The sequence below is a fragment of the Anomaloglossus baeobatrachus genome, chromosome 1, assembly GCF_048569485.1.
Source record: "Anomaloglossus baeobatrachus isolate aAnoBae1 chromosome 1, aAnoBae1.hap1, whole genome shotgun sequence".
Taxonomy (NCBI): domain Eukaryota; kingdom Metazoa; phylum Chordata; class Amphibia; order Anura; family Aromobatidae; genus Anomaloglossus; species Anomaloglossus baeobatrachus.
In genome coordinates this window covers 694,488,590-694,560,678 of record NC_134353.1, presented here as the reverse complement: position 1 = coordinate 694,560,678, position 72,089 = coordinate 694,488,590, and the positions used below count along the sequence as shown (strand labels likewise).

Below are 72,089 nucleotides of genomic sequence, written 5' to 3'. Positions count from 1 at the left end.
TGCAAATCCGGCAATTAAGCACAGAAACAGTAAACTTATCTGGAGTAGATTCAGGCACCAAATAAATGGGAAAATCAGAAGGGAAAACTCCCAGCCATTTTCAGAAGCAGGCAGGAACATTTATCACCGGCGACCGCCAGGCACACAATGCTCTCCTAAATAAACTAGACTGATCTGCAATAGGATTTCCTGGATTCCCAATTAATTACATCACCTGTCTGAATCACAGATTCCAACTCAGCTTCATTACCATTCCTAGCCACCAGAGGGAGCTCCACACCAGTACCCAATCGGATGACATTCACAACAGGGCTGGCTACATTATTCATGCAGGCCTGGGGGGCTGGCTGCATAATACATGGAGGCCTAGGGTGCTGCATTATACATGGAAGTCCATGGGGATGCATAATAGAACATGAAGGACACCTTATACATGGACTATAGAGGTGCATTATACATGGAGGAGTACGGGGCTGCATAGTACAATATGAAGGTTTATGGGGCTGCATTATAATAAATATAGGACTATAGGGGCTACATTATAATATATGGAGGACTATGGGAGTGCATTATAAAACATGGAGGACTATGGGGGTGCATTATAATATATGGATAACTATGGGGTGAATTATAATACATGGAGAACTATGGGAAATACATTAAAATAATTGGAGGGCTACTTTATACATGGATGACTATAGGAAATGCATTATAATACATGGAGGACTATGGGGGTGCATTATAATATATGGAGGACTATGTGGTGCAGTATAATATATGGAGTACTATAGGCTGCATTATAATATATGGAGAACTATGGGGTGAGTTATAATAGATGGAGAACTATGGGAAATGCATTATAATACATGGAGGATTATGGGGGGTGCATTCTAATATATGAAGAGATATATGGGACCTGTTATACTATATGGAAGGCTATGTGGGGGCCATTATTATATTTGGAGATCTATATACAAGGGGGAAAAAGATACAAGCATGGGATGGCAATGTTTTGTGCTGAGCGAAAAAGGCTTTCCCATTTTCTGCTATACATCTTCCATCTTCTCTGCGCACCCAGCTTTCTCATGCTCTGATATGGGAAAGCTGGGTGTTGAGGGAAAGATGTATAGCAGAGCATGGGGAAGCTGGGTGTCGAGAATGAGCTGGATATCAGAACATGGGAAAGCTGGGTGCTGATAGAGGGATTTCAGATCATGGGAAACCTGGGTGCTGAGGGTAAGCGCCAAGTGTCAGTGTCATTATCCCGTACCCTGAACGTCAGTGTCATTATCCCGTACCCCAAGTGTCGGTGTACATGGCTTGGGGGGGCCCAGGTCCAAAGTTTGCCCCGGCGCCCATCAAACTCTAGTTATGCCACTGGGCACTAGTATGACAGATTTGAAACGTTTCATTCTGCAAGATTCACTGCGTTTGACACCCTGGGTATTTTCCAGAGACAAAATTGTCACTACACCCATAGTTGAATTCCCATAGGGGTGTAATCTCCCAAATTGAGTTATTCGGGGGAACTTCTGTTGTTCTGGCACTTAGAGGCTTTGCAAATGAAAATTGCAAACTATTCTGTTAAAATATGAGCTCCAAAAGTCAAACTGCACTCCTTCCCTCATGTGTCCTGCAGTGTGGCCAAACAGTACGTTACAGTCACATGTGCATTATTGTCACGTTCAAGAGAAATGATGTAACACACCATTTTTTTTTTAACTTATTTCTCATTGTGAAAATTAGAAATCTGGGGCATATTAGTAAAAATGTACTTATTTTTTCTTTACCACCCAATAGTATAACATTTTGTGACACACCTGTGGTGTCAATATGTTCTCACCACTCCTAGATGAATTTATTAAGGGGTGCAGTTTGCAAAATAGGGTCACTTGTGACATGCACCCACAAAAGATTTCAGCAAAATCTGCACTCTAATATGGCGCTACTGCGCTTCTGAGCTTTTGGCTGTGCCTTAAGGCTATGTGCGCACTAGAAAATGGACTTTGCTGAGGAAAAATCCGCACCCTCTTGCAGAATACCACACCTGCGGCAAAAAACGCGATAACACTGAACTCACGGTTTTGCCGTGGGTTGGTCCCTGCGGTTTTTTACCATTATGGCAAAAACCGTAGGTACCTGCAGAAAAGAAGTGACATGCTCATTCTTTTTGCTGCAGAAATTCTAGGTTGTAAAAAAACGCAGTGTGCGCACACCATTGTTTTTACCCTAGGTTTTGCTGGGGAATGACTGCAGAAAGGTTATGAACATTTTCTGCAGCAATTCATGCAGCAAAACCACGGCAAAAACCGCAGCGTGCGCACAGGGCCTAAAAGTAGTTGTCAACCACATATGGGGTATCACTAAAGTCAGGCAAAATTGTGTAACAAAGTATACTGTCTATTTCTCCCATTACCCATTTTGAAAATAAACTTGAGGACAAAACAAAATTTAGTGTAAAAAAATAGTAATTTTTAATTTTCACAGTTGTACAATTTGAGCTTAAAGCAACATTCTTGTTGGAAAAATATATATTTTTTTCATGGCTCAACATTATAAAATTCTGTGAAGCTCATCTAGATAAATTATTTGAGGTGTGTAGTTTCCAAAATGGGGGTCACTTGCGGGGGGGTTTCCACTGTTTAGGCACATCAGAAGCTCTGAAAACGCAATATGGCTTCTGCTATCTATTCCAGCCAGTATTGTGCTCCAAAAGTCAAATGGTGCTTTGGAGCTGTGCGCCAAACAGTAGTTTTCCACCACATGTGGCGTATCCATGTACTCAGGAGAAATTGCACAACAAATTGTGCTGTTCATTCTCTCCTGTTACTTTTGTGAAAATGAGTATCTTGGGGCTAAAGCAACATTTTTTCCCTTCCACATTGCTTTAATTCCTGTGTGGCACCTAAAGAAGGGGTGGGGAACCCAGTGGCTGTATGTGGCCCATGACCTTTACTGCAGCATCTGGGCAGATTCCCGGGGCCTGATGTGCTTTGGCAGGCAGCCGCATCTTGCCATCTGTCAGCCCATTAAATCTGCACGTTTGCTGCGAACACACTACTGAACGTTGCATGCACATACTATTAAAGAGTGCTTTACAAGCTGCGACATCTCTAACGATATATCGTCGGGGTCACGGTGTTTGTGCCGCACATCCGGCGTCGTTAGCGACATCGCAGCGTGTGACAGTTAGGAGCGACGATCAACGATCGCAAAAACGGCAAAAATCGTTGACACGTCGCTCTAAAACATGTCGTTGGTGTTTCATTCTGCAGGTTGTTCGTCGTTCCTGTGGCACCACACATCGCTGTGTGTGACACCGCAGGAGCGATGAACATCATCCTACCTGCGTCCACCGTAAAGGAGGAAGAAAGGAGGTGGGCGGCATGTTCCAGCCGCTCATCTCCTCTCCTCCTCTTCTATTAGGTGGCCGTTTTGTGACGCCGCTGTGATGCCGAACGCACCTCCTCCTTGAAGGAGGGATTGTTCGGCGGTCACAGCAACGGCGCTGAACAGGTATGTGCGTGACGCTGCCGTAGCGATATTGTTTGCTACGGCAGCGGTCACCAAATGTCGCACGAACGACGGGGTCGGGTGCTATCGCTTGCAACATCGCTAGCGATGTCGCAGCGTGTAAGGCACCCTTAAGTCCTGACACTGGCCAATTACAGCGTGCTGAGGAGTTACTTTTTGGGCGGGGTTATGGTGTGATGCGCTCCCATCCCACAGAAGAGGAGCAGCTTTACGGTCCTCAGTGCTATACATCCATCCCGATGCTGTGCCTCCTCCCTAGTGCTGTGTGCCCCCAGCGCTATGGGCAAATCCCCTCAGTGCACTGTCCGTGCCCCCCTAGTGCGGTCTGTGCACCCCCAGTGCCGTATATGCCCCAGCTCCTCCTGTGATGTACTGTATATGCCTCAGCAATTCCTGTAATATATATGTCCCCAGCCCCTCCTTTGATGTCTATGTCCCAGATTCTCCTGTAATGTATATACAGTATCCCCTATGGTTCCTGTGATTTATATCAAATAGGTACAAGGCACTCTCAAAGGTTATATTTCATAATTTTTTCCAAAATAGTTTTGAACATGTGACGTTTCAGCCACTAGGTGGCCTTCATCAGACAACTGGTATCCTTAACTGGCCAGAGTGGAATGTCAAGGCAGTGGTATCCACACAGCATTTCCGGTGACTACCTCTTGAAGCTCATCAAGAGAATGCCGAGAGTGTGCAAAGCAGTAATCAAAGCAAAAGGTGGCTACTTTGAAGAACCTAGAATATAAGACATATTTTCAGTTGTTTCACACTTTTTTTACGTATTTCATTCCACATGTGTTAATTTATAGTTTTGATGCCTTCAATATGAATTTACAATTTTCAAAGAGTCATGAAAATAGAGAACTCTTTGAATGAGAAGGTGTGTCCAAACTTTTAGTCTGTACTATATATACCACCAGCCTCTCCTGTGATTTATATGCCCCCACCATATCCTGTAAAGTACATATGTCCCCATCCTCTCCTATGATGTATTAGGCCCCCAGTGTCATCTGTGATGTATATATGTCTCCAGCCGCTCCTGTGATGTATATATGTCCCCAGCCCCTCCTATGATATATTTGCCATAGCGTCTCCTATTTGATGAACATACACTAGTCCCAGCGTCTCCCATGTGATGTGTAGGATTTACCAGACTTATCACAAAGTTTTGACTGCGCTCCAGACCAAGACAAACCTGGAAAAGCACTTGTGAGAAGCAACATGCTCAATATCACTTAACATCACAGCTGCACCAAAGAGAGGCAGCTCCAGCCACCACCGTAGGAGTGAGAGTTAATTATCTATTTGACCAAACATAGCAGGGTAATTTTTAAGTTGGTAATTTTGTGCGGCCCCTGAAGGTTGATAGTAGTTTCTAAATGGCCATTTGCAAAAAAAAAAAAAAAGGCTCCCACCTCTAACCTAAAGGTTTAATAAACTTCTTGAATGTGATTTTGAGCACTTTGAGGGGTGCAGTTTTTGAAATTTTATCATTTGGGGGTATTTTTGGTGACATACCCCCCTAAAGTTACTTCAAATGTGATGTGGGCTCTTAAAAAAATTGGTTTTGTAAATTGTTGGAAAAATTAAAGATTGTTGATATAATTGTAACCCTTAGAACTTCCTAACAAAAAAAATGAATGTTTCAAAAATGATTCTGATGTAAAGCAGACATGTGGTAAATGTTATTCATTAACTATTGTGTGTGGTATAACTGTCTGGATAAAAGGTTATACCAAGTTGTCTACAGACAATTGTTAGCACTTGACCCCAATAACCATTAAATCTGCAGCTAGGTTTATAGGCAAAAATCCCCTTTAATTTGCCTGGAATCAGAAATGAATTTTAATTGAGATTTTTTTGGAATTAAAAAATCCCCAATAAACCTGCTAGATTATCGGCACCTAGGATCCTTGAGGAAGGGGACCGGCAACGCCCCTGAAACGCGCGTCGGATTGGACATTTGCTCAGCTCACCCTGCGAGGTGCTGATAATCTAGCAGCCTCTCTCCCCCTTGTGAATATCCAGCCCTGTATGTGGCGAACGCCCGGCCTGTCACTAAAGGAGCAGGAGAAGCTGCGTGCCTGATTCAACTACCATCCTGTGAACTAGCACGGAATAGTGCTGTGTGGCTCTGCTCCGTTTAAACTAGGAGCGCAAATAGGAGTCCCTATCACGGAAACTACTCTATATCTCCAGGAGGAGAAAGTTCCGTACAGTTACCCAGCTTATGGAGGTTGATGTCTGAACTTTACCGAAGGAGCGCAAATAGGAGACTCCTGCATGGAAATGACTTTATATCTCTAGGAGGAGAAAGTATCGTGCAGTCACCCAGTATGTGGAAGCTTGATGCCCGAACTTGACTGCAGGTAAACTCCTATTGGAACACTTAATGAGCTGGGGCTCTACCTCATCCTCACTACAATCTTGAAGTGCAGTTTCTTCAACTTCATTTAAAGGCACTTGGAACACTGAAATTGCTGCTTATAATATATTAAGCCTCTATTAAAAACTTTTGTGCTTATGGATTGAAAAAAAAAAATTTCTCCAGGTATCTGAAAAATCATGTTGCAGTGATATTTTCAATTGGCATTAAATATCATATTTCTTGAAACATCACTTAATACACTATACTAGATTTAATAATTGCTATACTACCGGCCGGGGTACTGCAACCAGACACCTGGTATCTGTTTGCTGCACTATTAATTACTTATTCTTTATTTTATTTATTTCTACCATATGTGGTGTATTTTCTCTTTTTTTCTCTTTTTCTATTGTGTGAATTGTTTTGAATAAATCTGTGTCTAAAACAAGGATAACAATAAAAAGTATAAAATATTAACAAAAAAACCTCTTATCAGCGCTGATTTATTGGTGATTTTTTAATTCCAAAAAATCTCAATTAAAATTCATTTCTGTCTGGATAAAAGGCATAAAAAGTTTAAAGCTCAAAAACTGTGAAATTTTTAAATTTGTCAAATTTTGGATACCTTCATAAATGTCACGAAAAAAACTAAAATCTCAGAATCACTGGGATATGTTAAAGCATTTCAGAGTTATTTCCACATAAATTGACACTGTTTGAAATTGAAAAATGTGCTCAGGTCAGGAAGCACACGCAAAATGGACGTTGGGGTTCTCCCCTGGTCTTTGCACCAGCAGTTTATTCAATATGGGTAAACCTTTTAATTAATCCCTTTTTGCCCCACTGAAAATAAAACAATAGTAAAAAATACACATATTTGGTATTGCTGCGTTGAGAAATTTCCGATTTATCAAAATATAAAAATCAATTAATCTGATCGGTAAAGGGCGCAATGAAAACAAAATTGTAGGCGCCTTAATTATGTTTTTTTTGTCCGCCACAACATTGATTTAAAATGCAATAACAAGTGATCAAAACATCATGTCTACGCAAAAATGGTACAAAATTAAAAATGCAAGTGCAAGATGCAATAAATAAGCAGTCACTGAGCCCTAGATCCCGAAAAATAATGCTATAGGTCTCTGAAAATGGTGACAAAAGCACAAATTCTTTTTTGATTTTTTTTTTTAATAAACTTCTGAATTATTTTTCACCACTTAGATAAAAATAAAACTATGCATGTTTGGGTTCTACAAACTTGTACTAAACTGGGGAATCATATTGCCAGATCCGTTTTATCATATAGTGAACGTGGTAACTAAAATAATTATATATATTATATTATATACACACACACGCACACAGAGTATATATGGATAGATATATATAACAATTGTAAAATTGCCCTTTTTTGCTGTTTCATTGCACTTGAATTTTTTCCCCCCCATTTTTCGCTACAATAATCGGGCAGAATGAATGGTGTCAATCAAAAGTACAACTCGTCCCGCAAAAAAACAAGCCCTCCTATGGTTATATTGACAGAAAAATAAAAAATTATGCCTCTTGGGAAAAAGGGGAGGAAAAAACAAACCCAAAAACGCTGAGGGGTGAAAGGGTTGACGCATATTTAGATTGGGTTTCCTATTTATATTAAGTGAGAATTTCCCTACCTGATCCACGCTTGCACTTATTGATGCTATCTTATTGGTATTGATTATATGCAGTGTTACTGACCTCATTTAGCTTTGACACAGTCAACTGATTGATTTTTGTGTCAGTTATAAACTAACTATTTCACACATTCTGATTGCTACATGTGCTGATTGATTTCATGTCCAACGCCTTGTGGAGTTTAGTTGGCTTTTCCTCTTGATATACCTCTCCTTGATGTATTTTATTGTATTAATTAATCTCATATTATGTCTTCAGTAATCGTACCTTCCTCAGAATTTAAACATGCAGTGAATAAATCATTGTCTCATCATGATTCTCCAGGTCAGTATGATTACAGCAATACCAAACTTGTATTAATTTTTTTAAAATTTAATGTGGAATAAAAATACAGAACAACCATGTTTTTGCATGGTGAACTGACATTTTTATTTATACCATTTTGAGATTCATACACATTTTTAAGCAGTCTTGGGAAAGAAAAACCGCAATTAAGGGATTTCCATTATTTTTCTATTTATGGCATTTACCATAAGACTTAGGGGCACTTTGCACACTACGACATCGAAGCTGCGATGTCGGTGGGGTCAAATCGAAAGTGACCCACATCCGGCGTCGCAGTCGATATCGTAGTGTGTAAATCCTTTTTGATACGATTAAGGAGCGCAAAAACGTCCAAATCATATCATCGGTGTAGCGTCGGTCATTTCCATAATTTCGGAAGGACCGATTTTACGATCTTGTTCCTCGTTCCTGCGGCAGAACACATCGCTGTGTGTGAAGCCGCAGGAGCGAGGAACATCACCTTACCTGCGTCCTGCGGCTCACGCCGGCTATGTGGAAGGACGGAGGTGGGCGGGATGTTTACGTCCCGCTCAGCTCCGCCCATCAGCTTCTATTGGCCGCTTGCCGTGTGATGTCGCTATGACGCCGCACGACCTGATCCCTTAATAAGGAAGTGGTTCGCTGGCCAGAGCGACGTCGCAGGGCAGGTGAGTGCATGTGAAGCTGCCGTAGCGATAATGTTCGGTACGGCAGCTATCACCATGATATCGCAGCTGCGACGGGGGCGGGGACTATCGCGCTCGGCATAGCAAGCATCGGCTTGCGATGTCGTAGTGTGCAAAGTGCCCCTTAGTGTTACACTTTGATAGCCCAGAGATTTTACAGATACTGCGATGCCAACTTTTTTTTTCTTCTTTTCAAAAGTTTTTATTGGTTTTCAAAGAATAACAAGATAACACAATAACAAGGCTTGCTTAGAAACCCTCAATTATACAACATTGAATTATCTGCTTATACTTTGTAAGAAAAGAAAAATAGAGAGAGAGGAAATAGGCCAGAGTTATGATTCATCGAGAGGGAAGTACAAAGAGGGGAGAGAAAAAGGGGAGCATGAGAGAAGAGGGAAGGGTAAAGAAGCTCAGAGCACGGGAATCTACTTTAACCGGGGGCAAGCCCCCCCCCCCCGAGAGACGTGAGTATTCTGAGGAACGCCCCACACAGTCATCCATCTCAAAAACATCTGAAACAGCGCAGAAGAAAGGAACGCCTCCCAATGGAACCATATGGTAGCTGTAATGGCTTGCGATGACAACTATTTTACTCTTTTTAAAGATGTACTACTCATATTTTTTAAAACCTAAACCTGTGTAAAATTGTATGTTCTGTAGTTAAGTATTTATTTACGCACCATCTTCACCTGGTTCCCAGAGCAGTTTCGGTTCGCTTCCCAGTGGTGGTGATTCTAACCAGTCGGATCACATTGCACTGTAAGTATAGGCCTATGGAGCGCCAGAACGATTGGTGACTACAGCATTACACTTACAATACAGTACATACAATATTACACCGATTTAGGGAATTTCTTCTTTAATAGGGTTGAAGAGGAGGGTGATTTGAATTTTATTTTTACCTTATTCTTTTAGTTTCCTTGAGAACTTGCTCTGAACATTGACTCAGGTAGTGTGCTCAGCTCACAGTGGAGCCAAGGATAGGATATAGGGTTGGACACAGAGCGTAGTCTCCTGTGGCTGCCATACTTGCGGTGTGTAAGTATTGTGCTCTGACACTCAGCCCCCGGAGGCTGAACAAAAAAATAAAACTACAGTGTCTTAAAAATGTAAAGGAAAAAAAAAAATAAATAAAATCACGTTTTTAAATGATTAATAATAAATAAAAGTTATAGATCCTGATAAATTTTCATTTCCTATCTGGCTAGAAAACCATTCCTTTAGCTGCATGATCAGGGTCCCTTCTAAAGTCTTCCAGTGAGCGTACCCCTATGCATAGCCTCAAATGGTACTCCCACCAGAACCCCATCTAATACTGACCTCCACCAGTACCATATTGTACTGAGTGTGTTTATCTACTGCAGGGGTGGGGAACCTCCGGCCCGCGGATTACTTTTTATGCGGCCCCCCCGGGCACATTCCCGGGGACTGCAGTACTCGGGCGGCAGCCGCGGTCACAATGTGTGGTGCTCATACAATTAGATCCTCAGCACACTGGCGCAGGCTTTGTGAGCGGGGTAAGCAAGAGATTCACTGAATTCCCGACCCACAGAAGAGGAGCAGCAGATTTACCGGCCTCCCTGCTCTACCTGCCACTCGCTGCTGTGAGCCTCCTTGCAATACCTGCCACTCACTGTGACCCTCCTACCTCCACCTGCTGTGAGCCTCCTCCTGCTGGGAGCCTTCTACCTTCCACTACTGTAAGCCTCCTGCTGCTGTGTACCCTCTTAGTACTGTGTGCCACCAACCTAGTGCTGTCTGTGCCCCCATGGTGATGTCTGTGCTACCTCAGTCCTGTCCATGTGTCCCAGTCCTGTTCATGCCCCTCTAGTGCCGTCCGTGCCCCAGCCCCTCCTGTGATGTGTATATGTCCCCAGCCGCTCCTGTGATGTGTATATGCCCGCAGCCCCTCCTGTGATGAGTATATGCATGTCCCCAGCCTCTCCTGTGATTTACTGTATATATGTCCGCAGCCCCTCCTGTGATGTTTATATGTCTCCAGCCCTTCCTGTGATGTATGAATTTTTTGCGGCCCCTGAAGGTTGGTAAAAATTTCCAAATGGCCCCCGGCAGAAAAAAGGTTCCCCACCCCTGATCTACTGATCATCTTGATGTTTCAGAGTTGAATTTGAGTGGGTGGTCATCGGGTGATAACACTGTTGGATTGACATTTGAGATTAATATTTTTATTCATTTATAATGATTGCATTGTGAACAGCTTACGGTTTGTCTGATCTGAGCGACAACAAGAGATCATTTATTATGTCCTGTATTTCAGTGGCCTGTGCAGATTTTTCAGAATTATGCATGGCAAATGTATATGCTAAACTAATCATAAGGTTCATTTGTGGTTAAACTGAAGTCTTATGTCAGATTGTGTTTTCATTTGGATAAAAAAAAGTTGTTCTTAATATTTTCAAAATGTATTTGGCTAGTAAAAGATTTCTGTATGGAGAAATACTAAAGTTTACTGATGATTGATTGACCACTTTTATCTTCTGGGCAATCTGAGAATACAAGAAACCTGCTATGTAAAATATGTAAAAAAAAAAAAAAAAAATGTTTTTAACGTGCAGATATGAGATTAATTTACAAGTTAATAGCGTTATGAATCTGCCCGGCATTCACAAGGTTTATTTCCTCCTGGCAGCATTCTTAATCCAGTCATAGAGGTGGCACTAACACAGTTTCAGTCACTGCTCAGTATACAGTGAATCGGACACAAAGTTGGAAACAGGGTTATAATGACCTGATTTGGTCATAATTAGAGCCAACATGGGGTTGTACATTATCAATATAATGTAAATGGGTTTACATTGAAGACTAATTCCCACTCAGGCCAAATCTGCCTAGCATCTCTGGAGGACGTCCAGTTATTTATACAGACAATTTCACGCTCTTTTCTGAGAAAAAAAAAAAAGTGTATGGCCAACTGCAATTCAATAAATTTAGTATGATTAATGCCAGAAAACTGACATACAGTACACATAAAATATACCCCAGCTCATGAAGGTGACGCTTTAATGGTTTGGCTCATTGATGGCCTAAAGATGTGTTAAACTTAAGTAAATGCCTCTTAATTTGGAGCACCTTATTCCAGCTGGCTTCCGATTCAAGACTGGCATACATGAGATACAGCATTCTGGATAACGCCCCCATCCATGTTCTTCCAGTGCTTATGTGGGATTCAATGGAAAATTAGCAAACATGTACGCAGTGGGGTTATGTACTGAAGGTACAGTAAGTGAAAGCATGCATGAATTTAGAAACAGAATAAACAGCCATTGCAGAACAACCTTTATTGTATTTCATTACATTTAACAGTTTCACAATAAAATCAGTCACATTTCATCATTATATCACACTCAATCATCATGTAGTAATGCAATGTGCGATCCACAAGTGGGGCATATAGCTAATGAGGTAGTTTCATATTTCAGCAATTGTAAAGTAAAATCATAATTCCTATGACTGATGCCATATGCCCTCACTTGCTTCTTTGCATTACGTTTCTCAATCAATACATTCATACCTTTTATTAAATTTCCCCTTAACACCTTACTGCATTATATATATATATATCGATCTATCTATATACTGTATATATACACACTGTGTGCATGATTATTATGCAAGCGAGTATTTTGACCAGATTATCATTTTTAGGCCAAATTCACATTTCTGGATAAAACTTCTATACGCTTGTGAACTTAGTACTACGTATATCTTCCAACTCCAAACTGTATAAACATGAATGCTCATTGGTGAGGCAGATCAGGTGATGTATACGTATATATGGGAGGGTGTGGCCCAAGGATATAAACCCTTTATCATGAGTATTAACAGACTAAGAAAAGTAAAACATTATAAAAAGTCTTACACAGTGATAGAGCACACTTGAAGTTACTAAGATATTGGGGCATGATCACAGAATCACAGGGTCGCAAAAAAAAAAAAAAAAAAAAAAAAAAAAAAAAAGTGGTGAGAAAAAAATTCACATGAACTCCTTAACCCCCGGCGATTTTCCGTTTTTTTTTTTTTTTATTTTCTTCCCCTTTTCCGAGAGCCATAACTTTATGTTTCCGTCAATGTTGCCATATGAGGGCTTTTTTTGCGGGACGAGTTGCACTTTTGAAATCATTAGTGTTACCATATAGTGTACTGGTATACGGGGAAGAAAAAAAAAAATATTCCAAGTGCGGTGAAATTGCAAAAGAAGTGCAATTGCACAATTGTTTTTGGGGTCCTTTATTGGCCATGTTCACAATCTGGTAAAACTGATGTGTCAGTATGATGCCTCATGTCGGTACATGTTCATAGATAACAAACACGTATAACTTTTATCTACACCATTTTCCGAGACCCGTGACGTTCTCACTTGTCGGGATCTGGCGTTCAATGATGGGTTATTTTTTGTGTCTTGAGCTGATGTTTTTAATTACACGATTTCTGTGCAGATGCTACGTTTTGATTGCCTGTTATTGCATTTTAATGAAGTTTTGCGTAATTTTGGCGATTGAATTTTTTCTCACCACGCCGTGTGCCGATCAGGTTAATTGATTTTATATTTTGATAAATCGGGTATTTCTGAACACTGTGATACCAAATATGTGTATTTTTTTTTACTGATATTTTCAGTAGGGAAAAAAAGGGGGTGATTTGAACTTTTAGGTTTATTTTTTTACATTTTTTCTTTAATTTTACTAGCCCCCTAGGGGACTTTATCACTACACAGTCTGATCGCCTATGCATTTCTGCTGATCAGCGCAGCATTGCTCTGATCAGTAGAAATGCTGTGTTCCTGTGTGAGCTGCAGCTCTGTCAGATCTCACAGGAAGTTCGTCATGGCAGCGTCAGGCATCATCAGGCGACCCAGCGCTACCATGGTAACATATTGGCATCCCGTGATCGCAACAATGCCCTAAACATGAGGTAAGCGACATAGTGAATCAGAAGAACTATACGACCACCACATACTGGGATAGGATCGTGGAGATGGGAATAACCCTTTAACTCCCAAACCTACTGCACAGTTTTTCAAGACTCTTTCTTCTAACAGAGCAACTAGAAAAAGTCTACATCTTTTAAGAAAACCATTATTTTTATGCAGGATAATGCTCCACTACATGTATTGAACAACTTCACTGCTTCGTTAGGACGTAAAGACCTTCAAGATGAAAAAGAATAATGACATGGCCCCTACCTCACCTGACCTAAATCTTATTGAGAACATGTGGGCTCTTCTTAAATGGAAGATTTACAGTGAAGGTAAATAGAACACCTCTCTAAACATTTGAGATGTGAAAATTTATGATTTTCATTTAATTACATAATTATGCACACTCATAGTTGTCTAATAATTATGCACACAGATATTCTTCTACAAAAGACAATTCCTTACTTTCACTTTCTTAAATATTCAAGTTCCAGGATTATTAACCTTTTGGATTGACCAACAGCACTGTGGTTGTTCAATAATAAAATTAATCAAACATTCTAATTGCCTAATACTTTTGCACACAATGTGCATTGGACTAAATATTGATGCTGTGAGCCAGCATCCTCTTAAGAGGGAGCATCCATGATTTTAGAAAATGTGGCCTAGGGTAGGCAGCGGTAAAGAAGTAAACATTGATTCTCCCTTGAATCTGAAGCAGCCACTCTAGTGGTCTCGGAAGTTATGTTTGCATGTTTGGCATGTGACTGTTGATGCCAGTGATTTCCTGCAGTGGTTAGGAGAATGATGGGATATCATTAAAGGGGTGGTTCACTACTCACCATTAATGGTAACATTGCTGTAAAACTCATACGGAAGATTTTTGTCAAATACCTTGTGTAGTACATTCTGCCTTTGAGCGGCAATATTGCAGTCCGCTCATCTCCATCATGTGACCCCCAGGCTCTGTGACCTCTGAGATCTGATGTCAATTCAACTTCCAGTTGACCTGACATCACTGAGGCCGGCCCCAGTCTTCCTGAGTGACTGAGCTGTGGGCGGAGTTTCACCACTCATCAGTCTGCAGCGAAGGAGAGAGTGCGAGATGCTGGGCTGTGACTTGCAGTGAAACGCCGCCCACTCTCCAGTCACTCAAGAGACTGGGGTCCGCCTCGGTGATATCGGGTCAACTGGAAGTTGATGTGACATCACTGGATCTCAGAAGTCACGGAGCTCGGGGTCACGTGATGGGGATGAGCGGGCCGCAGTAGCCCCGCTCAGAGGCAGAATGGACAACACAAGGCATTTGACAAAAGCCTTCCCTTTGAGTTTTACACTGATCTGACCACTAATGGTGAGCAGTGAACCACCTCTTTACCTCTTGGACTGGATGACAAAGAGTAACAATATTACAGTGAGTTATTCAGAGTAATTTTCTTTACATCATTCCCAATCTTAGAGGAGGTTTTCCATAATTTTAGAAAATCTGTCTATGGCCTCAGGTAGTTAGTGCTAATATACCCCTTGAAGATAGCTTACTATGATTCCACAGATAGGACCCCTTCATTCAAGACAATGGGCGTTTTATGTCCCTCATTTGAAAAGAGAGTCAGTCGCTCACGTGCAAAGCTTCTCTATCCTATGAGACTACCAAAGATAAAATGAGTGCCTTTTGGTTTGCTCTCAAGCAGTCTCATAAACTTAAATATGGGACATGGGATCCAAATTCTATTCATTGTTATGGGTCCCAGCACTCAAGTACTTATCTTTCCTGTGGATATAGGTGGGTTTGAATTATGGGACAACGATAATAAATTTTGAACCTAATACCAACATGATGTAAATTGCGTTTCCAATTTCTATTCTCTTGACACCTTTCAGGCCTCAATTTCTTGCTGCTGTGGATCTACAGTCAATATCTTGGGTAAGACAACTCCGCAACGACCGTTAACTTTAAGCAAGGCCAGGTGATCAGCTCGAGTTTCTCCAATATTAAGTATAGCAATAGGAATGTTCTTTTCTTTGGCATTTATTGCAAACCGGTATCCAGAATAAACCTGAACAAATGCAAAAATTAGATGTAAGAGTCATTGAATTATATTTAAAATATTTTATCAGTTTTTTTGTTGTTCAGCTTTGAAGACCCTTACTTTTCAAGGCAAACACAATTTACAGAACGTTCATAGGAAGCAGACATGGAAACATTTAGTCTGCAAGTGGATATTCACATTTCAACACGAGCTGTAGCCATAATTTCAGTTATCAATTAACAGAATGTAAAAGGAATACCTGCGTTTCCAGTCCTAAACATACCAGAAGGTGGATGCACTCTGTGTCATTGCGCTGAAACCTCACATACAACAAAAACAGGTGTGTAAAGCCTAGGGCTCCTGACATCAGTGTACACAAGCCATTATAGAAAACTCATCTTTGCTGAGGAACAAGAAAGTTTGCAGGAAACTGCAGGACAAAGTCGATAGGGTTGTAGTTACTCCATTTAAGCAGGTCAGATATAAAGATATAGCCCTGATTAATCTAACATGATATTTATCACCTGCTAACTATTAAAGGAGCATAAAGAGCTCTGCGACAAAGCAGTACCCACTAATACAAAAATTATACTCGTGTTCTCATTTTTTTCATATGAAGAATGTTTTGGTCACAAAATATTTGGTATTAAGAGAGAAAGAATAATGTTCAGACTGGGCCAGTAAAGACTAATCCAGAAGTCCGTCTTTCATGTATTTGTTCGATCTGGGCTTTTTGCACATAAACATGTACTCATTACAGTCTAAAGCAGAGGTGGGCAATTCATTTTCCTGAGGGTCCATATTAGAGACAGTGACTGGTGAGGAGGTCCAACAAATAGGCTGAAAATAATGTTGTTCAATATTAAATAAAATGTTATATTAATTGTAATATGTTATCAAAATTGAGCAGAAATATGCCGACATCTCCCTATATACAATATGAGCCCCCACATAACTCCTCTATAAAGTGTGAGTTTTCCAATAGCCCCCTACATACAATATGAGCCCCACATAGCCTCTTATATACACATTTCTGAATCCCAACATAACAACCTATATACAGTATGAGTGCCCACATAGCCCCCTACGTTTGAGTCCCCCATCACCTTCTATATAAATTATTAGCCCCAAATAGCCTCCTATATACAGTATGAGCCACACATAGCCTCCTAAATACATGGAAACAGGCCATATACCATAATATATATCTATATCAATATATATATAAAACAAAAAACAAACATAACACCACATGCCTTGCTCCCGTTCCCCCGGCGCTCTGATCCATTCTCCAGTGCACCAACGCTCTTTACTGTACACGTGATAATGCAACATCATCGTGTCTGCTGTCCCACATGCTGATTGATGCAGAAAACTGAGCCAGCGGCACCAACCTCACCCAATACATACACCACTATCTGTAATGTCGTGGTGGGTGAGAGCATGGTGCAGCCCGTAATCCACCGTTGCAATCGATATGAGTAAAAAAAAAAAAATGCAAAACTACTAAGACCATCTCTAATGGAAAAAATGGATACATACACTGACCAAACATTGATGAAAATTGGTATTTTTTTGTCTCAACAAGGAAAGAAAAAAAAAAAAAAAAGATTATAGCAATCATTAAAGACATGTTAGTAGGTATTATTATTAGCTGGCTCATGTATGGCGCTGCAAGATCATCCCTGCATATCATCGTCAGGGGGGCTGTGTGTTAGTGATGTCTAATTTTTTTGCAGAATTTTTTATTTATTTTTAATAATAGTAGTTAGTACAGAGTAACTTTATGTAGACTGTGAGCCCTCGTGGGCAGGGACCTCTCTCCTCCTGTACCTGTCTGTGTCTTGTATTGTTTAGGATTATTGTACTTGTCCCTATTATGTACACCCCTTTCACATGTAAAGCGCCATGGAATTGATGGCGCTGTAATAATAAATAATAATAATAATAATAATAATAGGTAGATGATTAGATGAGCGTACATCACTTTTTTTTTCCCTCAACACAAAGTTGTTGTAACTTATATTTTTTTCTTCTGTTTCTTCTAAACTTTTCCTTTTCTACTTTTTTTCTCTACTTTTTATATCCAATTTCTTAATAAATAGTACCACTTATACACGCACTACACAATACATATGTAAAAGCACCACTTACACACACATACCCAGTGTTTAAAAAGGATATAATTGCAATTACCCAGTCATCAAGAAGACGCTTTTTAACAGAGGAGCATAAGCTTTACTTGCCTCCAACACGGACTCAGGCAGTAAGGAAAATGCTACATTTCTCTTTTTTCTTCCTCCTTACCTAGTGAGGACGAACCCCCAGCAAGGCGCCCTAGGACCCAGGAAAACCCTTCAGCAATTGATCCCATATGGACTTCACCCCTCTGAAAATTATAAGGCTGGGGCCACACGGGGACTACTGCGATCCACTTGCATGACACTCGGCTCGTGCTGGCAGTACAGCAGAGCCAAGTGTCATGCGTGTGTCCTTGCAACTGAGGTCCGTTCATGCGAGTGGGCCGGCACTCAGGAGGGGAGGGAGGGATTTCTCTCCCTCTCACCTGCATAGCCGGCTATTGCCATTCTCGCACTGCACTGGCAGTACACTGTTGTACCACGAGTGCAGTGCGATTTTTCTCTCGCCCCATTCACTTGAATGGGTGCGAGAGAAAGAGTCTCGCATTACAATCGCAGCATGCTGCGATTGTTTTCTCGGTCCGATTAGGGCTGAGAAAATAATCGCTCATGTGTGCTGACACACAGGCTAGAATTGGTCCGAGGGGAATGCGATGTTTTATCGCACTCCACTCGCACTGGTTTTCTCGCCGTGTGGCTTAGGCCTAAACCTCTTACTCAGGATTTCATGGACAGCTCAGGAATCGCCTTTTTAACCCCTTCACGACCATGGACGGAAAGATCCGTCATGGTGCCCTGGGCCTTAACGACCAAGGACGGATCTTTCCGTCATGGCGTAATCGCGGCACCGGAGCCTCCGGTGACTGCGAAAAGTTAGCATAAACCGCAGATTCGGGGAGGAGGGGACCTGTACCTGACCTCAGGAGGGGTGGTGCCTCCTCCCCGGACCTACGGAGGCTGTGATTGGCTGACGAACACCGCTCAACCAATCACAGCCACTGTAATGTTCCAGCCATTTAAAATGACTGAAACATTGAAATCCAGCCCTGACCAGTGCAGCTGTAGCACTGGCCATTGGCTGGAGCTGGGTGACCTCACTGGATCACCCTCCCCCAGTTCCAGCAGCTCTGATTGGAGAGATCGGCCTTGTGACCGATCTCTCCAATCGCCATGGACCTGTTGCCAGTGACCGCCCCCGTCACTTGTCGTCCCTGCAGCACGCCAGCACAGTGAGTGTACACAGTGCAATGGCAGGGCGACAAGCTCCGGTCCCATGCTGTAATGTAACCGGAGCATGGGACCCGGAAGTTGCCGCGCCGCTATTGCACTGTATGAAACCGGCAAAAAGCCTCCCGATCCGCCGCCACCGCTGCCCTCCGCGATCTGCCACCTGTCTCCCCGATCTGCTGCCCGCACCCCCACCCCTCGTATCTGCTGCACGCACCCTCACCCCCACACCTCCCGATCCGCCGCTGCCCTCCGCGATCTGCCACCTGTCTCCTGATCTGCTGCCCGCACCCTCACACCTCCCGATCTGCCGCCGCCGCTGCCCTCCGCGATCTGCCACCTGTCTCCCGATCTGCTGCCCGCACCCCCACCCCTCGTATCTGCTGCCCGCACCCTCACCCCCACACCTCCCGATCCGCCGCCGCCGCTGCCCTCCGCGATCTGCCACCTGTCTCCCTGATTTGCTGCCCGCACCCCCACCCCTCGTGATCTGCTGCCCGCACCCCCACCGATCCGCCGTTGCCCTCCGCGATCTGCCACCTGTCTCCCCGATCTGCTGCTCACACCCCCACCCCTCGTGATCTGCTGCCCGCAAACCCACCCCCACACCTCCTGATCCGCCGCTGCCCTCTGCGATCTGCCACCTGTCTCCCCGATCTGCTGCCCGCACCCTCACCCCTCGTGATCTGCTGCCCGCACCCCCACACCTCCCGATCCGCCGCCGCTGCCCTCTGCGATCTGCCACCTGTCTCCCCGATCTGCTGCCCGCACCCTCACCCCTCGTGATCTGCTGCCCGCACCCCCACACCTCCCGATCCGCCGCCGCTGCCCTCCGCGATCTGCCACCTGTCTCCCCGATCTGCTGCCCGCACCCCCACCACTCGTGATCTGCTGCCCGCACCCCCACCCCTCCCGATCCGCCGCTGCCCTCCGCGATCTGCCACCTGTCTCCCAGATCTGCTGCCCGCACCCCCACCCCTCGTGATCTGCTGCCCGCACCCCCACCCCTCCCGATCCGCCGCTGCCCTCCGCGATCTGCCACCTGTCTCCCCGATCTGCTGCCCGCACCCTCACCCCTCGTGATCTGCTGCCCGCACCCCCACCCCTCCCAATCCGCCGCTGCCCTCCTCCGTCTGCCACAGTGTCATCGCTCTCCCCGATCTGCTGCCCGGCCCCTCCCCCTCGTGATCGGCTGGCGCCCCCTCCCCTCCGTGATGTGCTGCCCACTCCCCCCCACCTCTCACCCCCGTGATCGGCTACCCGCCCCCTCCCCTGTCACCCCCGTGATGTGTGCTCCCTCCCCTGTCACCCCCGTGATGTGTGCTCCCTCCCCTGTCACCCCCGTGATGTGTGCTCCCTCCCCTGTCACCCCCGTGATGTGTGCTCCCTCCCCTGTCACCCCCGTGATGTGTGCTCCCTCCCCTGTCACCCCCGTGATGTGTGCTCCCTCCCCTGTCACCCCCGTGATGTGTGCTCCCTCCCCTGTCACCCCCGTGATGTGTGCTCCCTCCCCTGTCACCCCCGTGATGTGTGCTCCCTCCCCTGTCACCCCCGTGATGTGTGCTCCCTCCCCTGTCACCCCCGCGATGTGTGCTCCCTCCCCTGTCACCCCCGCGATGTGTGCTCCCTCCCCTGTCACCCCCGCGATGTGTGCTCCCTCCCCTGTCATCCCCGCGATGTGTGCTCCCTCCCCTGTCACCCCCGTGATGTGTGCTCCCTCCCCTATCACCCCCGTGATGTGTGCTCCCTCCCCTGTCACCCCCGTGATGTGTGCTCCCTCCCCTGTCACCCCCGTGATGTGTGCTCCCTCCCCTGTCACCCCCGCGATGTGTGCTCCCTCCCCTGTCACCCCCGCGATGTGTGCTCCCTCCCCTGTCACCCCCGTGATGTGTGCTCCCTCCCGTCACCCCCGTGATGTGTGCTCCATCCCGTCACCCCCGTGATGTGTGCTCCCTTCCGTCACCCCCGTGATGTGTGCTCCCTCCCGTCACCCCCGTGATGTGTGCTCCCTCCCCTGTCACCCCCGTGATGTGTGCTCCCTCCCCTGTCACCCCCGTGATGTGTGCTCCCTCCCCTGTCACCCCCGTGATGTGTGCTCCCTCCCCTGTCACCCCCGTGATGTGTGCTCCCTCCCCTGTCACCCCCGTGATGTGTGCTCCCTCCCCTGTCACCCCCGTGATGTGTGCTCCCTCCCGTCACCCCCGTGATGTGTGCTCCCTCCCGTCACCCCCGTGATGTGTGCTCCCTCCCGTCACCCCCGTGATGTGTGCTCCCTCCCCTGTCACCCCCGTGATGTGTGCTCCCTCCCCTGTCACCCCCGTGATGTGTGCTCCCTCGCCTGTCACCCCCGTGATGTGTGCTCCCTCCCCTGTCACCCCCGTGATGTGTGCTCCCTCCCCTGTCACCCCCGTGATGTGTGCTCCCTCCCCTGTCACCCCCGTGATGTGTGCTCCCTCCCCTGTCACCCCCGTGATGTGTGCTCCCTCCCCTGTCACCCCCGTGATGTGTGCTCCCTCCCCTGTCACCCCCGTGATCTGTGCTCCCTCCCCTGTCACCCCCGTGATCTGTGCTCCCTCACCCCCGTGATCTGTGCTCCCTCACCTCTCACCCCTGTGATCTGTGCTCCCTCACCTCTCACCCCCGTGATCTGTGCTCCCTCACCTCTCACCCCCGTGATCTGTGCTCCCTAACCTCTCACCCCCGTGATCTGTGCTCCCTCACCTCTCACCCCCGTGATCTGTGCTCCCTCACCTCTCACCCCCGTGATCTGTGCTCCCTCACCTCTCACCCCCGTGATCTGTGCTCCCTCACCTCTCACCCCCGTGATCTGTGCTCCCTCACCTCTCACCCCCGTGATCTGTGCTCCCTCACCTCTCACCCCCGTGATCTGTGCTCCCTCACCTCTCACCCCCGTGATCTGTGCTCCCTCACCTCTCACCCCCGTGATCTGTGCTCCCTCACCTCTCACCCCCGTGATCTGTGCTCCCTCACCTCTCACCCCCGTGATCTGTGCTCTGCTCACCTGTCTCCCCCGTGATCTGCGCTGCGCTCCCTCTCCCACCTCTCACCCTCCCCGATCTGCTGCCTCCATCTCCTGTGATCCTACTGCCTAGATCCATCCTGTAAGGTAACTATCCCCAATCTCACCTCCCACTCCCCACCCCCCCATCCCCACTTCACCCCATCCTCTGCCGCTCCTGCATCCACTGCGCCCTCTCCCATCCGCCCCCACCCTATCCCAGCCGCCTCCACCCTATCCCAGCCGCCTCTGTCTCACAATCACAGATGCTCCCTTTATATGCCGCTGCCCCCCCCATCTGCCGCCCCCCATCTGCCGCTGTTCTGATCCATCCTGTAAGTATTGTTCGTGGCTCTTTTCTAACTATCCCCAATCGCATCTCCCACTCCCCCCCTCCTTCCCCACCCGCTTGCCGCCAAGTGCTGATCAGCTACGTGATTGGCTGATCAGGTACGTAATTGTTGCTCTAGTTTTTGTTTTTTTGTGCACCCCAAATAAAAAAAAAAAAAAAATAAAAAAAAAATGTACAATTAGGTACCTGATCAGCAAGCGTCCTGCAGTCGTACTCGACTTTGGACAGGACTTTTTTCCATCCCACCTAGTCCCCCCCCTTTTTTTTGCAGAACATTCGTGCGTGCGCCCTGTTTTATTTTTCTATGCCATGGGGGGGTCTAGTTTTCAAAATGGGGTCACATGTGGGGGAGCTCCACTGTTTCGGCACCTCAGGGGCTCTCCAAACACAACATGGAATACGCTAATTATCCCAGCCAATTTTGCGTTTGAAAAGTCAAATGACGCTCCTTGCATTCCAAGCCCTGCTGTGCGCCCAAACATTTGATTTCCACCACATATGAGGTATCTGTGTACTCAGGAGAAATTGCACCATACATTTTATGGTGCAATTTTTCCTGATACCCTTGTGAAAACAAAAAGCTCCCTGGTTGAAGTAACATTTTGTGGTAAAAAAAAATTTTTTTATTTTCACGGCTCAACTCTTAACTTTTGTGAAGCCCCCAGAGGATCAAAGTGCTCAATAAACATCTAGATAAATTCCATGAGGGGTCTAGTTTCCAAAATGGGGTCATATGTGGGGGAGATCCACTGTTTCGGCACCTCAGGGGCTCTCCAAACGCAACATGGTGCGGCTAACGATTCCAGCTAATTTTCTGTTCAAAAAGTCAAATGACACTCCTTCCCTTCCGAGTCCTGCGGTGCGCCCAAACAGTGGTTTTTCGCCACATATGAGGGATCTGCGTGCTCAGAAGAAATTGCCCAACAAATTTTGGGGGTTCATTTATTCCTGCTACCCTTGTGAAATGCAATATTTGAGGCTAAATTAACATTTTTGTTGCAAAAAGTAAAATGTTCATTTTTTCCTTCCACATTGCTTTAGTTACTGTGAAGCACCAGAAGGGTTAATAACCTTCTTGAATGTGGTTTTGAGTAGCCTGAGGGGTGCCGTTTTTGGAATGGTGTCACTTTTGGGTGTTTTGTGTCATGTAGACCCTTCAAAATCGCTTAAAATGTGATGTGGTCCCTAAAAAAAGTGGCTTTGTAAATGTTGTTGTAAAAATGAGAAATTGCTCATAAACTTTGAACCCCTATAACTTCCTTAATTTTTTTTTTTTTCCCCAAAATTGTTCTGATGTAAAGTAGACATGTGGGAAATGTTATTTATTAATTATTTTGTGTCATATGTCTCGTTGATTTTAGAGCATAAAAATTCAAAGTTCGAAAATTACAAAATTTTCGCGAAATTTGTTTTTTTCACAAAGAAACACAAAAAATATCGGCCTAAATTTACCACTAACATGAAGCCCAATATGTCACGAAAAAACAATCTCAGAATCACCGGGATCCGTTGAAGCGTTCCAGAGTTATAACCTCAAAGTGACACTGGTCAAAATTGCAAAAAATGGCCTGGTCTTTAGGGTCAAAATAGGCTTGGGGCTGAAGGGGTTAATGTCTTCTTAAGTGAGATATAATAAATCATGCGCACTGAGCCGAAATCCAGCGTCGGAGAGGTAAGTGAGATCAACATCTAACAATATGCATTCATTAGCATTTTAGAACACCCACAGGGGCGTACTAAAATGCTAATGGGGGAGACTAGCCAGGGGAACCAACGCCCACAGGACTAGTCCCCTCACTCATTAGCATACAATAAAAGATCTTTAGAAATACTTTTATAAAGAGCTATTTATCTATGCTACTGTATACAGGGACAGTTAGGCAGGGATTAGCAATATACACCCAGAACTGCTTGTGGATCTGGGTTCATATTGCACCTGACAGGTTCCCTTTAACCCCTTCAGCCCCGGGGCACTTTCCGTTTTTGTTTTTTGCTCCCCTTCTTCCGAGAGCCGTAACTTTTTTATTTTTCTGTCAATCTTGCCATATGAGGGCTTGTTTTTTGCGGGACAAGTTGTACTTTTAAATGAAACCATACGTTTTACCATATGGTGTACTGGAAAATAGCAAAAAAATTCCAAATGCAGAAAAATTGCAAAAAAAGTGTGATGGCACAATAGTTTTTGGGATGTTTTATTCACGGTGTTCATTATATGGTAAAACTGATGTGTGGGTATAATGCCTGAGGTCGGTGCGGGTTTGTAGACACCAAACATGTATAGGTTTACTTGTATTTAACGGGTTAAAAAAAATTCACAAGTTTGTCCAATAAAAGTGGCGCACGTTTTGCGCCATTTTCCGAAACACGTAGCGTTCTTATTTTTTGGGATCTATGGCTCAGTGACGGCTTACTTTTTGCGTCTCGAGCTGACGTTTCTAATGGTACCATTTTTGCGCAGATGCTACGTTTTGATCACCTGTTATTGCATTTTGCGTAACACTTGCGGCCACCAAAAAACGTAATTTTGGCGTTTGGAATATTTTTGCCACTACGCCGTTTACCAATCAGATTAATTGATTTGATATTGATAGATCGGGCATTTCTGAACGCGGCGATACCAAATATGTGTATATTTATTTAAATTTTTAACCCTTTAATTTTCAATGGGGGGAAAGGGGGGTGATTTGAACTTTTAGGGTTTTTTTTTTATTTTAAAACTTTTTTTTTTAATTTTTTTTATTTTACTAGTCCCCCTAGGCGGCTATAGCGATCAGCAATCCGATCGCTATTATCTATCTGCTGATCACAGCTATACAGCTGTAATCAGCAGATACAGTCACTTTCTTTTTCCCTCTGCTCTCGGCCGAGGGAAAACGAAAGTGAAACATCATAGCTGCAGGCATCATCACATGACCCTGTGCTACGATGGCAACCACCGATCGTCACGTGATCACGCACGTGACTTCCGGTGAGGGCGGCGGTAAGTAAAAAACATGGCCGCGCGCATTTAGATCTTGCTGCCAGACTTTGGCAGCAAGATTTAAGGGGTTAATGGCCGCAGGTGGAAGCGATTCCACCCGCGGCTAGCAGACACACGTCAGCTGTTGAAAACAGCTGATATGAGTGCCGACCACCGCCTGCCTGCGGGAGTGGGCGGGGCTTAACGGAACACGCTCCATGACGGATATATCAGTCGATGGTCGTGAAGGGGTTAAGGATTGCTTCAAACCTTTTAACATGTACAAGAATTGATAAAATTTGACTTTATCCTGGTAATACAACACCATTTTATAGCATGATGCAAAACTTACACACATCACATTATAAATGCAAACATCAGTAAGGCTAGGTTCACATATCCTGTAATCATCTGTTAGAACAGATCCTGCAGAGATCCATTCGCAAAATGATGTCTGCTGGATCCGTTTTTTTTTAACATGGGAGTCTATGAAGAACAGATCCATTAACAGATTGATATTTATCTTCCATTCAAAACAGATTCTGTAAAAAAAAAGAATCCGTTACAAATTAAGCAATAGACAAAAAAGTTGTTGTGTCTGCACAACTTTTTTTCCCAAAAGGATCTCTGCAGGAATGTGAACTAAAACAGCAAGTATTATTATTATGCCCCTGTACAAATTCCTTGAGGGTTACAGTTTCAAAAATAGGGTCACTTGTGGGTCTACTGTTTGGGAACATCAGGGGTTCTGCAAATGCGACATTCCGTCAGCTATTTATTACAGCCAATTTTGTGCTCCAAAAGAAAAATGGTGCTGCTTCCCTTTTGAGCCCTGGCGTGTGCTTAAACAGAAGGAGATAGTGAGGGTTCTTTCCTTCTTGGTGAGAGCCAATAATCACTAACAACCTATGGTTGCTATTAGGCAAACAGATGCTCACCTCGAGTGACGATCCAACAATGAGCATTGCATCCGCTTCACCTAAGCACTCAAACACAGAGTTCACCAATTTTCGATTTACGTTGTCGCCAAAAAAAGTCACATGTGGTTTTAGCGCACCTCCACATTTACCACAAGATGGCACATGGAAGTATGATACTTGCTCATCTGTTAAGAAGACGTCGCCATCTGGTGCCACTCCAGATGCATGCTCATTCCAGGATGGATTCAAAGCTAGAAGCGTTTCTTGAAATTCAGATCTCTTGATCACAGTATTACAGCAAAGGCAAATCACCCTGAAAAGAGAATTCATACTGAGATTTGATAATATTTCCTTAAAGGGAACCTGTCACCACTTTTTTGGACTATAAGCTGCGGCCACCACCACCGGGCTCTTATATACAGCATTCTAACATGCTGTATATAAGAGCCCAGGCCGGGGGTATAACATAAAACACTTTATAATACTTACCGAACGGTCGCTGCGGTGGATGAGGCCTAATGGGCGTCTTCGTTGTCCGGTGCCGGAGCCGCCTCTTTCGACCATCTTTGTTCTCCTCCTTCTCTAGCCGTGGTGCATGCTGGGTCCGACGTCATTCACACTCGCCGGCATTCCGGTTCTGAGCAGTCGCACTTTGATCTGCCCCAAGCAGAGCAGATCAAAGTATTGTAGTGCGCCTGCGCAGGACCGGCGAGTGTGTATGACATAGACGCGTCATGCACACAGGCTTCAGAAAGAAGCCGAAGATGGCCAAAAGGGGAGGCGCCCGCACCAGACTACGGAGACGCCCATTAGGCCCTCATCCACCGCAGTATAAAGTGTTTTTTATGTTCTCACAGCAGCCTGGGCTCTTATATACAGCATGTTAGAATGCTGTATATAAGAGCCCGGTGGTGGTGGCCGCAGCTTATAGGCCAAAAAAGTGATGACAGGTTCCCTTTAAAAGTATAGTGTGAGAAAAGAAAAACCATAGAGGATTTGCATAAAAGTGTAAATAAAGGATATACAGTTAGGTCCAGAAATATTTGGACAGTGACACAAGTTTTGTTATTTTAGCTGTTTACAAAAACATGTTCAGAAATACAATTATATATATAATATGGGCTGAAAGTGCACACTCCCAGCTGCAATATGAGAGTTTTCACATCCAAATCGGAGAAAGGGTTTAGGAATCATAGCTCTGTAATGCATAGCCTCCTCTTTTTCAAGGGACCAAAAGTAATTGGACAAGGGACTCTAAGGGCTGCAATTAACTCTGAAGGCGTCTCCCTTGTTAACCTGTAATCAATGAAGTAGTTAAAAGGTCTGGGGTTGATTACAGGTGTGTGGTTTTGCATTTGGAAGCTGTTGCTGTGACCAGACAACATGCGGTCTAAGGAACTCTCAATTGAGGTGAAGCAGAACATCCTGAGGCTGAAAAAAAAGAAAAAAATCCATCAGCGAGATAGCAGACATGCTTGGAGTAGCAAAATCAACAGTCGGGTACATTCTGAGAAAAAAGGAATTGACTGGTGAGCTTGGGAACTCAAAAAGGCCTGGGCGTCCACGGATGACAACAGTGGTGGATGATCGCCGCATACTTTCTTTGGTGAAGAAGAACCCGTTCACAACATCAACTGAAGTCCAGAACACTCTCAGTGAAGTAGGTGTATCTGTCTCTAAGTCAACAGTAAAGAGAAGACTCCATGAAAGTAAATACAAAGGGTTCACATCTAGATGCAAACCATTCATCAATTCCAAAAATAGACAGGCCAGAGTTAAATTTGCTCAAAAACACCTCATGAAGCCAGCTCAGTTCTGGAAAAGTATTCTATGGACAGATGAGACAAAGATCAACCTGTACCAGAATGATGGGAAGAAAAAAGTTTGGAGAAGAAAGGGAACGGCACATGATCCAAGGCACACCACATCCTCTGTAAAACATGGTGGAGGCATGGGCATGCATGGCTTTCAATGGCACTGGGTCACTTGTGTTTATTGATGACATAACAGCAGACAAGAGTAGCCGGATGAATTCTGAAGTGTACCGGGATATACTTTCAGCCCAGATTCAGCCAAATGCCGCAAAGTTGATCGGACGGCGCTTCATAGTACAGATGGACAATGACCCCAAGCATACAGGCAAAGCTACCCAGGAGTTCATGAGTGCAAAAAAGTGGAACATTCTGCAATGACCAAGTCAATCACCAGATCTTAACCCAATTGAGCATGCATTTCACTTGCTCAAATCCAGACTTAAGACGGAAAGACCCACAAACAAGCAAGACCTGAAGGCTGCGGCTGTAAAGGCCTGGCAAAGCATTAAGAAGGAGGAAACCCAGCGTTTGGTGATGTCCATGGGTTCCAGACTTAAGGCAGTGATTGCCTCCAATGGATTCGCAACAAAATATTGAAAATAAAAATATTTTGTTTGGGTTTGGTTTATTTGTCCAATTACTTTTGACCTCCTAAAATGTGGAGTGTTTGTAAAGAAATGTGTACAATTCCTACAATTTCTATCAGATATTTTTGTTCAAACCTTCAAATTAAACGTTACAATCTGCACTTGAATTCTGTTGTAGAGGTTTCATTTCAAATCCAATGTGGTGGCATGCAGAGCCCAACTCGCGAAAATTGTGTCACTGTCCAAATATTTCTGGACCTAACTGTAATTTGAATATGGACAAATATGTGGAAAATGAAGGAACACAAACACCTACCTATGAATACAGCCATGCAGCTCAGTCATGCGACGCTGTCCGGCCTTAGAATGTAGGGCATCAACATTTTGTGTCACTAACCAGTGCATTTTGCCAGAATTCTCCCAGTTAACCAAGGCCCTGTGTGCCGGATTGGGCTGACGTGCAGAAAATTGTGGCCACGCAGTGAAGTTCCGAGCCCAGTACCGTTTGCGTGCTGCCTGACTCCCAACGAACTCCGAATGCTGTATGGGTCGCCGATCAGTCCTGGCATATAGTCCCACACCTTGTGAGCGATAATCTGGAATTCCTGATTCCGTAGAGATCCCAGCGCCTGTCATGACAAACAGTCGCTGGGAACGAAGTATGAAATCCTTGAGATTCTGCACAGCATCTGGATCTATAGGTGGGCAGGTTGGCACAAAGTCTGACACGCTAAGATGGGAGCTATATCTGATCAAACCTATGTTTTGTATTCGCTGTACTGGGGAGAATTTCGAAACATAGATCCACATCGCTTAGTATCGTCTGTAAGTCCAGACTCAGTATATCTGAAAGAAGAAAAGAGCATCCATTAAAGCATTTGGGTAGCCAGATTTCTAGTTTCTATGTGAGGAAAGATGCCTGGGAATGTTTTTAGATTTTAAGCTCCACAATATTCATTTTGATATAATTATATTGCTGTAGAGCCATGCAGTACTGCATTAGTGCATAAAGAGCATAAAAATATCCAATTAATAAGATAGTGTTATACAGTACTAACATAGTGCCCCCATACAAGGCCAAACACAACACCATAATTAAAGGAGGGTCAAAAACTACTCACATAGTGCCAAACAGTGACTAGATATTGTGCAAACATAGAATCCCATGTGCCCAGAGAGTGCCATACTCTAGAGGCAATGAGGTACAACATGGTGGCTATTGAGATGGATGGATTGAGTGAGGCAGAACAGGAATCGTTTTTAACCCATTCACACCAGAGCCTGTTTTCACCTTTCTGACAAGACCAAAAAAACGCCCTAGCAGGGATTTTCAGCATTTTCGGAGCAAGGCTTAAATATAAGCCCTTCCCCGAAAATAAGCCCTAGATGCAGTTCAATAATGAAGTGTCCATGCAGCTAAAAAAGTTACAGATACTGCAGGACACTTCATTATAGAAAGCGGGCACCGCGTAATCACACTCCTCAGACGCAAGGGCAAAGGACCTGCAGTGATCATACCCCCACATGCATCAGATCTCACACACACAATCAGATCGCACACACAAACATCGGATCTCACACACATCGCATCACACACATACTCACCACATCCAGCGACACTGATTTTCTTCTGGCTGGCAGAATCCTGGGAGGCAGTGCAGTGGAGCGCAAGAATGCTTGCTTACAGGACCTGCGGACACACGAGACTTCCTCCCATCATTCCCTGCGGCCAGAAATATTCTATAACGCTGGATGTAATTAGTGTGTGTGTGTGTGTCAGTGTTCTGCAATCTGCTGTCAGTGTCAGTCAGCCAGAAGCAGGAAAGGATGGCGTGCAGCACCCACCAGAGATCACAGGGAGGATCTGGGAGCCACGCAGACGACTGGGTCTGGTGAGTATGAGTCTTCTGGGAAGTGGGGTGTCTGCTTTTATTTTTTTTGTGGGAAGGGGGGGGGGGGGGGACGACTTACCAACCATGTTTCTCCAAAAATAAGACCTCCTCCAAAAATAAGCCCTGGTGTTTTTTTGGGGGCAAAAAAAGTACAAGACAGTCTTATTTTTGAAAAAACAGTATATTTCCGTTAACAGATGGCGGACCTGAGTGGGGACTAGTTTTTTTTGTTTAAGTTGAATTCTATTGGTGGTAATTTGAGTAAAGAACATTTTGGATCCGTTCCCATTTATCCTGTGCTCTATGCCGAGCACTTAGGCTATGTGCGCTCTGCACCGCACCGAAAATGTGCGCTTCAGAGCGCAGCTGAAAAGCTGCGTTCTGAAGCGCATGGTGCCGGCAGATTCGTGCGCTCTGCCTGCAGCTCCTGCCATAGACAGCATGCAGAACGCACGAAAGAAGTGACATGTCACTTCTTAGAACGCAGCGATTCGGCAAGCAGTCGAATCGCTGCATTCTAACATGCCACATGCGCACGGCCCCTGCACAATCTCCAAAGATTGTGCAGGGGACGCAGGACGCATGCAGTTACGCTGCGGTGCAGAACGCAGCGTAACTGCATGTAATACGCACACGTGCGCACATACCCTCACATCAGGGTTTCCTACATCTCTGAAAGAAGTGATTCAGGTGAAACCCCTAATGGATCCATTCACTATAATGAACAGTTTGGACTCTGTTCAGTTTTGTCCTTTTCAAAAGGTGCACAAAACTGTTGTTCATGGCACTTTTGTCAATACCTAAAAAGAAGCACAAAAAGGTGGACACCGCTTGACCACATTCCACATGGGAGTTCAAAGTGGCTCCCTCTGCCTCATTACAGTGAAATTTTCTGTAGGTTTTGTCTGAATCAAGTTTTTCAGAGATTTAGGCTATGTCCGCACTTTGCGTCGAGGTAGTTGCAGTTCTAAACGCATCCTCTGGCAGAAATTGCTTTTGCCAAAGTTGCTTTTGGCCACAAAATCACGGTAAATACGCGTGCATTTTTACTGCGTTTTAGCGCTTTTTACCTGCGTTTCCATTGCTTAACCCCATAGCGACGGCCTAACGTCTCAAGACGTCGGAAAAACAGGGTACTTATTCTGTTCCGACGTCTTGAGACGTCAGGCCGGAAAAAGCTTGTAGCGCCCCCCAGTGACGAAAAATCTCGGGGGTTTCAGCTACCGGAGGTAGCTGAGACCCCCAAGATTATGAATCGGGGTGTTTTTTTTGGACCCCGTTAATGCGATCGCCGGTATACACCGTATACCGGCGACAACATTAAAAAAAAAAAAATGGCCGGTAAAATTGATTTATTTCTCATCTGACGTGATCAAACATGTCAGATGAGAAATAAATATAATCCTCTAGTGCCCCCAAAGCCCCCGGTACCGGAGAGTCCCCCCACCACCCCTACCCCCCCTCCGGAAAATCCAAGATGGCGCCGACGCGCGCTGAAAACTGCCGCCGCCGCCGGCTCTGTATTCATTTCCCTCCGATCTGAAATGATCAAACATTTCAGATCGGAGGGAAATGTCCTCCCCCTGACCCCTCCTCCGGTACACCGGAGATCTCTGGTCCCCGGAGCCCCCTCCGGTTCTCCAGAGCCGCCTCCCCCCTCCCCCCTCCGGAGCGTGGAAAATGGCGGCCGCATTCATCCTACTCTTTCTGCCGCATGTGACACGTCACATGCGGCAGAAAGTTGTCCCCAGGTCCCCCCGTCACCCTCCGTCACCCCCCCCAGCCCCCGGTCATACGTTACCTGTCTGCTGGTGCTCCGGCCCCGCGATCACGCCGCCTCCTTCTCTTGAATGCTGGCGGCGCATGCGCAGACAGCGGCTGTCAGCTGGATCCCTGCAAGCAGGGATCCTGCTGACGTCGCTGATGCACAGGCTCCACTGTGGACCGGGGGAGGGTGAGTGCAGTGATCTGCAGCCACACTCCTCACATGGAGAGGCTGCTGTTCCAGAAAATGGGGGGTACGTTCTGTGAGCGTGCCCCTCATATTCTGGAATGAGGTTACTGCAGGTCACTCTGCCCTAGGTTGGACCGGGGCAGTGTGAGTGCAGTATTCTCAGATTACTGCACCCACACTGCTCATGGAGAGCTTGCTCTTCCAGAAAATGGGGGATACGTTCCCTGAACGTGCCCCCCATATTCTAGAAGATCCAGAGACGGCGTGGGACCTCAAAAATGGATTACAGCGACCGAAATTTATTTATTTACAATAAATTGGTAAAAGAGGAATGTTTCGGGGAGTTTTTTTTCAAATAAATTTTTTTTTGTCTTTATTTTTTTCTATTTCTTGACTGGGTTAGTGATGTCGGGTATCTGTTCAGATGCCGTGACATCACTAACCCCAGGGCTTGATGCCAGGTGACATTACAGCTGGTATCAACCCCATATATTACCCCGTCTGCCACCGCACCAGGGCGCGGGATGAGCTGGAGCGAAGCGCCAGGATTGGCGCATCTAATGGATGCGCCACTTCTGGGGCGGCTGCGGCCTGCTATTTTTAGGCTGGGAAGAGTCCAATAACCATGGCTCTTCCCACCCTGAGAATACCAGACCCCAGCTGTCTGCTTCACCTTGGCTGGTGATCTAATTTGGGGGGACCCCACGTTTTTTTTTTTTTTTAAAAAAAACGCCTGGGGAGCCCTCCAAATTGATCACCAGCCAAGGTGAAGCTGTCAGCTGTGGTTTGCAGGCTACAGCTGTCTGCTTTACCCTAGCTGGCTATCAAAAATAGGGGGGACCCCACGTCGTTTATTTTAATTAATTTTTTGGGGGGCTAAATACAAGGCTAGGCACCCTTTAGTGCCACATGAAAGGCACTAAAGGGCGCCAGCTTAGAATATGCAGGGGGTGGGACGTTATATTTGTTTGACATCTATCCATTCATCCATTGTAGCATTTTAGGCTGTGCGCCCACAATCGGGATTTGCAGCGTTATGGGCGCAGAGTGTTTTCCCTGCGTCCATAACGCTGCATTGTGCAGTAGAAGCACAGTGGAAGGATTTTTAGAAATCCCATGCCCAATGTGCTTGCCCAATGTGCTTCTTTTCTCCGCCACATAAACCGACCTGTGGCGCAGCTTCCCGAGCCTCAGCATGTCAATTTATGCTGCGGAGATGAGTGTTCTCTGCAGGTAGCATAGAGCTCCACAGCGGCCTGAACCCAAATCGTGGGCATGGGCAGCTGCGTTCTCCCGTGGACAACACTCACATCTCTGCAGGAGGCTGACACTGTGTACTAGACGCCGTGTCGCTGGATCATGGCCACATAGCCTAAAAGTGAGACATTTGTTGCTACAGCAACATTTTTGTGAAGTACCTGTGGATTCAAAATGCTACTATACTCCTGAATAAAATCCAGTTTCCAAAATGGAGTCACTTGTGGGGGGTTTCGAATGTATAGGTACCCAAGGGGCCCTGCAAATGTGACATGGTGCCCGCAATTTATCTCAACTTTTCCAGAATTCAAATGGTGCTCCTTCCATTCCAAGCCCTCCCATTTATCCAAACAGAGGTTTTTGGCCACATGTGGGGTATCCCTGTGCTCATAAGACATTGGATAACAACCTGTTGGGTCCACGGTTTGTTGTTGTCTCTTGAAAAAGTGAGAAATTTGATGCTGAAGCAACATTTTTGTGAAAAAAATGAAAATTTTCAATATGGCAACCTAAGCTTATCAAAATCTGTGAAGTATTCGTGGATTCAAACTGCTCACTATACACCTAGATAAAAGCCTTGAGGTGTCTTGTTTCCAGAATGGAGTCACTTGTGGGGGACAGCCACTGTTTAGGCACCTCAGGGGCTCTCCAAATGCAACCTGGCGTCCGCTATTGATTCCAGCCAATTTTGCAGTCAAATGGCACTCCTTCCCTTCCGAGCCCTGCTGTGCACCCAAACAGTTGATTTCCACCACATATAAGGTATCGCCAAACTCAGGAGAAATTGCACAATAAATGTTATGCTGAATATTTTCCTTTTACTCTTGTAAAAAAAAAAGCTACCTGGTTGAAATAACAATTTTGTGGTAAAATTTTTTTTTTTTTTTTTTCATGGCTCAAAGTTATAAAATTCTGTGAAGCACCTGGGGGTTCAGGGTACTCACCAAACATCTAGATAAATTCCTTGAGGGGCCTAGTTTCCAAAATGGGGTCACTTGTGCGGGGTTTCTGCTGTTTAGGTACCTTAGGGGTCCTCCAAATGTGACATGGTGCCCGCAATCTTTTTCAGCCAAATTTCCTTTCCAAAATTCAAATATTGCCCCTTTCGTTCCAAGCCCTCCCATTTGTCCAAACAAAGGTTTCAGACCACATGTGAGGTATCACCGCGCTCATAAAAAAGTGGTTAACAAACCTTGAGGTCAAATTTTTGGAATTACCTCTTGAAAAAGTGAGAAAATTGATGCTAAAGCAACATTTTTGAGAAAATTATTAAAATTTTCAATATGACAACGTAACGTTAACAAAATCTGTGAAGTACCTGTGGATCTAAAATGCTCACTATACCCCTAGATAGAATCCTTGAGGGGTCTAGTTTCCAAAATGGTGTCACTTGTGAGGGGTTTCTTCTGTTTAGGTACCTTAGCGGACCTGTAAATGCAACATGGTGCCCGCAATCTATTTCAGCCAAATTTGCTTTCCAAAATTCAAATATTGCTCCTTCTGTTCCGAGCCCTCCCATTTGTCCAAACAGAGGTTTCTGATCACATGTGGGGTATTGGCGCGTTCATAAGAAAGTGGGGAACAAGTTTTGGGGTCCATTTTGTTGTGTTATTTCTTCTAAAAGTGAATAAATTTGGGTTAGAGCAACATTTTTAGGTAAAATTTAATTTTTGCTTTTTTTTCATTCCACATTGCTTTTGTTCATGTGAAGCACCTGAAGGGTTAATAAACTTCTTGAACGTGGTTTTGAGTACTTTGGGGGGGTGCAGTTTTTAGAATGGTGTCACTTTTGGGTATTTTCTATCATCTAGGCCTCTCAAAGTCACTTCAAATGTGATGTGGTCCCTAAAAAAATGGTTTTGTAAATTTTGATGTAAAAATGAGAAATCGCTGATAAACTTTGAACCCCTCTAACTTCCTAACAAAAAAAAATTTTGTTTCCAAAATTGGTCTGATGTAAAGTAGATAAGTGGGAAATGTTATTTATTAACTATTTTGTGTCACAGAAATCTCTGGTTTAACGGTATAAAAATTCAAAAGTTGAAAATTGCAAAATTTTCAAAATTTTTGCCAATATTCAATTTTTTTCATAAATAAACGCAAAAAATATTGTCCTAAATTTGGTACTAACACGAAGTCCAATATGTGACGAAAAAACAATCTCAGAATCACCGGGATCCGTTGAAGCGTTCTAGAGTTATAACCTCATAAAGTGACACTGGTCAGAATTGCAAAATTTGGTCTGGTCATTAAGGTGAAAATTAGCTCCGTCACTAAGGGGTTAAAGTCAGATGTGTTTTGATTACAAAGACACTACTAAATAAAGCTTTGACATACAAACACTATGAAAAAAGGGGAAAAAAAAAATGATCGTGTTTCTGACATCAAAATAATGGAATGATATGTCCCTTTACACACACACACACACACACACACACATAGTCCAACAATTAAATTAATGATAAATATATATTTATTGGAATTATAGCGATAAATAGTATAAAACCGCTATAATTATATTAAAAATAACTATTTTCGTTATGATTTACATAACGAAAATAGTTATTTTTAATATAATTATAGCGGTTTTATACTATTTATCGCTATAATTCCAATAAATATATATTTTTTCATTAATTTAATTGTTGGACTATGTGTGTGTGTGTAAGGGTACTTTCACACATCCGGACTTTTGCTCTGCGGCACAATATGGCGTTCTGCAGAAAAACCGCAACCGGCTTTTGTAACGCCGATTGCGGTTTTTTTTGCATTGACTTACATTAGTGCCGCATTGTGCCGTAGGGGCTTGCGTTCGGTCCGGTTTTTGCCGCATGCGGCAGATTTAGCCGATGCGGCGGCCGGATCGAACGTACCCTGCAACGTTTTTTGCTCCGGCAAAAAACACCGCATCGCGCCGCATCCGGCCGCTGCGGCGCATTTTTCAATGCATCCCTATGGAGGCCGGATGCGGCGCGATGCGGAAAAAACCGCATCCGGTCGCCGCATGCGGTATTTTCCACTGCGCATGCTCAGTAGCATGCCGCAACCGGAAAAAACCGGACCGGCCGCATGTAAAAACTGATGCAAAGGATGCGGTGTTTTCACCGCATCCGTTGCATAGTTTTCACAGCCGGATTGAGCCGCAGGGCTCAAACCGGATGTGTGAAAGTAGCCTTAGGCTACTTTCACACATCCGGATTTTTGCTCTGCGGCACAATACGGCGTTCTGCAGAAAAACCGCAACCGGCTTTTGTAACGCCGATTGCGGGTTTTTTTGCATTGACTTACATTAGTGCCGCATTGTGCCGTAGGGGCTTGCGTTCGGTCCGGTTTTTGCCGCATGCGGCAGATTTAGCCGATGCGGCGGCCGGATCGAACGTACCCTGCAACGTTTTTTGCTCCGGCAAAAAACACCGCATCGCGCCGCATCCGGCCGCTGCGGCGCATTTTTCAATGCATCCCTATGGAGGCCGGATGCGGCGCGATGCGGAAAAAACCGCATCCGGTCGCCGCATGCGGTATTTTCCACTGCGCATGCTCAGTAGCATGCCGCAACCGGAAAAAACCGGACCGGCCGCATGTAAAAACTGATGCAAAGGATGCGGTGTTTTCACCGCATCCGTTGCATAGTTTTCACAGCCGGATTGAGCCGCAGGGCTCAAACCGGATGTGTGAAAGTAGCCTAAAGGGACATATCATTCCATTATTTTGATGGCAGAAACGCATGCGTTTATGTAGTTTAAAATGCATGTTTTCTGCAGCTAAAAAGCATGTAAAACGCTGGCATTTTGATGTTTCTTGCTTTTTACAACTTATCATTGACTTCAATGTTAGCAAAACGCAGCCCAAATGGCAAAAACAATTGACATGCTGCTTCTTTGAATGCAGAGTTTTTGCACAAAACAATGCAAATTAAAATGGAGCGTTTTGAACTGCAAAGTGCGCACAAGAAATCCACTTTTCCCATAGACTTTGCTGGAAAATCAAAACGCATGCATTTTGGCATGAAAACGCTGCAGTTCAAAACGCTACAGAAAAGCAGGTGAAAACGCAAAGTGCGGACACAGCCTAAGGCTGGGTTCACACATAGCGACAACGACGTCGCTGTTACGTCACCATTTTCTGTGACGCAACAGCGACCTTGTATGTCGCTGTTATGATCGCTGCTTAGCTGTCAAGCACAGCGACGCAGCAGCGATCATAACGTCGCTGCATGTGCAGAGAGCAGGGAGCCGCACACACTGCTTAGCGCTTGCTCCCTGCTCTCCTAGCTACAGTACACATCGGGTTAATTAACCCGATGTGTACTGCAGCTACATGTGCAGAGAGCAGGAGCCGGCAGCACAGGCAGCGTGAGAGCGGCGGAGGCTGGTAACGAAGGTAAATATTGGGTAACCACCTTGGTTACCCGATGTTTACCCTGGTTACAGCTTACCGCAGCTGCCGGCTCCTGCTCTCTGCTTGCTTCATTTCGTCGCTCTCTCGCTGTCACACACAGCGATGTGTGCTTATCAGCGGGAGAACAACAATAAAAAAACGAACCAGGGCTGTGTGTAACGAGCAGCGATCTCACAGCAGGGGCCAGATCGCTGCTCAGTGTCACACACAGCGAGATCGCTAATGAGGTCACTGCAGCGTCACAAAAACCGTGCCTCAGCAGCGATCTCGCTGTGTATGAAGCACCCCTTACACGTAATCCCTGCTTTACACAACAAAATGTTTTTTGTACCACCAAATTTTAAAGGCTACAGTTTTCTTTTCTGCTGACAGTCATGTGAGTGGTTGTTTTTTAAGGGATGTGTTGGGAGTTTTATTGGTATCATTTTGGGCCACAATATTTATTGATCACTTTCTATTTGGCTTTTTGTGAAGCAGAAGAAATAGCAATTCAAAAACTGTTTTTTTTTTAATGCTGTTATCTGTCCTTTCAGTGATTAAAACATCTTTACTCTTTGGGTCAGTGGGATTACAGCAATACCACATTTATATAGTTTTTTTTTTAATGTTTTGCTGCTTTTTACACCATAAGGCCATATGTGCACTATGACGTTTTTGCACTTCTCAAAAACGCTGTGTTTTGGCCACAAAAAACCTCACCCGTGACAAAAACGCATCAGTAAAAATGCATGCGTTTTTTCCATGTTTCGGTGCGTTTTTGGCTGCGTTTTTTATCACTGTGTTTTTTTCCAATGCATTGAATGGGTGAAAAAATGCAGTAAAATGCAAGAAAGAATTGACATGGCCATTTTTTTTTAGCTCAAAAACGCAGCTAAAAATAGAAAAAAAAAAGAAGCTGTGTGCGGACAGCAAAAATGAAAGTATAGAATGTATGTCTGGAACATGAATGGTGTGAACATGGTGCAAGTATTTTAACTGGTGAGGTTACATATAGACTAGGGCCCCCTAAAATAGAGATTACCTTGGGGTTGGTTTTGAGGCTCTTTTGCATTAATCAATACAATGGCTAAACATCTCTTATAGTCCTATTATTCATAGCAGTTATGCATATTCCATTTTTCATGTTTTTTCACTTTTTCAGATAGTTCATTGTATTTTCCAGTCTAGTATTCCCATACTGCGCACCCAAAAACGCACAAAAACGTCGCAAAAAACAGTGGTACCAATTTTATTTACATATGACTTTTTGATTGCATGTTATTCACTTTTTTGTCCGCTGTATGATAAAAAGAAGTTTTTGCAACGTTTCCATTTACTTAAAATTGCAAATTTTACCTGGAAGGTAACTATAGCCTGGGTGTAGGGACCTGTTACCCAGGCTATTGATTGTTACCTTCCAGGTAAAACTTGCAATTTTAACCTTGGGTGTGCAGTATTTTCTATGTTCTTATACTAGGGATTGTGGATGTCCATGCATTTCTTCCGATTATGGTGCACTTTATGTTTACTCTGGCAGCTTATTGAGAGCCCTTTGTTTACAGTGATTGTATGGGGTTTTTACCAGCAACACTTTTCTATATACCATTTATATGTGGGCCAGGGTTGGTGCATTGTTTTGTAACATTATAATTTGAGTGCAACATATTAATTTTTTTACATCCTTCCTTGTATGTGAATTGCATTATATCTGGGTATTTATTGGGTCCCTCTCAGGAATATCTGTTTTTTATTTTAAAAACATTTTAATTAATTAAAATATTTAATTTTAGCATTAACCACTTGATTGTTTCCTTCTATTGGGGGACAATTTGTCTTTGTTGATTTACCAATCACTACATCGTGGGGGTCCAATCGGGTGGGATAGGGACCGTACTCCTTCTCCCTGCCTCCCAAATGCTGCCATGATCACAGCATTTAGGGGGTTAAACAGCCAGGCGCACGAAGGGACCGTCCATGACTAAGACAGTCGGCGCTTGGCTATAACTAATGCTGAGCTCCCAGCAGCGATTGTGCAGACACAGCTCCTGTTCCTGCGCATTCACCATGATGTACATTTGCGCCATTTTGCAGGAACCTCTTTCCATCCATGAAGTACTAAGGTTATATGTTGGGAAGGGGTTATATGCATCTTTTGGTATTCTATTTGCAAAATTATAATCTATCAAAATATTTAAACCAAACCCTCTGTTTGATACAAAACTGTGGGTAAAAAAGTAGTTCAGATGGGAAGGACCTGTGAGGCAAGCTATGCGCCGCTTACACCTCTCGCAATGGACACTGGTGCGTATCTTCCAAGAGTCATGTGACTCATGACATGGAATTTTCACAGGGGATTTAACAATGGGCTATATAAAAGGACAGCAATCCCCCACACTGACATGCCCCTGGAACAAGCTGGGTGAAAGGAACGGTAGGAGGGGCTGTCTACCCTGCCCCATAATCTTACGGTGTGTACGCCTAACAGAAAGCTGTATTAGGCCTCTTTCATTTAACGCACGTGACGGTTTGTGGTGCAGGTACGTAAGGCCATCCTTGTGTGCGTGTGTTCTACATGTGCTAGCTGTGTGACATCCAGAGAGCAGACGGACAGCATGAACTTGTATGCTTACCTGTCTCCGCTGCTGCTACTTCCGGGTCCACGGTCAGTGCAGTGAATATACAGGTTTCCACTCAGACGCCATCTTAGTGAAGAGTTTTCTACAATACTTACAAATGCTACTGCACATGTGTCGGAATTAGGCTAGGCACGCACTTTGCGTTTCCACTGCTTTTTAGGTCCATTTTGAGAAGCACCTTTTTCATGCCAAAAGGCATGCGTTTTGATTTCACAGCAAAGTCTATGGAAAATGGGGGTTTCTAGACCCCACTTTGCGTTTTTAAATGCTGCGTTTAATTTGCATATTTTGTGGCAAAAACCATGCATTCAAAGGAGTATGTCAATTGTTTTTGCCATTAGGTGCGTTTTGCTAACATTGAAGTCAATGAGAAATTGCGAAAACCAAGAATCTTGCAAATTCCAGCGTTTTCCCTGCTTTTTCAGTGCAGAAAACATGCGTTTTGGACATCAAAATAATGATATATGTCCATTTACACACATAGTCCGTCAAATAAAAATAAGAAATTCAATAAATTTCCTATTTATCCATAAAATATCAGATTACCGCTATAAAATCATTAATTTAAATCAATTTTCATGTTTTTTCCTATTAATATAGATTTGATCCTTTTTTTTCAAATTTTTTCAATAAGTTTGAATATTTAAACTTTATTTAGCAATGTCATGATGGACAAAACGCATCAAAGCGCAGGTGGAAACGCAGATAAAAAGCGCTCAAAACGCGGTAAAAACGCATGCGTTTTCAGCGCTAAAATAATGAAAAAGGCAACTTTGGTCACATCAATTAGGGGAAAAATGTGCTTCTGGAACTGCAAGTAGGAGAACGCAAAGTGCGTGCCTAGCCTTAATGTCTAAGGCTATGTGCACACGTTGCGTTTTTTTCAGCGCGGAAAAAAATGCACCCTCTGGCAGAGGGGAGAATTGTAAACAATGCTTTTTGAGAAAAAACGCATCAAACGCATGCGTTTTTCATGCGTTTTTTTAGGTGCGTTTTTTAAGACTTGTCAGTGTTAATAAAGTTGGTTGAACACAGACCTTTGGAAAAAAAAACCTGTGATGTCATTTCCTTCTCCACATTCTGTTTGGATAAATGGGAGGGCTTGGAATGGAAGGAGCATCATTTGAATTTTGGAAAAGTTGAAATAAACTTCGTGCACCATGTCACATTAGCAGGGCCCCTTGGGTACCTATACGTCAGAAAACCCCCACAAGTGACCCCATTTTGGAATCTGCACCCCTCAAGGATTTTATTCAGGAGTATATTAAGCATTTTGAATCCACAGCTACTTCCCCCAAAATGTTGCTGTAGCAACAATATTCTCACTTTTAGGCCCGTTTCACACGTCAGTGAAAAACACTGACGTTTTTCACTGGCGTGTAAAACACGCACATGTCCCTCTGTGTGCCGTGAATCACGGCACACGTGGGTTGTCTAAGTGCAATCCGGGCTCCGTTCTCCGTGGCCCGTGATTGCACTCAGTAATCATCTCACCTGTGCCCGCTCCCGCTCTCCATGGTGCTGATCGCTCCCGCGGTGCAACATCCGGCTGGTGCTGACCCCCGCAGCAGCTACTTCCGGGTCGGCTGTGTCGTGCATCATGAATATGCGCGACAATAATGAGCCGGCTCAGAAGCAGCAAGCTGCACGGGCTGCAGAGGACATCGCTGGACGCTGGGTGAGTTAAAATGATTTTTATTTCAAAAGCACGTTTTTTTCTGGCACGTGTTTCACGGACCACACCACTGCGTGGTCCGTGGAACATCAGTGATGCCAGAAAAAAATGGACATGTCTCCGTGCGGCAATCACGCACACGCGGGTACGCCGCACGGAGACACGTGCAGTGTAAAATCACTGACGTGTGAGCAGACCCATTCATTATAATGGGTCTGCGTATGTCAGTGATTCTGGTATGTTTAAAAAGAAGGGAATTTTGTTTACTTACCGTAAATTCCTTTTCTTCTAGCTCCAATTGGGAGACCCAGACAATTGGGTGTATAGCTACTGCCTCCGGAGGCCACACAAAGTATTACACTCAAAAGTGTAAACCCCTCCCCTCTGCTATACACCCTCCCGTGCATCACGGGCTCCTCAGTTTTGGTGCAAAAGCAGGAAGGAGGAAACTTATAAATTGGTCTAAGGTAAATTCAATCCGAAGGATGTTCGGAGAACTGAAACCATGACCAAGAACAATTCAATCTGAACAACATGTGTACACAAAGAATAACAGCCCGAAGGGAACAGGGGCGGGTGCTGGGTCTCCCAATTGGAGCTAGAAGAAAAGGAATTTACGGTAAGTAAACAAAATTCCCTTCTTCTTTGTCGCTCCATTGGGAGACCCAGACAATTGGGACGTCCAAAAGCAGTCCCTGGGTGGGTAAAAGAATACCTCGTAATAGAGCCGTAAAACGGCCCCTTCCTACAGGTGGGCAACCGCCGCCTGAAGGACTCGCCTACCTAAGCTGGCATCTGCCGAGCGTAGGTATGCACTAGATAGTGCTCCGTGAAAGCGTGCAGACTCAACCAGGTAGTCGCCTGACAGACCTGCTGAGCCGTAGCCTGGTGCAGCAACGCCCAGGACGCACCCACGGCTCTGGGAGAATGGGCCTTCAGCCTTGAAGGAACCGGAAGCCCAGCAGAACGGTAGGCTTCAAGAATTGGTTCCTTGATCCACCGAGCCAAGTTGACTTGGGAGCTTGCGACCCTTTACGCTGGTCAGCGACAAGGACAAGAGCGCATCCGAGCGGCGCAGGGGCGCCGTACAAGAAATGTAGAGTCTGAGTGCTCTCACCAGACCTAACAAGTGCAAATCCTTTTCACGTTGGTGAACCGGATGAGACCAAAAGAAGGTAAGAAGATATCCGGATTGAGATGACCAGAGGATACCACCTTCGGGAGAAATTCCAGAACCGAACGCAGAACCAGCTTGTCCTGGTGAAACCCCAGGAAGGGGGACTTTACATGACAGCGCTGCTATGTCAGACACTCTGCGGAGTGACGTGACTGCCACTAGGAAGACCACCCTCTGCGAAAGGCGTGAAAGAGAATATCCCTCATTGGCTCGAAGGGTGGATTCTGAAGAGCCGGTATCACCCTGTTCCGATCCCAGGGTTCTAGCCGACGCTTGTAAGGAGGGACTATGTGGCAAACCCCCTGCAGGAACGTGCGTACCTGAGGGAGTTTGGCTAGACGCTTTTGAAACAAACACAGAAAGCGCCGAAACTTATCCCTTAAGGGAACCGAGAGACAACCCCTTTTCCATTCCGGATTGAAGGAAGGACAGAAAGTGGCAAGGCGAATGGCCAGAGAGTAAAACTCTGATCAGAGCACCAGGATAAGAAGATCTTCCACGTCCTGTGGTAGATCTTGGCGGACGTTGGTTTCTTGGCCTGTCTCATAGTGGCAATGACCTCTTGAGATAACCCTGAAGACGCTAGGATCCAGTACTCAATGGCTACGCAGTCAGGTTGAGGGCCGCAGAATTCAGAATGCGTCTGCCGCCAGAGCTCTGTGATCTTGAGAACGTGCCATGAATGCCGGGACCTTGTTGTTGTGCCGGGACGCCAATAGGTCGACGTCCGGCTTCCCCCAGCGGCAACAATCTCTTGAAACACGTCCGGTCGAAGAGACCATTCCCCTGCGTCCATGCCCTGGCGACTGAGAAAGTCTGCTTCCCAGTTTTCTACGCCCGGGATGTGAACTGCGGAGATGGTGGAGGCTGTGGCTTCCACCCACAGCAGAATCCGCCGGACTTGCTGGAAGGCTTGCCGACTGCTTGTGCCGCCTTGGTGGTTGATGTATGCCACCGCCGTGGCGTTGTCCGACTGAATTCGGATCTGCCTGCCTTCCAGCCATGGCTGGAACGCTATTAGGGCTAGAACACTGCCCTTATCTCCAGAACATTGATCTGGAGGGAGGATTCTGCTGAGTCCATGTACCCTGAGCCCTGTGGTGGAGGAAGACTCCCTGACAGACTCGCGTCCGCCGTGACCACAGCCCAGGATGTGGGCAGGAAGGATTTTTCCTTCGACAAGAGTGGGAAGAAGCCACCACTGAAGGGAGGCCATGGCTGCCCGAGAAGGAGCAACGTTCTTGTCGAGGGACGTCGATGTGCTGTCCCATTTGCGGAGAAAGTCCCATTAAAGTGGGCGCAGATGACTCTGCGCAAACGGAGCTGCCTCCATTGCTGCCACCAACTTCTCTAGGAAGTGCATGAGGTGCCTCAAGGGTGTGACTGGGCTCGAAGGAACGATTGCACCCCTGTCTGTAGTGAACGCTGTTTGTCCAGCGGAAGCTTCACTATCGCTGAGAGAGTATGAAACTCCATGCCGAGATATGTCAGTGATTGGGCCGGTGTCAATTTTGACTTTAGGAAAAATTGATGAACCACCCGAATCTCTGGAGAGTCTCTAGAGCAATGTTCAGACTGTGTTGGCATGCCATCCGAGAGGGGGCCTTGACCAGCAGATTGCCTGAGAGAGTAGGACCGCTACCACCGTTGTCATGACCTTGGTGAAGGCCCGTAGGGCTGTCACCAGGCCGAAAGTTAGTGCCACGAACTGAAGGTGTTCATTCCCTATGGCGAAGCGCAGGAAGCGCTGATATTCTGGTACAATCGGCACGTGGAAATAAGCATCCCTGATGTCGATTGATGCTAGGAAACCTCCTTGGGCCATCAAAGGTGATGGCAAGCGGAGAGATTCCATCCGGAACCGTCAGGTTCTCAGTCCGTTGAGCCGTGTGAAGTCCAGAACGGGGCGGAGTGATCCGTCCTCTCTGGTACCACGAACAAGCTGGAGTAAAAAGCCGCGACTACGTTCTTGAAGGGGAACGAGGATCGCAACTCCTCCTGCCTTCGGAGTGTTCACCGACTGGAAACGTGCATCGGCTCGCTCGGGGGACGGAGATGCTGTGAAGCAACGAGTCGGAGGACGAGAACTGAGCTCTATCCTATGACCGTAAGACAGAATGTCTCCTACATCGGTCTTGGACATGTGGGGACCACTCCCCTGACCTGGGCCGCCATGCAGAAAAGGTTCTCTGTGCACGGCGGAGGATGAAAATACCACCGCCTGAGACGTCAAAGACGCTAATTGCGGAGCACAGGATGACCGCATTGATCTGAGACAGAGCAGCTGAGATAGCCTGGAGTGCCCACCCCTGCAAAGGCTGGGGCAACGGACGCGCCTATGGCTTCATAGATGGATCCCATTAGGAGTTCTATCTGTCTGTTCGTGGCATTCTTGAGCGTGGACCCGCCAGCCACTGCTACTACTGATCTAGCCGCCAGTCCGAGACTGGCGGGCACCTTATGACACTGAGCCGAAACCTTAACAACGTCAGAGGGGAAGGAATAACGTGTGTTATAAGGCGTTCAGTAAAACGCTTGTCCGGGAAGGTGTGCTTCTGGACAGAATCTGTGAAGCCTTGAGAGCCACGTCCGGACAGAGTCCTGGGTTGCGACCTCCGCCCCATCCTCTAGAGGGTCCTCAAGCTGTGACCCTAGAAGTCGGGGAAGATTCCAAGCAAGGCTGCTTAGCCGGACTGGGACTGCGGTTCGTGCTGGAGTTTACCACGTAATAACTAGAGGCCACCCCAGGAACACGCTTCGTCGCAGACCGAGGGAGGCCTGGGGCGATCCCGCAGTGCCCGGGGCCTGTGTAAGGGGCCGGTCTGGACTGCAAACTCCTAGTCTCTTAGCCGACCATTTGTCCTAGCCTGAGACATGGATAGTGAAAATGACCCAGAGAGTTTCTCAGCAAAGCTGTAACTCTGTCCCTGCCGCCTGGACAGGGAACGCCGGCGAAGCTCAACCAGTGAAACTGCATTCAAACATTATATAGCCATATATACAGTGTATCACATATACAGTTCATCACTCTAGGGGGCCCAGCATCGAGAAGAAGCCCCCTGGTGTACCGACCCTGAAGCAGTATGTGCTGCTGAAAACATGGCTGTCGGCGTGTACAGTGGAGGGGGGAGCCGTGGGCGTAACCCCAAAAGTGCGGGAATCTGGTGCCCTGAGCGAAACGTGAGGGAGGCGGAGGACAGCCAAGTGTGCTCCAGCCGTCACTGCTAGCCTCCTACTGACCGTCCCGCCCTTCCCCCTGACTGGCAGGGCCAGGGACGGGAGTTTAAGGCGCTAGGCCGCAAAAGCCGGGAACTAAAGTTACAGACCGCGGCCGGCAAGCAGGCGCGGTCGGCGCGGTAGTCGCCAAGTCTGAGGCGAAGCTGCTCTCTGCACCGTCCCCAAGGGGACACTGAGTCCTTGAGGGGATCAGTTCCGTAGCGTGATTAGTGAGGGGGGCGGAGGACAGCGAAGTGTGCTCCGGCCCTCACTGTCGGCGTCAGCCCGACTGTCCCGCCCTTCCTCCTGACTGGCAGGTCCGGGGGTGGTATAATGATTGAACAGTGCCCGGGGCTGGACTGTAAGGCTTCTCTAGGAGTAGCCAAAAATCAACAGTGCGACCATACAACAAGCATATATATATATATATATATATGTACACTTCGGCACTCAGTGGGGCCAGCACCTCAGGTGCTGCTTACCGACCGCTCACAGCGGTTGTGTGATCACCAGAATCCGTGCCCGGGCCCCCCTGATGTTGTCTCTCCTCTCCAGCGTCAGAAGTGCTGACAGTAATGGCTGCCGGCGTTCTGTGGGGAGGAGGGGGCCGTGGGCGTGCCCTAGAAAGTGCAGGAATCCAGTGCCCCACTGTGCTGAGTGAGGGGGGAGGAGGATACAGAGTATGCTCCAGCCCTCAGTGCTGCCGTCCTGTGCAGCGTCCCGCCCTTCCCCTGACTGGCAGGCCTGTGGGCGGGAATAAGCGAAACTAGGCCGCAAAAGCCAGGGACTAAAGTTATAAGCGCGGCCGGCAAATAAGCACGGCCGGCGCGGTAGTCCCCGGCGCACTAACACACCCAGCAATGCTGCAGTGTGTATGGCACAAGCGCTGCATGCGCGGTCCCCACGGGGACACAGAGTACCTCACAGTAGCAGGGCCTTGTCCCTGACGATACCCGGCTCCTGTCCAGCAGATTCCCCAGGGGCTGCGGAGGGAGCACGGTCCCAGTGCCTGGAGACCGATTAGGATCCCACTTCACCCAGAGCCCATTAAGGGATGGGGAAGGAAAACAGCATGTGGCTCCTGCCTATGTACCCGCAATGGGTACCTCAACCTTAACAACACCGCCGACAAGAGTGGGGTGAGAAGGGATCATGCTGGGGGCCCTGATATGGGCCCTCTTTTCTTCCATCCGACCTAGTCAACAGCTGCTGCTGACTAAGCTGTGGAGCTATGCGTGGATGTCAGCCTCCTTCGCGCACAGCATAAAAACTGAGGAGCCCGTGATGCACGGGAGGGTGTATAGCAGAGGGGAGGGGTTTAGACTTTTGAGTGTAATACTTTGTGTGGCCTCCGGAGGCAGTAGCTATACACCCAATTGTCTGGGTCTCCCAATGGAGCGACAAAGAAAAAGCACAAACGTCCCAGAATCACTGACGTGTGAAACAGGCCTAAGGCTATGTGGCCATGATCCAGCGACATGGCGTCTAGTACACAGTGCCAACCTTCCTGCAGAGATGTGAATGTTGTCCACGGGAGAACGCAGCTGCCCATGCCCACGATTTGGGTTCAGGCTGCTGTGGAGCTCTATGCTACCTGCAGAGAACACTCTCGTCTCCGCAGCATAAATTGACATGCTGAGGCTCGGGAAGCTGCGCCGTCAGTTTATGCTGCGGAGAAAAGAAGCACAGTGGGCACGGGATCTCTAAAAATCCTTCCACTGTGCTTCTACTGCACAACGCAGCGTTATGGACGCAGGGAAAACACTCAGCGCCCATAACGCTGCAAACCCTGATTGTGGGCACACAGCCTAAAAAGCGTCAATGGATGAAGGGATGTCAAATATATATAACGTCCCACCCCCGCCTGCATATTCTAAGCTGGCACCTTTAGTACCTTTCATGTGGCACTAAAGGGTGCCTAGCTTAGTATTTATAAAAAAAAAAAAACAATGAAAAAAATGGCGTGGGGTCCCCCCTATTTTTGATAGCCAGTCAGGGTAAAGCAGACAGCTGTAGCCTGCAAACCACAGCTGGCAGCTTCATCTTGGCTGGTGATCAATTTGGAGGGCTCCCCGGGCTTTTTTTTTTTATTTATAAATAAAGAATTAAAAAAAAAAAAATAACGTGGGGTCCCCCCAAATTAGATCACCAGCCAAGGTGAAGCTGACAGCTGGGGTCTGGTATTCTCAGGGTGGGAAGAGCCATGGTTATTGGACTCTTCCCAGCCTAAAAATAGCAGGCCGCAGCCGCCCCAGAAGTGGCGCATCCATTAGATGCGCCAATCCTGGCGCTTCGCCCCAACTCATCCCGCGCCCTGGTGCGTTGGCAAACGGGGTAATAAATGGGGTTGATACCAGATGTGTAATGTCACCTAGCATCAAGCCCAGCAATTAGTGATGTCACGGCGTCTATCAGATACCAGACATAACTAATTGACAGTAAACAAAAGCAAAAAAAAAAATGACAAAAAAATTTTTATCAGAAAAAACACTCCCCAAATCATTCCCTTGTTCTCCAATTTAATCAAAAAATTTGAAAAAATGGGTCCACAGAAATCCATTTGGACGTCCCACGTCGCCTCTGGACCTTCTAGAATATGGGGGCACGTTCAGGGAACGTATCCCCCATTTTCTAGGAGGGCAGACCCTCCATTTGAGGAGAGTGGGTGCCAAAAATCTGCACCCACTTTCCCCGGGTCACAGCTGCAGACTGCCGAGCAGCCAGCACAGCTCTCTGAACACAGTGCTGGCTGTCAGCTGCTCTGCACATGTGACCGGCCGGCGTCTGCTGTGAAGGAGGAGGAGGCCGCGGGGGATCAGCCCTGCGACCGGACAGGTAAGGGGGAATACCGGGGGGAATAGGGGGTGACCTGGCAGGGCCTGGGGGGCATTTTTCTGTCGCATGTCTCAAGGCACATGCGACAGAAATCATAGGAGTAGGGCGGCCGGTGCGCTACTGTGCGCGCGGCCATGTTGGATTTTCGGGAGGGGGGTCGGGGCGGGCACTTTGGCGATACCGGGGGCTTTCAAGGACTTTGCCAGGAAACCTCTTGACCTCACTTCCAGATAAATGCCTGCGTTCTGGCATGCCGACAAAGCCCGCGGACCGCAACAAAAAAGCAGCTAACTGCGGTGTAGCTGCGTTCTGACCCACATCATTGGTTCAATGGGGGAGAGAACGCTGCCACAACGCACAAAAGAAGTGACATGCTGCTTTTCTTTCCGCACCGATTTTTGGCATCCAAAACGCTGCGTTTAGAAACGCAGCGTGTGCACTGATTTTTCGGCTTTCTCATACACTTTGCTGGGAAAGCTGAACGCATGCAATTTGCCACTGAACCGCTGCGGTTCTAAACGCAGCGTTTCCGCGGTAAAAAACGCAACGTGTGCACACAGCCTAAGTCGGCGACAGGGTGAGGAACCCCAGGTAGACAGACGGGTGGGAATATATAGCAAGAACCGACCCACATATTCCCACCCCGGTCAATTAAAGAGCAGTGCATTGCTGGAACTTTACTTGCACAAACATCCAATCTCTGAACAAAAGGTATGCCTAGATTCAGCATCCTAGCATCAGTATAGCACTGGCTTTACTTTACATAGGAAAATCCTGGTGAGTGGTTTTCTTTAATTACCTTCTCTGTGGGCAACGATACATGAATTTTTTTTGGAAGTTCACGCATATGGATTTTTGAATACTTTACATCCTAATTTATTTATGGTCAACAGGTTCTCTAAATATTTAATGGTGATTTAACACTTATGTATTCATATCACTACTGTGTAGTTGTATTTTTTTTGCTGCTAAATGAGATTGCCTTTATTTCTGAAGTATCACTGCACTTTCCCGCTTCTAATTACCACGTAGTTTTCAGTCCCTTAGAAGGAAAAAAAATTTTGTAACAATTTTACTCAATTGATTAAATAAAATTAATTTTATATTTACTCTAGCGAGAATCGCTTCTTTACCCAGTTTTGTATTAAAGGGAACCTGTCAGCAGACATTTTGCAATAAACCTAAAAGATTCCCCCTCTGCAGCTCCTGGGCTGCATTCTAGAAAGGTTCCTGTTGTTCTTGTGCCCCCTTTCTGACCAAAATAAATAAATACTTTATAAAGTCTTACCTTTCTATATGCAAATCTTTTTTTATGTACACGGGGGCGGGCTCTCTTGCGTCTGTTAGTCGCCCTCCTGCCGCTTTACACCATCTCCCATCGCTCATTTCCATACCTGAGGACGCCGCCCAGTGCTCCAGCGGCCCCCGCGCATGCCCAGTGCCACTCTCGCGGGAGTGATCACTGTGCACAGTGTGACCGCTGGTGATGTGATTGCGCAGGCGTGAGATTATGGGCGGCGCTGTGATTATCAGCAAGTACCTGCCCATAATCTCGTGCCCGTGATTTTCACTCTGCCTCCACCGTTATGCTGCTCCACTCCTCCCATCTATTTCCTGCTCCAGGGAAAGATGGGTAAGAGGTGACGTGGGTTCATCTGGCCAGCGCTTGCGCAGAACAGTGGAGGCAGAGGGGAAAGCGCGGGCACAAGATTATGGGCGGGTACTTGCTGATGACAATCACAGCGCCGCCCATAATCTCACGCCTGCGCAATAACGTCACCAGTGGTCACACTGTGCACAGTCCCGCGAGAGTGGCACCGGTGCATGCGCGAGACCTCGGGAGCACTGAGTGGGGTCCTCAGTTATGGAAATGAGCGATGGGGGACGGCCTAAAGCGGCAGGAGGGCGACTAACGGACACAAGAGAGCCCGCAACCATGTATATAAAAAAAGATTTACGTACAAAAAGGTAAGACTTTATAAAGTCTTTATTTTGGGCTCAAAGGGGGCACAACAACAAACAGGAACCTTGCTAGAATACAGCCCAGGAGCTGCAGAAGGAGAATCTTTTAGGTTTATTGCAAAATTTCTGCTGACAGGTTCCCTTTAAACTGGTTTGGTTTAAGGGCTCGTACACACGTCACGTAATAGCATGCATTTACGCTGCGTATTGCACTGCAGCGTAAATGCATGCATCCTGTGTCCCTTGCACAAACTATGAAGGTTGTGCATGACATGTGCGCACGTTGCTTTTATTAATGCAGCGATTTGGGTGCTAAAATTTTGACCCAAATCCATGCGTTAATAAAATGAGCATGTCAATTATTTGTGTGTTCTGGATGCAGCTCCCACTCTGTCTATGGTGGGAGCAGCAGCAAGAGAGCATGAAATCGGCTTTTTTTTAATAAAATAACTGCATCCATTATGCACTTTCTGCAGCGATTTGACGCGCACATATGCTGTCAAATCGCTGCAGAATATTCTGCAGTTACGTGCGCATGAGCCCTAACTGTGTTTGCAGTGTCATGCACACAATCATTAGGACTTTTCTAGACTAAAATCTATCAAAAGGTAAACGTCTTAAAGAAAAGAAAAAAAAAAAAAAAAGATTGAAACTCTAGAATTGGAATCACTGTACCTCCCCCCAAAAATGCAATAAAAAAAAGTTATTTTTATAGAGATCGGTCTGTCTGAGTAGTGTATGCCAAAATGGTTTCTATAAAAGCTACAGCTCCTCACGCAAAAGAAACCTACTTCTACCATGAAGTGCAACTACATAGATAGATAATAAAATTAAAAAAAAGTTCAGTGGCTTGGAAAACGCCAGAAAAAAAAAAAATTTCAAGATACTAAAACATTTGTTTGGGGGTTTTTTAAACTATTTTTTGCATTATTGTAATTGTACTGATCCGGAAAGTCATTAACAGGTTATTTTTGCCACATAAATGAAGGAAAAAGAAGGGAATCGTGTGGGTTTTTGGTTTTTTTTTTTCAACTCCGTTAAACATTTTCCCTCATCATCATCCTGGCATCATTCAAAACTACAGTGTGTTCTGAAAAAAAAAAAAAAAAATAAAAAATATAATATATATATATATATACACATACATACATACACACAATATATGGTATATATATATTATACAGACACACATACAGTATATATATATATATATATACACACACACATACAATATATGGTATATATATATTATACAGACACACATACAGTATATATATATATATACACACACACACATACAATATATGGTATATATATTATACAGACACACATACAGTATATATATATACACACACAACATATGGTATATATATATATATATATATATATATATATATATATATATATATATATATACATACATACATATAAAACAAACAAGCTCTCATGCAGCAGTCGTTGGTAAAAGAAAAACTTATGGCCCTTGAAAGCAAAAAGTGGGGAAAAAAATAATTTTATGAAAAAAAAATTGATAAAATGGTAATAACGTAGAAAAAAATAAAAAAAATAGTAATTATAATAGCAATAGTAGTAGACTAGAAATAATAAGAGGTATTATAGAAATAAAATAGTAATAATGTGGTGACATTCTTCTGGCTTCTCAGTCCAGGAGGTTGAGGGGGATATGAGAGCCACGGAGCATGCGCAGTACGGACAATGTCCGCCACTACATGACCCTCGTGATTTCAGACGTACCACAGCCGGACGGCACTGGGAAAACAACCAGCCGCCCCTCACCCGGAGAGCAGCGGCCGCCATATATAACCTGTCTGCGGAGCCGCGGCGTCTCTGAGGGCACATAAGAAGCAGTACAATGCAGCACGCCATGTTCCCCACACTCACCCGTGCCCACCGTCCCACAGTCCTTTGCGCAGGTGGAGACTGAGGAAGTTCCGGTCTAGGACAAAGGCACATTGGCGGAGCAGGGGGAGAGGAGAGAGGGCAGTATGTAGGAGAGCCTGCTGAGGAAGCCGCCATTACTGTACACCAGGATACACAGCTTGTGATTGCCTGATAATAAATACATTTCATAAAGATCCACTTTTAAGTACATTATGTATAGAATTCATATTCTGCGGCCCTTGTCTTAAAGGAATTGTACATTAAAAACATACCTATCCCTGTTAGAATGGAGATGCAGTGTGCAGGCTGGACCGCTGCTCTTTCCATTCTATGGAGTTGCTGAGCGCTGCGCTTTTCCCAGCAGTCCCATAGACAATAACTGGACTGAGGATAAAAAGCCTGTTTTGTCATTGGCACCAAGAGGCCCGGCCACAGACCCATTCACACCACTGTTGTGTTTAAGACTAGAATACAGACACGTTATAGTCTATGGCCCTTTTCACGGGTCCCACATGGAGACGCATCCCGATTTTAGGGCCAAATTCATTGACTATTTTTATTGAAATAACCATATAAACCGAACGGCAGATGGGTGTCCGTTTCTGGTGCTGGGTGAAGCTTTGGGAACCATCATATTTTTTTTCCCACATGATAAAAATAGATGACGTGGTAAAAACTGACAATGACCAAAAACTATTGAAAAGCTGTTTATTTTCTGCATACGAGCAAACCCCTGACGAGAACTTGGGCTAAGGCCCTCCGAACACATCCGTTTAACACTAGAACTACTGGACTCGTGACACCTATATAGAAATACATAGTGCAAAGTAGTCAAAATGACTACCTCAGTAGTTCTAGTGTTAAATAAAGCATGTGTGGCACATTTTTATTTTGACCATTCATGTTTGTATGTATATGTCATCCGTGTGCCTGTCAGTGTGTATTTGTGTGCCATCAGTGTGACAACTATGTGTCATGTACCAGAAAAAAAGTATGACACTGAAATGAATGATTTTTAATGTGTTAAAGATGTGCAAAGATAGATAGATATACAACTACCGGGGCTGCTGACAAGTCTTTGGCTTTGTGATCTTTTTTTGTTTCTATGGTAACGAATGTTACATAACATGAAAGCCTTGTGTGTCTAAGGCTATGTGTCCACGTTGCTTTTTACCTGCTTTTTTGCTGCTTTTTCAACTGCAGCGTTTAATGGCAAAATGGATGTGTTCTGCTTTTCAAGCAAAGTCTATGGGAATTTGGGTTTCTTGTGCCCACTATGCAGTTCAAACTGCAGCCTTTTTCTGGCGGAAATTTGGTCAAAAACTCTGCTTTGCAGTTCAAAACGCAAATGGCAAAAACAATTGCATGTCAATTGTTTTTGCCATTTGGGTTTTGCACTGCAAAGCTGAGTTTTTGTCCAAATTTCTGCCAGAAAAAGGCTGCAGTTTGAACTGCATAGTGGGCACAAGAAACCCAAATTCCCATAGACTTTGCTTGAAAAGCAGAACACATCCATTTTGCCATTAAACGCTGCAGTTGAAAAAGCAGCAAAAAAGCAGGTAAAAAGCAGGTAAAAAGCAACGTGGACACATAGCCTAATATATGTTTGCAAAATGTTGTGTTTGTTGCTTATGGCAATAGTGTTCTACGCACGCGGGAAAACAAAATGGCGAAGTCGAATGCAATATTCACAGAACTGAGAGCAGAGGAGGGATAAAATTCTTGTTTCTGCAAGGAAAGTTCACAAAGGATATTCATGGTGATATGTCGCAGACATTGGGGGATCAATTATTATTATTATTATTTATTATTATAGCGCCATTTATTCCATGGCGCTTTACAAGTGAAAGAGGGTATACGTGCAACAATCATTAACAGTACAAAACAGACTAGTATAGGAGGAGAGAGGACCCTGCCCGTGAGGGCTCACAGTCTATAGGGTATGGGTGATGGTACAATAGGTGAGGACAGAGCTGGTTGCGCAGTGGTCTACTGGACTGAGGGCTATTGTAGGTTGTAGGCTTGTTGGAAGAGGTGGGTCTTGAGGTTCCTCTTGAAGCTTTCCATAGTAGGGGAGAGTCTGATGTGCCGAGGTAGAGCGTTCCAGAGTATGGGGGATGCACGGGAGAAATCTTGTACGCGATTGTGGGAAGAGGAGATAAGAGAGGAGCAGAGAAGGAGATCTTGTGAGGATCTGAGGTTGCGTACAGGTAGGTACCGGGAGACTAGGTCACAGATGTAGGGAGGAGACAGGTTGTGCATGGCTTTGTAAGTCATGGTTAGTGTTTTGAACTGGAGTCGGGTGATGGGAAGCCCTTCATATTCCACAGTTAAGAACTGGGTTGCCAAATTTAAAACGGGCCACTTCAGCACCAATGATGAGGAACGTCCTGGAAGACCGAGAGTGGTTGTTGTTTCGCAGATCATCGATGTTGTGCACAACCTCATACTGGAGAATCAACGAATTTCAGCTAAAGCAATAGCAGACATCATGGGGATTTCCCGTGAACGTGTTTGTGTCATTATCCATGAACATTTGTCCATTTGTCAGTGTTTCCAGACTGATAAGAAATTCCTGGATCGACTGGTCAGTATAGATGAGACCGGGATTTATTTGTATGACCCTGAAAACAAGGAGCAGTCAAAAGAGTGGAGGCACACTGGTTCTCCTCATCCAAAGAAGTTCAGGGTGAAAAAATCAGCCACTAAAGGCCCTGTCACACACACAGATAAATCTGCGGCAGATCTGTGGTTGCAGTGAAATTGTGGACAATTAGTGCCAGGTTTGTGGCTGTGTACAAATGGAACAATATGTCCACGATTTCACTGCAACCACAGATCTGTCAAAGATTTATCTGTGTCTGTGACAGGGCTTGCTGCTAGTGAACTACCTTCAAAAGGGTTCTACCATCAATGCAAGGTATTACATTTAACTTTTAGACCAATTGAAGGCCAAAAGGCACGGCAAGCTGTCCAAAGGAATCTTGTTCCTACAAGACAACACCTCCGTTCACACTGCACAAGCGACCACGGCAAAACTGGCAGAGCTGGGCTTCCAGCTGGTTGACCACCCACCTTATTCACCAGATCCAGCTCCCTCCGTATATCATCTGTTTCCAAACCTGATGAAACACCTCACCAAATTTCACACCATTTCTGATGCCATGGCTGCTACGGACGCCTGGTTTAAGGTACAACCAAAATCCTTCTTTTTGCTAGGCTTACAGAACTTGGAATACAGATGTAAGAAGTGTGTTGACATCAGTGGACAGTATGTGGAATAAATTTAAAGTTTCATCATCCTATCTTGTTTCTTTCAAGGTAAAGCCAAAGACTTATCTGCAGTTCCTCGTATTAGCCAAATAAATAATTAATTGGGGAAAAAAATGACATGGACCCACTCCATTTTTGCTAACCAAGCAAAATAAAGCAGACAGCTGCTGGCTGATATTAGGCTTGCAAGGTTCATGGTTATTGAGCCCTTCCCAGACTCAAACTATCAGCCCACAACCACCCCTGAAGTGGCACATCACAATAGATACTCAAATTCTGCCGCTTTGCCCTGGCTCTTCCCAATTTCCCTCGTGCATTGGCAATCGGAGTAATGGTTTATGAGGTTAATGTCAGCTGTGTAATGTTAGCTGGTATCAAGCCCTGGTGTTAGTAACAGAGGGGTGTATATCAGACCCCCATAAAAAATGCAAATTAGACATAATTTCACACAAAACTCCAAAAATGTGACAGACAAAATTGTTGTCATCTTCAACTTAATATTTGGTTGCACACCCTTTGGAATAAATAACTACAATCAATCGCTTCCTATAACTATCAACAAGTTTAACGCCTCTCAACTGGAGTTTCGGCCCACTCTTCTTCTGCAAACTGCTCCAGGTATCTGAAGGGTGCCTTCTCCTAACAGCAATTTTAAGATCTCTGCACAGGTGTTCAATGTGATTTAGATCCGGACAAATTGCTGGCCACTTCAGAACTCTCCAGCACTTTCTTTACATCCATTTCTGGGTTCTTCTTGAAGTATGTTTGAGGTTATTGAAATGCTGGAAGACCTATGACCTTGGACACAAACCCAGCTTTCTGACACTGGGCACTACATTGTGATCCAAAATCCTTTGGTAATCTTCAGATTTCATGATGCCTTGCACACAGTGAGGGTACCAGAAGCAGAAAAACAACCCCAAAACATCTTTGAACCTCCACCATATTTGACTGTAGGTAATGTGTTCTTTTCTTTGGAGGCTTTATTCCGTTTTCGGTAAACAGTAGAATGATGTTTGCTTTACCAAAAAGGTCTATCTTTATCTGATCTGCCTACAAAACAATTTCCAAGAAGGATTTTGGCTTACTCACGTACATTTTTAGCAAATTGCAGTGTATCGTTTTTATGTTTTTGTTTCAGCAGTGGGATCCTCCTGGATCTCCTGCCACAGCGTTTTATTTTATTCAAATGTTGACGGATAGTTCACGCTGATACTGATGCACCTGAGCCTGCAGGACAGCTTGAATTTCTTTGTACTTTTATTGGGACTGCGTATCCACCAGACTATCCTGCGTTGCAACCTTTCATCAATTTTTCTCTGCTGTCCACATCCAGAGAGGTTAGCTACAGTGCCATGGGTTATAAACATCTTCATTATGTTGTGCACCGTGGACAAAAGAACATCAAGATCTCTGGAGATTGTTAATATTTTTCAACAATTTTTGTTCTCTTCTCTTTCTGTTCTCCATGCTTAGTGTGGCACACACTGACACAATGCAACTTCTCTCCTTTCTACCGTGTTTTTCCAAAAATAAGACACTGTCTTATATTTTTTTTGCCCCCCCCCCCCAAAAAAGCACTAGGGCTTATTTTTGGAGGAGGTCTTATTCTTGGAGAAACACGGTTGGGGGTAAGTTTACCCCCCCAAAAAGCAGACCCCCCACTTCCCAGGAGACTCATACTCACCAGACCAGGACGTCTACGTGGTTCCCAGGTCCTCCTGTGATCTCCGGTCGGTGCTGCACGCCATCCTACCCTGCTGCTAGCTGACACGCTGACACACACAGAAGATCCCAGACACACACAGATCACACACAGACACACAGCAGATCACAGATATACACAGCAGATCACACACAGCAGATGACACACAGCAGATCACAGATATACACAGCAGATCACACACAGCAGATCGCAGGTACACACAGCAGATCGCAGATATGCACAGCAGATCACACACAGCAGATCGCAGGCACACACAGCCATCACCGATACACACATCCGATCTCAGACACACACAGCCGATCACAGATACACACAGCAGATCGCAGGCACGCACAGCCATCACAGATACACACATCCGATCGCAGGCACACACAGCCGATCACAGATACACACATCCGATCACAGGCACACACAGCCGATCACAGATACACACATCCGAACGCAGACACACACAGCCGATCGCAAAAAAACACAGCCGATTGCAGACACGCAGCAGAGAATGAGAGCAAGTCACGTGTCCGGCCGCAGGTCCTGTTCATCGCGCTGCACCGCACTGCTCTCAGGATTCTCCCGGCGAGAAGAGATCGGTGTCACTGGATGAGGTGAGGGTGTGTGCGATCCGATCTGTGTGCGATCCGATGTGTGTGTGTGTGAGATTTGTTGTTTGCGTGTGAGCCGATGTTTGTGTGTGCGATCTGATTATGTGTGCGATCTGACTGTATGTATCACTGCAGGTCCTGCCGCACAGTGTAGGGTGAGTGTGATTGCCGGGTGCCGCTGTGTATAATGAAGTGTCCTGCAGTATCTGTATCTTTTTTAGCTGCACGGTCACTTCATTATTGATCCCGGACTAGGGCTTATTTTCGGGGGAGGGCTTATTTTTGGAAAAACACGGTATCTGGTTTCAGATGTGATTTTCATATTGCCCCCACCTGTTACTTGCCATAGGCGAGTTTGAATGAGCATCACATGCTTGAAACAAAGTTTTTTTACCCACAATTTTGGAAAGGTGCCAACAATTTTGTCAAACTCATTTTTTAGGATTTGTGTGAAATTATGCCCAATTTGCCTTTTTTTCCCCCTGGTTTGTTTTTTTGTGTTGTTCCAATACAAACAAAGGATAGAAACGTGTGTGACAAAACGTGCAATTGCAATATTATTCTGTGAAAAATACTTCATTGTCTGGAACAATTTTCAAGGGCGTCAACACTTTCGGCCATAACTGTATATAGACAATACTAATAAATCTACCAAGGAGCCCTCATGGAAGAATATGATAGTAGTAAAATAAAAACAAAATGACTAACAAAAGACATGCCTTTTTGGCAACGCCAGTAGAGATAAATAATTCTCATATAATAACACTGCCAGTGTAATCTCTACTGTGTAAAAGGATCTATGGTTTGCACAAATTCAATAGAACCGTTTATAGCAATCGTAAACTGAACCAGCAAACCTTGTTTTTGTAGTTAGTACGTCTTTCTCCTTGTTTTGGGAATCAAAATCCTGCTGATGATAGCATAGGGTGGGATTAATCTGATGAAATCTCCACAATATAGAAAACTTTTCTCACATGAATAGTTCAAAGTTTATCTTGTTGTCTGAACCATCCCGATAATCCAGAATGAGTTCCAGAGAATTGGAACTAGTGCGGAGGAATCAATGATATCTTCGAGTAAAGCCAAAAGTCGGCTGCAAATACAAGCAGATTAACCCCTTCACGACCATGGACGGAAAGATCCGTCATGGTGCCCTGGGCCTTAACGACCAAGGACGGATCTTTCCGTCATGGCGTAATCGCGGCACCGGAGCCTCCGGTGACTGCGAAAAGTTAGCATAAACCGCAGATTCGGGGAGGAGGGGACCTGTACCTGACCTCAGGAAGGGTGGTGCCTCCTCCCCGGACCTACGGAGGCTGTGATTGGCTGACGAACGCCGCTCAACCAATCACAGCCACTGTAATGTTCCAGCCACTTAAAGTGACTGAAACATTGAAATCCAGCCCTGGCCAGTGCAGCTATAGCACTGGCCATTTGCTGGAGCTGGGTGACCTCACTGGATCACCCTCCCCCAGCTCCAGTAGCTCTGATTGGAGAGATCGGCCTTGTGACCGCTGTCTCCAATCACAGTGGACCTGTTGCCGGTGACCGCCCCATCAGCTTCACTTCCCGTTCCCTGCAGCACGCCAGCACAGTGAGTGTACACAGTGCAATAGCAGGGCGACAAGCTCCGGTCCCATGCTGTTATGGGACCGGAGCATGGGACCCGGAAGTTGCCGCGCTGCCATTGCACTGTATGAAACCGACCTCCCGATCCGCCGCCGCCGCTGCCCTCCACGATCTGCCACCCGCACCCCCACCCCTCGTTTCTTCCTGCCTGCACCCTCACCCCCACACCTCCCGATCCACCGCTGCTCTCCGCGATCTGCCACCCGATCTGCTGCCCGCACCCCCACCCCCACCCCTCCCGATCCGCCGCTGCCCTCCGCGATCTGCCACCCGATCTGCTGCCCGCACCCCCACCCCCACACCTACCGATCCGCCGCTGCCCTCCGCGATCTGCCACCCGATCTGCTGCCCGCACCCTCACCCGCACACCTCCCGATCCGCCGCCGCCCTCCATCTGCCACAGTGCCACCGGCCCCCCCGATCTGCTGCCCGGCCCCTTTCCCTCGTGATCGGCTGCTCGTCCCCTCACCTCCGTGATGTGCTGCCAGCCCCCTCCACTCGAGATCGGCTGCCCGCTTCTTCCTCCATTATGTGCTGCCCGGCCCCGCCCCCTCTCCGTTATGTGCTGCCCGGCCCCGCCCCCTCTCCGTTATGTGCTGCCCGGCCCCGCCCCCTCTCCGATATGTGCTGCCCGGCACCGCCCCCTCTCCTCCGTTATGTGCTGCGCGCCCCCTCTCCGTTATGTGCTGCCCGTCCCCTCCCCTCTGTTATATGCTGCGCGCCCCCTCTCCTCCGTTATGTGCTGCCCGCTCCCCCCCACCTCTCACCCCCGTGATCGGCTACTCGCCCCCTCACCTGTCACCCCCGTGATGTGCGCTCCCTCCCCTGTCACCCCCGTGATGTGCGCTCCCTCCCCTGTCACCCCCGTGATGTGCGCTCCCTCACCTGTCACCGCCGTGATGTGCGCTCCCTCACCTGTCACCGCCGTGATGTGCGCTTCCTCACCTGTCACCGCCGTGATGTGCGCACCCTCACCTGTCACCGCCGTGATGTGCGCTCCCTCACCTGTCACCGCCGTGATGTGCGCTCCCTCACCTGTCACCGCCGTGATGTGCGCTCCCTCACCTGTCACCGCCGTGATGTGCGCTCCCTCACCTGTCACCGCCGTGATGTGCGCTCCCTCACCTGTCACCCCCGTGATGTGCGCTCCCTCCCCTGTCACCCCCGTGATGTGCGCTCCCTCCCCTGTCACCCCCGTGATGTGCGCTCCCTCCCCTGTCACCCCCGTGATGTTCGCTCCCTCACCTGTCATCGCCGTGATGTGCGCTCCCTCACATGTCACCGCCGTGATGTGCGCTTCCTCACCTGTCACCGCCGTGATGTGCGCTCCCTCACCTGTCACCGCCGTGATGTGCGCTCCCTCACCTGTCACCGCCGTGATGTGCGCTCCCTCACCTGTCACCCCCGTGATGTGCGCTCCCTCCCCTGTCACCCCCGTGATGTGCGCTCCCTCCCCTGTCACCCCCGTGATGTGCGCTCCCTCCCCTGTCACCCCCGTGATGTTCGCTCCCTCACCTGTCATCGCCGTGATGTGCGCTCCCTCACATGTCACCGCCGTGATGTGCGCTCCCTCACCTGTCACCGCCGTGATGTGCGCTCCCTCACCTGTCACCGCCGTGATGTGCGCTCCCTCACCTGTCACCGCCGTGATGTGCGCTCCCTCACCTGTCACCGCCGTGATGTGCGCTCCCTCACCTGTCACCGCCGTGATGTGCGCTCCCTCACCTGTCACCGCCGTGATGTGCGCTCCCTCACCTGTCACCGCCGTGATATGCGCTCCCTCACCTGTCACCGCCGTGATGTGCGCTCCCTCACCTGTCACCGCCGTGATGTGCGCTCCCTCACCTGTCACCCCCGTGATCTGCTGTCCGCTCTCCCTCACCTCTCACCCCCGTGATCTGTACTCTGCTCACCTGTCTCCTCCGTGATCTGCGCTGCGCTCCCTCCCCCACCTCACACCCTCCCCGATCTGCTGCCTCCTTCATCTCCTGTGATCCCGCTGCCTAGATCCATCCTGTAGGATAACTATCCCCAATCTCACCTCCCACTCCCCTTCCCACCCATCCCCCCCATCCCCCCTCCCCATCCTCTGCCCCTCCTGCATCCACTGCGCCCTCTCCCATCCGCCCCCACCTTATCCCAGCCGCCGTCTCACAATCACAGATGCTCCCTTTATATGCCGCTGCCCCCCCATCTGCCGCCGCCCCATCTGCCGCCCCCCCCATCTGCCGCTGTTTTTTTTTCTATGCCATGGGGGTCTAGTTTCCAAAATGGGGTCACATGTGGGGGAGCTCCACTGTTTCGGCACCTCAGGGGGTCTCCAAACACAGCATGGAATACGCTAATTATCCCAGACAATTTTGCATTTGAAACGTCAAATGACGCTCCTTGCCTTCCGAGCCCTGCTGTGCGCCCAAACATTTTATTTCCACCACATATGAGGTGTCTGTGTACTCAGGAGAAATTGCACAATACATTTTATGGTGCGATTTTTCCTGATACCCTTGTGAAAAAAAAAGCTACCTGGTTGAAGTAACAATTTTGTGGTAAAAAAATTTTTTTTATTTTCACGGCTCAACTCTATTAACTTTTGTGAAGCCCCCAGAGGCTCAAAGTGCTCAATAAACATCTAGATAAATTCCATGAGGGGTCTAGTTTCCAAAATCAAAATAGGGTCACATGTGGGGAGCTCCACTGTTTCGGCACCTCAAGGGCTCTCCAAACGCAACATGGTGCGGCTAACGATTCCAGCTAATTTTCTGTTCAAAAAAGTCAAATGGCGCTCCTTCCCTTCCGAGTCCTGCCGTGCGCCCAAACAGTGGTTTTTCGCCACATATGAGGTATCTGCGTGCTCAGTAGAAATTGCCCAACAAATTTTGGGGGTTCATTTAATCCTGCTACCCTTGTGAATATGCAATATTTGAGGCTAAATTAACATTTTTGTTGCAAAAAGTAAAATGTTCATTTTTTCCTTCCACATTGCTTTAGTTACTGTGAAGCACCTGAAGGGTTAATAACCTTCTTGAATGTGGTTTTGAGTAGCCTGAGGGGTGCCGTTTTTGGAATGGTGTCACTTTTGGGTGTTCTGTGTCATGTAGACCTTTCAAAATCGCTTCAAATGTGATGTAGTCCCTAAAAAAAGTGGCTTTGTAAATTTTGTTGTAAAAATGAGAAATTGCTCATAAACTTTGAACCCCTATAACTTCCTTAAATTTTTTTTTTTTTCCCAAAATTGTTCTGATGTAAAGTAGACATGTGGGAAATGTTATTTATTAATTATTTTGTGTCATATGTCTCGTTGGTTTTAGAGCATAAACATTCAAAGTTTGAAAATTACAAAATTTTCGCGAAATTTCCGTTTTTTTCACAAAGAAACGCAAAAAATATCGGCCTAAATTTACCACTAACATGAAGCCCAATATGTCACAAAAAAACAATCTCAGAATCACCGGGATCCGCTGAAGCGTTCCAGAGTTATAACCTCATAAAGTGACACTGGTCAGAATTGCAAAAAATGGCCTGGTCTTTAGGGTCAAAATAGGCTTGGGGCTGAAGGGGTTAAAAAGATCATACCCCTGCTGGTTCACTATGGCACAGAGAAAACGGTATCAACTCCTCTCAAACACGTCTCCAAGCAAAGCCAACAGTTGGCCACAAATATCAAGAGATTTAATGTCTCAGATAATCATACCGGTGCTGGTTTGATGTGGCATGGACGAAACCGGCATCAACTCCTCAGCATGTCAAGGATCTGCAGAGTCCATTGCAACCCAATCAGGACAGCACTCCATGATGCAGGATAACAGTTATTACAATCTTTGTCGGTCACATGCATCTAATGCTATCATGTGTGATACAGTCCAGTGAGTCGTGTATCCAATCCTGTCAAGTGTAACACACACTGCTGAGCCATGTATCTAATCTATCATGTCTGATACGTACGTGTGGTACGGTCCTCTGAGCTGTACGTCTATATTTTAGCATAATTTTGCAGTCATCAATAAAAGTTTTCCACACTATGAACTTAATTATCATCCTCTGTTATCTTTTTGCAAACACTCAGAAGGGAGGGGAGGAGACATCAGATACATGGAGGCAGATCCCGCCCAATTTTACTGCAGTCATAAGGCGAGTTAGCAGTACACTAAGTTTTAAAGACACAGCAGCTGCTCCCCCTAGTGTTCAAAAGTGGAAAACATAAAAACTTTCAATCATTTTTCATATTTTAGTAAAAATTATATATTTAAAGGGTTATTCCCACTTCCAACATCCTATCCCAATATGTAGTATATGTAATAATAATATTATAAAATACCTCCAATTAGAAATGTAGTGTAGTTCTTTTGATTCACTATGTAGCTTAACCCATGTGAATGGCATTGCAGATCCTCATGTATCCATAGTAACGACCACTAACAAAAAAGTAACAGTGACTTCATGTATGGTCGTAATCATAGATACCAAAGGTTCTGCAATGCCCTGAACATGAGGTAAGCGACAGTGAATCAGAAGAACTATTCTACATTTCTAATTGGAGGTATTTTCTAATATTATTATTATTACACCTACTACATATTGGGATAGGATCTAGGAGATGGAAATATCCCTTTTAAGATTGAATGAGTCAAGTGAAATGTTGAACAACTTTTATTGAAAACCATGGTGCCATGTTCTATGCCAAACTCACATGTTGTAGAAATGTATCATTGTATTTATGCAATCAGCTACATAGTAATACAGTATGCCCAAATATATTTTAGTGTGGAACCATAAATCCGAAACAAACATGCTACATTTGAACATGCCCGTAAGATAGAAGATAGGATACCCTTATGACGTGTGCATGCTAGTGCATTTGCTATATGTATTCCATTACAGCAGGAATAGCCCCAGTACAAAATCCTATTACTTGTATTATATGATTAGGGATGAAAGGTGCAACACACTCATTTTTCACAGGGAGATGGGCCGGAATTGTTATTATCACTGATGTGCAAACATTCCAGCTTTCCCTCTGCCATCCAGTGGGTATAATAGGAATACTGTCAGTTCGTATAGCTGCTGGATCCAGGCATGCCTCAAATGAACCGCACTAAATAATTATGTCATGCACAATGCATTCAATGGGGAGTGTTTGTTCATTGTGCTCAATGCGGGTCGGTGTGAGATCACCAGAAAATCCATCCCATGTATGGAAGCTGCAGTCCTCAGATCTGCCCTGCTCCAACACTGCACCCTGATTAGGAAAATGTGACCGTCTACAGAATCGCTCATTCTTATCACTGATTTGGGGCTTTCCAGACCTAAATATAAAACCTCTCAAGTCTTTATTAATCCTTTCAAAGTGTAAAATAATAACACATTTAGGCTATTTTCCCACAATGAGCTTTTGGGGAGTTCTGATGTTCCAGAATTTCTGCACCTATTTTTTTAAATTAGGTTTAATGCATTTTTTTCATTGCGTTTTTGGGTACGCTTTTATTGCATTTTTGTTTCTTTGGTTTTTTTGGTATGTCATGCTTTACATAAAGCTGCTTTGTGTTTGATACTTCTTGGTATTTGGCTTTGACAAAACCTTATTGATATGCTGAGGTGCTAATTACATGCGTCTTTGATGTATTTCCGCCGCAGAAGTGCACTCAATATGCATGCACATTATTTACCTGCAGATTTTCCGCATCTGATGCAAAAATATGGGAAACATCTGCACAGAAAATCCAGCATATCAGCAAGAGAAACTGACATGTTGTGCCATTCACTTTGCTGGAACTGTAAAATGCTGCAATTTTGACAACGTGAAAATATGCAGCATCAAAGACTCAAAAAAAAAGCTCATTGTGGGAATGTAGTCTTAAGCTGGGTTCACACATAGCGACAGCGACAACGACGTCGCTATTATGTCACCATTTTATGTGACGCAACAGCGACCTTGTAAGTCGCTGTTATGATCGCTGCTTAGCTGTCAAACACAGCAGACGCAGCAGCGATCATAACGACACGCGTCGCTGTGCTACATGTGCAGAGAGCAGGAAGCCGCGCACACTGCTTAGCGCTAGCTCCCTGCACTCCTAGCTACACATCGGGTTAATTACCCGATGTGTACTGCAGCTACATGTGCAGGGAGCCGGCACTGGCAGCGAGAGCGGCGGACGCTGGTAACGAAGGTAAATATCAGGTAACCAGGGAAAGGTCTTCCCTTGGTTACCCGATGTTTACCCTGGTTACAGCTGCCAGACGCCGGCTCCTGCTCCCTGCTCGCTTCATTTTGTCGCTCTCTCGCTGTCACACACAGCGATGTGTGCGTCACAGCGGGAGAGCGACGACCAAAAAATGAAGCTGGACATTCCGCAATGACTGGCGACCTCACAGCAGGGGCCAGGTCGTTGCTGGATGTCACACACAGCGACAGCGACGGGGCGTCGCTGCAACGTCACAGAAAATTGTCGTCGTCGCTGTGTGTGACACCACCCTTAGGGTACATGCCCGCGATCAGGACTCGACTGCGTCCTGGATGCGGCGTGTCCTGTCCTGCGGGGCCACGAGTCTCCTCCACAGGAGACCGCAGCGCCCGTGATCCGGTCTCAGGCAGTTGCGGTCTCTCTCTTCTCTTCTCCCTACGGAGGACGCTTGCGACTCCACACCAAACAACTGACATGCTGCAGTCTGGGAAGATGCACCGCAGGTCAGTGTTTACTGCAGAAAAAACAAGCACAGTGGGCACGGGATTTCTGGAAATCCATCCACTATGCTTGTACTGTGCAACGCAGCATTTTGGACGTAGCTGAAGCAAGTTGTGCCCAAAACGCTGTGAAAACTGATCGTGGGCACGCAGCCTTAGGCTATGTGCGCACGCTGAGTATTTGGTTGCAGAAATTTCTGCCCATATCTGCATCTCCTGGTAGAGAAAATCCACTTTTTTTGACGTCCGTTTTTACAGCGTTTTTGATGCGTTGTTTGCAAGGGTTTTTTTCAATGCGTTTTTCATGCATTTGGGGTGGAAAAATGCTGAAAGAATTGACATCCTGCAGTTTTTCTGCTGCAAATCTGCAAGGGAAAAAAAGCATCATGTGCAGAATACGTCAGAATTCTCATTGACTTTGCTGTCAGAAGGATTTGCATGGCTTTTTGTGACAAAATTGCACTAAAAACACATAAAAAAACACAATAAAAAAAAACCCTGTGTGCACATAGCCTTAAAGGGAATTTGGCATTAGACATCAATTTACAAAAAAAAAAAAAAAAATCCTTCTGTCAAGGTCCCCCAGAGCAAATAAATACCTGTTCAGTTTCCCGATTTCCTTCAGGTGGGAATCTCAAATTTCCATGATGAAACCCCTGCGTCTTGGCATCTCCTGCCTCTGAGCCACTCACCAACTCTTCTGCTCTCAGTTTACATATGGCCCAGTGGAAGAAATCAAATCTGCATCCACCTTTCCTAACCACACAACCTAGTGCCATGGATGAGGTTTCTATTGGAGTGGCAGTCTGTGTGCGACCCTGCAATGTTCCCCTACCTAAATATTATGCTTTGTCTAATGAAAAGATATACAAGTTTCTAACTAACTAATAACAATTCCTTGCAATTTTTGAGATCTCGGTTTGCTGTCCTTCAATAGGAACCTTCACAGTTATCTTCCAGCAGACAAAATCTGTCCTATATTTGTGGTGGATAAGCAAGTCCACCGGTCGTTACAACACAGAGATTTCATACAGTGTGTACGGAAAGTATTCAGACCCCTTTAAATTTTTCACTCCCTGTTTCTTTGCAGCCATTTGGTAAATTCAAAAAAGTTCATTTTTTTTATCAATAATGTACACTCTGCACCCCACCTTGACAGAAAAAAACAGAAATGTAGAAAATTTTGAAAAAAAATTTAAACAACAAATACTGAAATATCACATGGTCATACGTATTCAGACTCTTTGCTTAGTATTGAGTAAAAGCACACTTTTGAGCCAGTATAGCCATGAGTCTTCTTGGGAATGCTGCAACAAGTTTTTCACACCTGGATTTGAGGATCCTCTGCCATTTTTCCTTGTAGATCCTCTCCAGTTCCGTCAGGTTGGATGGTGAACGTTGGTGGACAGCCATTTTCAGGTCTCTCCAGAGATGCTCAATTGGGTTTAGTTCAGGACTCTGGGTGGGCCAGTCAAGCATGGTCAGAGTTGTTCTGAAGCAACTCCTTTGTTATTTTAGCTGTGTGCCTAGGGTCATTGTCTTATTGGAAGGTGAACCTTCAGCCAAGTCTGAGGTCCAGAGCACTCTGGAAGAGGTTTTCTTCTAGGATATCTCGGGCAATGTCTCTGAAACGTGTAGGATTGTGAAATAAAAAATAAATTTTTAATATACCGGCATCAGTGGTTTTTAGCGCTGTATAAACCCGCTTCCCTCTGTGATCTATACTAAACCATATTATCCACTGGGCCGCTGCTGAACCACGCGGACACTCACACACGTGTACAAGGGGTTGTGACTGGCACAACCAAACCAGGTGAGTGTACCTTTTTTCTGCATTACCAACCATCATACTGGGTAAGTCCCTATTGCGCCCTTTTTTTCCCATCTCCAGCAGTTACATTTCTCATAGTCTGGCAGTCCTTCATGTGTTTTCTTTTTTGCAAACTCTAAGCAGGCTTTCATATGTTTTCACTGAGGAGAGGCTTCCGTCGGGCTACTCTGCCATAAAGGCCCGACTGGTGGAGGGCTGCAGTGATAGTTGACTTTGTGGAACTTTCTCCCATCTCCCTACTGCATCTCTGGAGCTCAGCCACAGTGATCTTGGGGTTCTTCTTTACCTCTCTAACGAAGGCTCTCGTCCTACGATTGCTCAGTTTGGCTGGACGGCCAGGTCTAGGAAGAGTTCAGGTGGTCCCAAACTTCTTCCATTTAAGGACTATGGAGGCCACTGTGCTCTTAGGAACCTTGAGTACTGGTGAAATTCTTTTGTAACCTTGGCCAGATCTGTGCCTTGCCACAATTCTGTCTCTGAGCTCCTTGGGCAGTTCCTTTGACCTCATGATTCTCATTTGGTCTGACATGCACTGTGAGCTGTGAGATCTTATATAGACAGGTGTGTGCCTTTCCAAATCAAGTCTTATCAGTTTAATTAAACACAGCTGGACTCCAATGAAGGAGTACAACCATCTCACGGAGGATCACAAAGAAATGGACAGCATGTGACTAAAATATGAATGTGTGAGCAAAGGGTCTGAATACTTATAACCATGTGATATTTCAGTTTTTCTTGTTTAAAAAATTTGCATAAAATTCTACATTTCTGGGTTTTTTTTCTGATTAGATGGGGTGCAGAGTGTACATTAATGAGAAAAAAATGAACTTTTTTGAATTTCCAAAATGGCTGCAATGAAACAAAGACTGAAAAATTTAAAAGGGTCTGAATACATTCCGTACCCACTGTAACTATAGTGTATGTGCCCACGTAGCGGATTTGTGTAGAGATTTTCTGCACACAAAACTGCATGTTTTGACGGGAAAAACGTGCATTTTTTTAACGCATTCACGTTTTTTTCCCATGTGTTTTTCTACTTCTTTTTCTACTCATTGCGATCATGGGCGTTCCTGCTCTGTACCCCCGCAATCGCCGCTGGGTCTCCGGCTGATGTTATAGCCGGGACTCTGCTCTCACTTTCCGGAGTGGTGACTGTGCCACTCCCAGCAGTTTAACCCCGTGAATGCTGCGATCAATACAATCACAGCATTCAGGTGGCAAGGAAAGGGATCGCTTACCTCTCCCTGGCGATCGGGTCCCTGTAATGCGATCACATGGACCCAATCACTGCCATGGCAAACCTGGGTTGTCTCCACAATGACCCCGGGTTACTGAGCTACAGAGAGCCACACACACCATGCTGGATGCATGGTGTGTGAGGCGAAGTGTCAGTGCTGCGAGTGCAGCGCTGACAGAATCCATTGTAGTGAACGAGCACTGCAGTGGATTATAGCTGCAGAAACAATTGCTATGCTGCTTTTTTTTTCAGCACCAAAATCTGCAAGGAAAAAGAAGCAACATGTGCACAGCAAGTAAGGATTCTCATAGACTTTGCTGAGTTGCGTTTTTCCTTGCAGTATTGATTAAAATCTGCAAGAAAAAACGCGATAAAAACACAGCATGCGCACACAGCCTTATGTGGTTGTAATTTCTTGTCCATATTACTTCTACAGTTCCTCCCCCAGCTTTTTTTCTCATCTAGATTCTGGATGAGAAAAAAATTGCGGTATGCTGCGATTGTCAGCGATAGCCGTGTCACCCGCATCTATATAAGTCTATTGGTTCAAGTGAAACATCAGCCTGCACTTGGATAATATCCGAGTGCAGTGAGATAATCGCATCAGCTGATAATGCAGGAGATGGAGAGCTTAATTCCTCCCTCTCCTCCGCAGCTGTGATCCGATCACAGGATCGGGTCGCAGTCACATGACACTTGGCTCATGCTGGCAGCACAGCGGGAGCCGAGAGTCATTAGCATATCCATCCGATGCACTTGCATTGGATGTCGTACCATCGTGTGAATCCAGCCTAAAGGCCCCTTTACACACTGCAACATCGCTAGCGACATCGCTGTAACGTAACCGGTTTTGTGACATAATAGCGACCTCCCCAGCGACATTGCAGTGTGTGACACGCATCAGCGACCTGGCCCCCGCTGTGAGATCGCTGATCGCTACAAATCTTTCAGGACCATTTTTTGGTCCTTTGTTTCCCGCTGCGCAGCATGCATCGGTGTGTTTGACACCGTTAAAACGACTTCGTTAGCGACTTCCCTTTCAAATAGCTGCTTTGACATGTCCCCATCAACCAGCTAGGTCGTTGTGCAGGTCCGTATCGCTGTTGCGTCGTTGGCCAGATGTGCCTGTTTGACAGCTCCCCAGAGACTTTCCAGCAATCCCGGCCAGGTTGGGATCACTGGTGGGATCGCTAGAAAGTCTCAGTGTGTAAAGGGGCCTTAACACTGATACTGGAGGCCCACTTTTTAGCTACATGCAAATATTACATTACCCTCTTTAATAAATGTATCTAGGTGTCTATATACAGTTAGGTCCAGAAATATTTGGACAGTGACACAAGTTTTGTTATTTTAGCTGTTTACAAAAACATGTTCAGAAATGCAATTATATATATAATATGGGCTGAAAGTGCACACTCCCAGCTGCAATATGAGAGTTTTCACATCCAAATCGGAGAAAGGGTTTAGGAATCATAGCTCTGTAATGCATAGCCTCCTCTTTTTCAAGGGACCAAAAGTAATTGGACAAGGGACTCTAAGGGATGCAATTAACTCTGAAGGCGTCTCCCTCGTTAACCTGTAATCAATGAAGTAGTTAAAAGGTCTGGGGTTGATTACAGGTGTGTGGTTTTGCATTTGGAAGCTGTTGCTGTGACCAG

The 72,089-nt window shown here is 45.9% G+C and overlaps 1 protein-coding gene across 2 annotated transcripts; it reads right to left on the bottom strand.

Annotated features, from left to right (window-relative positions):
- Positions 1–14,522: 14,522 nt before the first annotated feature.
- SIRT4 (sirtuin 4) lies at positions 14,523–53,546 on the bottom strand. 2 transcript variants are annotated; one of them, XM_075341745.1, is made up of 4 exons: positions 53,458–53,546; positions 28,891–29,420; positions 26,192–26,486; positions 14,523–15,582 (listed from the first exon to the last, which is right to left on the bottom strand). In XM_075341745.1, exons 2-4 carry the CDS (start codon positions 29,382–29,384, stop codon positions 15,403–15,405), a joined length of 969 nt encoding a protein of 322 aa, XP_075197860.1. In that variant the 5' UTR covers positions 29,385–29,420; positions 53,458–53,546; the 3' UTR covers positions 14,523–15,402. The 2 variants fall into 2 exon arrangements, with proteins under 2 accessions (XP_075197860.1, XP_075197861.1); XM_075341746.1 differs by lacking the exon at positions 53,458–53,546 and adding an exon at positions 53,311–53,455.
- Positions 53,547–72,089: the final 18,543 nt, after the last annotated feature.

Bases quoted from the DNA above. Each gene is read 5' to 3' on its own strand.
- SIRT4 (XM_075341745.1), bottom strand. From the start codon at position 29,384: ATGTGGATCTATGTTTCGAAATTCTCCCCAGTACAGCGAATACAAAAC. The intron at 26,487-28,890 runs GTAGGTGTTTGT...TTCTCTTTTCAG, and splicing joins CTGCATGGCTGTATTCATAG to GGTGATTTGCCTTTGCTGTA. The intron at 15,583-26,191 runs GTGAGCATCTGT...GCATTTGTTCAG, and splicing joins TTGTTGGATCGTCACTCGAG to GTTTATTCTGGATACCGGTT.